The sequence below is a fragment of the Lontra canadensis genome, unplaced genomic scaffold, assembly GCF_010015895.1.
Source record: "Lontra canadensis isolate GAN:19392208 unplaced genomic scaffold, GSC_riverotter_1.0 scaffold1, whole genome shotgun sequence".
In the NCBI taxonomy this organism is placed as follows: Eukaryota; Metazoa; Chordata; class Mammalia; order Carnivora; family Mustelidae; genus Lontra; species Lontra canadensis.
The window spans coordinates 12,230,671-12,302,759 of NW_022630995.1; the positions used below are offsets into that span (position 1 = coordinate 12,230,671).

General features: G+C 36.3%; 1 protein-coding gene across 3 annotated transcripts; it reads right to left on the reverse strand.

The window, feature by feature from the left end:
• Window positions 1-1,012: 1,012 nt before the first annotated feature.
• YTHDC1 (YTH domain containing 1) lies at window positions 1,013-36,837 on the reverse strand. 3 transcript variants are annotated; one of them, XM_032847176.1, is made up of 17 exons: window positions 36,441-36,837; window positions 26,705-26,806; window positions 26,021-26,349; window positions 25,469-25,901; window positions 20,722-20,811; window positions 20,196-20,249; window positions 19,546-19,640; window positions 17,753-17,861; window positions 17,552-17,669; window positions 11,318-11,402; window positions 10,121-10,287; window positions 7,553-7,635; window positions 6,249-6,285; window positions 6,113-6,152; window positions 5,944-6,006; window positions 4,089-4,223; window positions 1,013-2,030 (listed from the first exon to the last, which is right to left on the reverse strand). In XM_032847176.1, exons 1-17 carry the CDS (start codon window positions 36,466-36,468, stop codon window positions 1,806-1,808), a joined length of 2,193 nt encoding a protein of 730 aa, XP_032703067.1. In that variant the 5' UTR covers window positions 36,469-36,837; the 3' UTR covers window positions 1,013-1,805. The 3 variants fall into 3 exon arrangements, with proteins under 3 accessions (XP_032703067.1, XP_032702986.1, XP_032703149.1); XM_032847095.1 differs by having other exon boundaries at window positions 6,113-6,176; XM_032847258.1 differs by lacking the exon at window positions 20,196-20,249.
• Window positions 36,838-72,089: the final 35,252 nt, after the last annotated feature.

Consider the following 72,089-nt stretch of genomic DNA (forward strand, 5'->3'; position numbering starts at 1 on the left):
CTCTGTATCTTAGAAGCTTTCAGTTTAAAAGGCAAGAAAAAAAAAAAACCTTAGCTATTATATTAACTGTAACTTACTGATAAATACAAGTGTCACTTAAGGGACTTCCCCTAAATCGCCAACTGTTTTCAGTCTAACTGAAGGCAATGACGCAACTAGAACCCAGGTTTCGTAACAGCCAGCTAAAGGTTCTCGCTTCTCTACCATACTGCACACATAAAATGTATCCTCAGGCTTAATTTTTGCAATAGGTAAATAAAACTATTAATTATGAATGCACAGAAAAAACATTCTAAATGCCAGGTAGGATATAAAAGCAGTCAACGGATAGTTTTAAGTGTCTTTCAGGAGGGAAGTTCATGCATTCCTCTTTTCAGACCAACAGAGATTAAATATAAAATTGCAATCGTGATTTGGTACAGACTCCAAGGGGGTCATATATTTAACTATCCCAAATGTTTAAATATTCAACTTATTCAAAGCCAAAATTTCAGGTATAACTCGAGAAACTAAAATGCAAGAAAGTCTTCTGTAAACTATATTCATAAACTATATTCTTGTGTGGCCATTTATTTTATATAGCTTGTTACCACTGCGAAGGGTTGATGGTTAACTTAAACGATGTTATCTGTAAGAGGTTAATTCAGAAGTAGATTTTAAAAGTAAGGTAGAAAAACACCTTTAAAGTCATTCACTTATCAAAGATGAAAACAACAGAAAGCCTGAAATAAGGAAATAATCCTGTCACCAGAGTAGATCCAAGAATGTTATCAGAAGAATAAATATTTAAACAAATATCAAAATAATCACAGCAAGTACCATTAGTTCTTACATTAGAAACAGAACTAAGCTTTTAACATAACTGGCCTGGGTCAATCACTTCTGCTAAAATATGCAAAAAAAGGTGAAGGGCAACCAGGGTTCCTACAGTTCCTAAAACAAAGCGTTATTTTATGTCCACGAATGTGTAAGAAAACAAACTTGCATCCAAACAAGAAAGAAGTACAACAGGTTAAGTGTCAATCTTTACCAATTTATTTTATACAAAACAGTAGCAATGTAGAATATGGGAATTATCTTCCGCTGCCACACACGCAAGTTGTGAACATTCCAAGCCAATGTATACAGTTTGGAGGGGAAGGCTAAACGACAGCATCAACCATGCTACTGAACATAGGAATTTTTTATTTAAAAAGATTAAAAATTAGATAGCAATGTCTTCTTAATATTGCTCTCATCATTGAAGACTGAAGAAAAATAAAAAGTGACTTTTTAAGATTAAAAAAAAGAGGGAAAGGGAGAAACAAAGAGGCTGCTACAACACTGCCATACTGTCAAACCATCATACTTCAATATTTGCATACTTGATAGCAGCATTTTTACTGAACCGTGTGCAACTACATTTAGAAACACATCAAAGCAAAATATCATGGCAGTCATCAATCAAGATCCGAAAAAAAGAAAACAAATAAACAAAAAATAACTCTAGGATGAACACACTATAAGCAGATGAACATTTACGGAGAATGAATCAATATCTACATTCTTGGACTGTTCCATTCTGCTCCAATAAAAGTGTCAACTCAAACTGTCAACTGTGCATTTTTGGAGGATTTGAGTTTTTCCAGTTCTTATTATACTGCATGCTTGGAACAAAGAGGGATATAATAATCCCTTCTACACAATGAACTTTAAGTAGACCGCTGAAAATAAATTTACTACTTGTAAACACACACAAAATTAAAAAAAAAAAAAAATACAAGATTTTTTTTTATCTTTAAACAATCAGTGCTTCCAAAAGCGCATTATCTTCTATATCGACCTCTCTCCCCTCGGTCTCTGTCCCGGTCACATAATCGCTCTCTTTCTCTTTCTCTATCACGTCCTCTATCTCGTTCTCTGTCTCTTCTATTATCTCTAGGGCGGTCTCGCTCTCGCTCCCGATCTCTTTCACGGGGTCTACTTCTCCGACCACTGACAACCGCTTGTGTGCGACGAAGGAAATCATCCACCCTCATGTCATAATCATGCTAGAAAAGGTTAAAAAGTTGGTTAGGTATGTTTAAAAAAAAAAAAAAAAAGGCACTTATGAGTCCCTATACTGTAATTACTGTAGAGAAAATATCTAGAAAAATGCACCAATGCCTTAATTCACAAAATGCAATTTTGACACTGCTTAGAAAAAGGATTTTGATGTCTTCCTAGACACCTACAACAGAAATGATTCAAATCTATTGGAACTCAATTCGTGCAGTCGGCTACAGAACTTCAATGGCTTTTCCATCCAATCTTTTTAATAAGATTTAGGCCGAAGTAAACACTAGCGATGACTATCAGCCAACATGGATACAAGCCTGAAGCCAACCGTGCTGCTTATCATCAATGTTTTTCTGCAACAGGTGAACCCTACTTTGATTCTTTGATTCTACAAATTAACCTGAACCAACTCTGCCCTCTTATGGTAAAATCAGGAATTCTTATATTCCGGATATTCTTTCAAACTGAAGCAATGCTAATGACAACTTTTGAAATAGGACGTAATTTTAAGAAAATAAGTACTTTAGTAACACTGCGAAGACTACTCCACACAGATCTAATGATACATAAAAGGCTGAGGAGGACAAGAGAGGGTAAGATGAGCAACTGTCTAAGTGAGGTCCAAGTTGTCACTATGGCTACTTGTAAGCTTGATCCCTGCTCTGGCTTTCTACTCTTATTCTCAACTCACTTTTACTTACTAAACTCGGTCTTTTTTCAAGTCATCTCAAATATTCAGAATATAAGGTTCAAAAACACAATTCCACCTTATCTCTTACAATGAATACATGAATATTAGCATAAAATATATATACTAACCAAAAAATTACATAAAAAGGGCAAGTATCCTTTCACAAAAGAATCTTAGGAAAAATTCCTATTTTGAAAATTATGTAATCATTTATAAAAGGCATTTTTAAAAATACCACAACCCATCTAGACAACTAAGATTAATTTATCATAGACTGTGTATCTCTTCCTGTGTGACTGAAAAAAAAAAAATCCTGTTAGTCAATCAGGATTCTCAAATTGTTTCACTGAATATTAAAGATCATAATGATTTAATTTTGAAGAATTAGTATCTTTATGAGAATAAAAAAAGTATCTCAAAGATAGGCTGGGCTACTCTGGCCTACTCTCAAATATGCATGCTCTTCAACAAAGTGGGAAGATAAAGAATATTTATTTGGCCCTGCCAAAAAATTCGTGTCACGTATGGTGGTGGCGGGGAGGAGGTCGGGAATTTCCAGACTGTACATCCTACTTTAATGACCAAACTACCTTTCTAAGACTACCAAATTTATACACAAAGGAACTGCAATAAAAAGTACAAGGAGATAATTTCAGTTTTAAAAGACACAAGTACTATTAGGGGATAAAAAATGAGTATCAATCACTTAATAAACAATCTCTATCTAACTAGTCTAATGAAAACCCAGACATCTCTAACTAGAGATTGCCTTTAATTCACCCTGTTTTGATCAAAAAAGCTTTCCAATCAACCATACTAAATTATTAGAACCAATAATTACTAAAGGACAATTACTCATCTGTCTCTCTTAACATCTGTCATTTGTTAGCATTGTCTTAAGAATCAGACGAGGTGAACCAACAAAATTTGGCAGAGAAACAACTAACTAACTGACCTAGAGATAACCTGTTAACTAACTTAATATACGAACATCTATCCTGTGAAAATGGAGTCCAAATATACAGAAAGCTTAGAAATACTTATTTGCAATAATAATTAGTTATAATTGAAGACTCCTGTACGAAAGAAAATATCCTACTATATGATATCTGATATTAACCAAGAGTTACAAAGAGAAGTTGCCACAACTTGAGCAGTCTCCTTAATCAGTAAAAAGAAATAGTCTATTTAAATAATCCAAAGGGATTACCCATTTTTAATTAAAAGTTGTGAATTACTTCAAAACAGCAGTCAGTAAGAATATGAAACAGTCTACCACTCAACATAATCTAGCAACCATTTAAATTATCAGCAGAATTCAAAGTAGTTCCCTCACACTAGAGCCTTCTCGTGCACTTACTACTCGCTTATCTCTGTATCTTGCTTCATGTGGTACTGGGTGATGTCCTGAGTAAGGGGGATGAGCTTGAGGAGGTGGAGCATGGTGCTGATAGTAAGGATGATGTGGAGGTTGTTCCATTCCAGGATAAGGAGCCTAAAAAAAGAAAACCACTTCCATAAACATCTACCAAATATCCTTGCAAATAAACCATTCTTAGAATTTCCCTATACAAACTACCAATCCCAAACAATTTAATAATCTGTATGATCCATTTACTTTGACATTAAGGTTCTTCAAAAGACCCTCTTTATGTGCTTGCTGAAAACATGTAACAAACTAATTATACATCTATTAAGATTTAACATGCTTACACTTTCATACCATATCATTTAAATACCAACAGAACAAAACAAATCAGTATATAGTGCTTACACCAAGCTAGGCACTGTCCTAAGCACTTTAAACATCTTATTTAATTCTCGCATCAACCCAATGAGATAGGTATTGGTTATTCTAGTTTACAAAAAAGGAAACTAAGCCACCAACTGGTTAAGTAACTTGCTTAAAATCACTGCTAGTAAAAAGGTGGATGTTGGGACATCTGGCATCCAGCTCTAGAATCAATCATCTTAACCACTACACAAACATCTACCCTTAAAAAAAAATCTTCAGGACCTACTAAATTTTTAAATGCCATTATAAAATGAGTTAAGGGCAAATCAAAGATTACTTTCCTAGTTAGCACCAAGATAATATTCTTTTTAAAAATTTCCCAGAATCTAAAGGAAAGCAATTCATCTATCTGCATACAATACCTTAAGTGAAGTAAGTCAGATGAAGAGGCCACATTACAGGCAGCATTTAAAGAAAAAAAAAAAAAAAGAAAGAAAGAAAGAAAAAAAAAAAACCATAAACAATAAGAACTACTTACATTCCCCAATTTTTTATTTCTCAGGAATTAATGTTTCAGCTATCCTCAATACCTTCAAAGATATTAAGAAGATCCAGTTTTCTTACAGAAAGAAGAAAAACTAAAAATTGTGCACAGGAAAAAAAATTATGCACAGGATTTAATTAACCTTATTTTTTTTTTTTAAGATTTATTTATTTTAGAAACAGAGAGCAAAAGCAGGAGGGGCAGAGGGAGAGAGAATCCCAAGCAGACTCCATGCTGAGCATGGAGCCTGACATGGGGCTAGATCCATGACCTAGATAGAGACCACTACCTGAGCAGAAGCCAACATATCAGACGCCTAATCGACTGTGCCACCCAGGGGTATGAAAGTGTAAAGACCTCAGGGGCTCTTTCTTATTTTATAGAAAGAATTTACTGAGTATTGGGATCAAGCACTATGCTACACTTAACATGTATTTTGTAAATTATCTTCTCTACACTCCCATGAGGTCAACACTTATATTCATTAAATTTCAAACCATACAAAGACAGACACAATATCCGTTTCATTCACCAACCCAGCCTAAAGCAGAGTGCCTTGCACAGAATGGACACTAAATATTATTCGATGAGCCAAAGAATGAACAAATGCCCACTGAGTTTTACAGATAAGAAAAACTAAGAAACATATTATGAAACTTGTCCAAGGTCACTGAGTTGAGAAGGGAAAACATTTGAACCCAGGCAGTTTGCAATACTAACCACTACAATAAAAAACCCTAACACTTAATAAACTTGAAACAACACAAATCATTCATTAATCTTTAGTTTTAAAAATAGTCCCCCAACTATTTATCACTAAAGACATATATTTTAAGTCTCTTAATGGGTAACTGTAACAACCACATTTCAAATAAGCGTTCAAAATATATGGAACTGTGAATGAAATTAAATAATTTGCAGAAAAAGAATACAAACCATTCCTTGCCAAGGTGGTGGTGGTCCCATGTTATGAAATTCCCTCACATAATCATTGTAGGACTAAAATGAAAAATATTAATGTCAATAATAAAAATTAAATCCAGAACTAAAAAGTAAATCAGATCCTGGTTTTATAAACATTAAATACATAAAATAAAATACTTACTCCATTTAAAAACACATCTCGGCGAACTCCTGAAAATCGTCTGTTGGGAATAAGATTTGTGAAACTAAATTCAGGTAATTCATAAACTAGTTCCAAGAATGTAATTTAGAACTAAGCAAGAGTGAACCCAACTTACCTGTCTACTTCCTGGTATCGTGGATCCTTTAAATACCCTGTTCAAACATCAAGCATTTTAGTAAATCAAATTTATATTTTTTATTATGGCATTATAATTAAACCTTCCTTACCACTCATTTCAATTCTTCCCATGAAATACAGTGATGCTATTAAGTGATGCTATTATTGTATTATTCCATTTTCAGATTTTCTTCTCAGATTACATGATAATCTCGGAAGTAACTAAATAACTTACTGATATCACAGAATTATAAACTGCTAGAGAGGTTTTCATATGAATCTTCTAAATCCACACCCCAATTCTCGCTAGATAGAAAATTTCTTCATTCTGCACCATAAGGAAAGTAAGGGCAGAGGAATTATCTTTGAGGACACTGTAAGAGGACTTCCTTAAAACAAATGTTTACCTTCCATCTTAGGTATACACAAGTTTTGCTAAGTCAACCAGATAGTTTAAAAAAATGCAAACTTAAGGGGGAGAAAAAACAGAACTGCAAAAGTCACAAAAATGAAGATTATACATTTTAAGTGAAGAATCTGAGTGAAAAAAGAAATCTCCTTTCTCCCCTTCTTTAATAAAGACTCAGCAAATTAAAATGTGAAAACATTTGCGTGGCCATGTTACTGTGGAAAAACTAATTTCACTCTCCAGAATACTCCATTTTGGATAAGAATGAGGTTTATCAAGCCACTGGTTATGTAAAAATGCTATAATGCTCACTAACACCGATTTTCAAATTGCCTAATTTTTATGTGTATTACTGTTATTAAATAAGTATCTTCTCTTAAATACGGTTCACCTTTTTTAATTCTGGTAAGGGAATGACTAGCTGAAAAGCTGCTGTGTAGATTACAAAACAAGTATTTCTCATTCCTCTCTAAAAACATGATATCAAAGATATTTATTTAGAAAAATATAGTATAACTTCAGTGTCTAATTAAAGCTATTTACCACATAAGATAACAGGAAATAAAAAGAATAAAGTGTAAAATCACTGCTTTCCCTAACCACTTTTAATGTTAAAACATTTGTGCAGTTTCCACTCGTGAAATAATTATAAATTAGCAACACTGGGTAATTAACAGATTATGATAATGAGTCACACTAAAATAGATTAGGTAGCCTTCACAAAGTAGAATTTAAGTGACAACTATTGATAATCTCCTACGGCTTAAGTAGTCATGTCCTAAAGTTTTCTCACTTTTAGAACTACAGGATTACAATAAATGTTTTGTTGTTGTTGTTGTTGTTGTTGTTTCATAATTTTAAGTCAAATATCTGCAGGATTATAAAATATTAACCTGGTCTCTGGTGAAACTCAGGGGCATAGTCAATCCTTGGTTTCTTTCTGCTGTTATGAATATCATAATCTTCTGGTCGACGCCTACACAAATTAGACACATTAGAAATTAAACCAAAAACTGCTGGGACAACAAACAGCAATGCAAGAGTTTCTGATAGAAGTACAAAGAATAGCCCATTATTTCCTTTTAAATAACATCCTAATTTCTAGTGAACAAATTTTTAAAATTTCTAAATTTTAATTCCTCTAATTATTATAAATCAATTCTCGAATGTATTGCTGGAAACAAATATTCTCTATAATCCTCCTACTACGATGAAAAACTTGGAAATAGTCTGTTCAAAACATGTAAATCAAATTTTAGTATTCTAAACAAAAGTAAATGAGCGGCCCTCAAACTAATGTAAATATCCAGTTTAACAAAATACTTTCCCAAATAAAGTCTCCATTCAGGTGAAAAAGCAAGGAAATTAAAAAAAACTATCATCATTACAAACAACAGGTAACTCTAAAATCTATATATTCAAAATTATTAGTATCATTTTAGAAGTCTAAACAAAATAAAGAATTCTTATTTCTTTTTGCTTTGCACAAAATTATGCTTTTCACATGATCATACAGAAAATCTGATACTTATAGTGACTTTACAGGAAAGTTTTGAAAATCTTAATACTTTGAAAAACTAATTTCTAGTTAATAACATTTAGAATTAAGGGAATTTTTTCTAGAGACAATGCCTTAAAATAAAACTGGAAGGTAATGGGGCAGTTTTAACAGAGTTCATAAAACAATTTCAAAATATATTCTTTAGAAAGTGAAATTTTACTGTCTACAGAGGGCTGCTCTTTACGGTCTCCCATAAATCTCAATGGTTAATGTAATACATCATAAATACACTTCATTTTATTTAGCATTTGATAAAGAACTACACAAAATAAAAACAAAAATTCCAAGTTTTTTGGTAATAAACATTTTACCCTTAATGCCAAATAAAAATTCTATAATAACCTGGCATCACTACTTTTCCAGCTACTTCTTTATCAACTGCTTTCATTAACTTTTCCAACACAAGTTCACTCAAACTGCAAAGTGCAGTTACCCCAAACCCCCCAACAAAATAAAAACAGTTGCATCTACAATAAATAATACTAAGAAAATTAAAAGCTGGTTTAAAAAATAAACATACCGCTTTCCTGTAGTTTGGGGAGTGCATTTACGACCGGTATAAAACATGATAGTAACAGTTCATACAGTAGTCCAACTACTGACTTTAAGCTGTAAGCCACATACATATATGGAGGCCCTGGCAGGCTTGAGAGAAGGTGTAGTGGTGTAATAAGTATAGTTTGCAGTCCATTGCAAAACTGAGGTAAAAACTTCACTTGTATATATTGTATTGCACTGGAAACCTCTTAGCTTAAAACTTCAAAAGACATCTTGGTGTTCAGTCCTTTAAGGCCAAAAATAAGGGGGCTCTGCCAGGTTTCCTCCTACCTACTCGACAGTGTCCTTTTTAAGCTCAAAGAAATGGGGACTCTTGTTGGATTATCTGTACCTACCACAGGATGTTTCCACCAAAAGGAAACTTAACCAAACGTTTCATCCCATCAACCATACATCCAACAGTCTTTAGCAGAATATTTTACGTTTAGCTGTATGCAAATCTACACAGGGAAAGGTGCTGGGTGGAAGGGCTTAAACCAGTCCTTTGCAAAGACTTCTCCAATTCTGTAACAAGTTAAACCCCCTTTTCCTGGAAAATGCTGCTTAGTTCATAAAGTAGTGATCAATAACCATGGCGATCCTCTAAAAAACACTTTAAGTCCACAGGTACTGCCAGCATCTGGAAAGTTGTAAACAGACACAGCAACAGCCCTTCTTTTCGGTTTGTTGCCGGGTCTCCCAGGGCCACTTGATCCCCTTTGGAAAGAACCTATTGTTTTCAGAAGCTCAGCAAGATGTGTGAATTCACTGGGTACATGTTAGAGAATATTTGGCAATGGGGTTAACACATCACGATGGTAAAATTTGAAACAGTCCCAATAATGCTCCTCTTGAATATCAAAATAACTTAAAACATTTTATCCTCTAAATGAGGCGTCATCTTCTGAAAAAACATTAGTGATCCTTTATAAAAGTCCCATATCTGATAAGGCTTATCCAGAGACACACCTGAAAGAAAAGGCTTTTTACAAAATATTAACAATTTTTGCAAATAAAGACTTCCTCCTCTTCCTCCTTTCTAGCCTGTTCTGAGCAACAAAGGCCTACCTCATTTCAATTGTATACATTGTATAATCAGAATATATCTAATTTAAACTGGTTATCACTCTTTAGCAAATAATTTTTTCTGCATAAGGAAAGATCCCCATTTTCCTCTTGAAAAATGACTGAGACCAAGGTGACCATGTGAAATCCTCAATGAAGCCACAAACTAGTCCATGCAGCTTGATTTGAGGATTTTCTCTTTCTTCTTTACCGCAGGACAAACTTTTGACGAATCACATTCCTCCATCATGTTATTCTGATACATGTGCCTATTATCAGTCCAAAGAACGTTTCTAACCTTCCCACATCCCGGACTGGTTCTCGACGGGATGGACGTCCTCTTGATCGGGGCTGAGAATGCATTCTTCTCTTGTGACGCATTTTATGAATGACCTGATACAAGTCAATACTTTCATCGGGGGGAAATAGAAGACAAAGCTGGGTTCCACATTCAAGTTCAATTTCCTAGAATAGGAAAGTAGTAATTTACAAGAAGAAAACAGGAGAAACTTTCAACAGACTTGTGTTTTCCTGAAGGACAAGAACAAAAACAGATTGACTTGGAGACTTCCTTCTCAAGGCTGATGACCATACAGGATTCCAAAAACTTCCTTGAAAGGTTTTGGGGGGCGGGGGGAACCACCTTTCTCAAGTATTCCATGTACTTATATAAGGGTAAAAACTAAAACTATAGAATCTCCAAAGTTTAATATACTTATGCAGTTGCTTAAAACTCCGTGACAATTGTCCTCTACAAACAAAGGAATATCTCTTTGTGCAAAATACAAAAATATCAGGACAGGATTATCTACCTTAACACAGTGGAGGAAAAACATGTTAGTGTGTGCCAACAACTTTGATAATTAAGAACTGCTTCATACACTAAAATATATTAGATTAACTACAAAGAGATACTAATGTATGGACTTTTTAAAATGAGTTTTTATTTTCAACTACCAACAGTTCATTTATGAGCAATGAAAGCACACTACTTCTTGTCAGAGTTACGTGTAGAAACTATGAAGAGAAACATATTCTACTATGAGTAGAATCTATGAGTCAAAGATTTTGGTTTATTTTAAACCACCACACTTTTAATTTCATTTGTAGACTTGAAAACCTAGGTACACATACTTTTCATACAGCTTCCTTCTAGTCAGAAAACTTCAATGAAGATGTTCTAATGGCATTTCAAAAATTATACAAAATATAGTAATAATATAATGAAAAACAATTAAAAGTCAGGACCAGAATTGCTCTTCAAAAAGGGTTTCAACTGGTATTTAATGAAAATAACCATATAAAGATGCCTGTCTTTCAACATTCATGGAGGTCTTACTAAACAGTCAAAATTACAGTAATCATGAATTCCAAATATTCTCCCTTAATCTATCCCATGAATTCTTTCAAAAATGGCTTAGAAATGTCCTTCAATAAAAATATCTAAAAGGACTGATTAAGTGTGTGTTTTAAATAATCAATTAAAACAACAAACCTGTCCATCACGTCCAATCTTTACTGGTTTATGTTCATTCCAAGGATTGGTGAGATGAGCTGACTTAGTGAAGGGTAATTCACGCCTAAATACAAAGTAATGTCAATTATATTCTTTTGCAGAAACTTTTAGGGACCATATACTATACTTCAGCAATTAATCTTGATTTAAATGTGACTGAAATTTAAAGAATCACTTAGACTAGTAGCACTTATTCTCCAGAGTGCCTCTTTAGAGATGTGTTCTTTCCACATTCCAGTGTCCTCAAAAAAAAGTAAATACTGTATTTAAAAACATGAGTTCAGAAACTAAGACAGTTTAGGTTTAAATCCCAGCTCTCCCTTAACTTCTCTCTGAGCCCGAGTTTCCTCAGCTTATAAACAAGAGTATCACTACCTACATTTCATATATATTGCAAAGCAATATATAAAATGTTTAGTTATCTCTAGCTTCTGAGTACTCAAAAAAAATTTTTATTATCTAATCAACAAAGAGCTGAACTTAATCAGACAGTTAATACCAAATTAAAAATAGTATCCTCCATCCTTGGTTCAGTGCTGCTCTCCCAGATTCAAATGTCACCCCCCTTTTTTAAAATATATCTTTTATTTATTTGAGAGAGAGAGTTCGACCATGACCGGGGATTGGGGGGGTGGGGATGGAGGAGAAACAGAGGGAGAAGCAGACACACTGCTGAGAAGGAAGCCTGATTCACGCTGGATCCTAGGACCCAGAGATTGTGACCTGAGCCAAAGGCAGATGACTTAACTGACTGAAATACCCAGGTACCCCATTTCTCCCCCTTTCAGTAAGGCCATATTCCCTACCACCCACGGAATGGCTCTTGACAATATGAGTATTTACTTACGAATTCATCTATCTGCACACATTAATTATGCCCTTCACTTATATTATGATACAGTACCTATTTAATTTAAACCCTGGCTCTAAACTCTATGCCACAGGGCAAAATGGTCTCACCAACATAAAAAAGATATCCTGTATTTTTATATTCTTTATCAACCCAGCACAATGCTGAATGCAAACACTATATATAATAAATACCTGTTAACTGTCAAGGAATAATCAAATTAACAGCATCTGATAAGGTTTTATTTATATGTGCATGAAGTGAGTAATGCCAAATTAAATAAATACTTTAAAGAACTATTTACTGTATCTACAATACACCTGAAACTGCTCAGCCCAAAGACAAACGAAGATAAGCAAAATAAAGAGCTGCTTGAAGGGTCCCTGGGTGGTTAGCTCACTCAGTTAAGGAGCCAACTCAAGCTCAGGTCTTGAGATCTCAGGGTTGTGAGCTCAAGTCCGACACTGGGGTCCACACTGGGCATGGAGCCTATTTAAAAAAAAAAAAAAAGAGCTACTTGCATTTCTAAATTTTCTTCCAGAATTTTCAAAAAAGAATGAGCACACAAAATTATTTTAGAAAAAGAATGGGTAACACAAAAAGAATAGAGAAGTTTTGTTGTTTTTAATATGGATGGCCATATCTATTTTAGAGAAAGAAAATTAAAAAAAAAAAAAAAAAAAAAAAAAAGCTTCCCAGAAGAAAAGTGACCCAAGAAAGCCAAATGTTAGGAGCTAAGGAAGAGTTCCAGTTGAAGCAATGAGAGTTTGTGCAAAGGTATAATAGATTAGAAAAAACACAAGTAACCTGATTCAGCGGATAAGCTACATAACAATTTATTCTAATCTTACACAAATCTTCTTAAAGATGAATATAGAATGCTCAAATTTTGTAACGTGGGGAAAAAAAGAAATGTTTATCTAAAGTCAAAGTAACAAGGTGGCATGCTCTGTGGCGATGGTGATGTGAACATACAGAAGTGGCCTATGAGTAGTGGAAATGCTCATAAAAAGCTTGAATTCTTAGTGTGATATTCATTTTACTTCACAAATCAAGAGTGGTCCAAGAATGTATACATACACATATACAAAATATATACATACATGTTTTTTTTTCTTTTACCTTTTCAGGCTATCAGAAGTTAAAAAGAAAAAAAGACTATCACTAACAAGTCTATACCAAAGTCTAGAGTATCCAGAGGAAAATCTTTAGTTAACAATTCTTTGAACTTTAATACTTTCTTAGATTTTCCCTCTAAACTGCCAGTTGAAAAATCAGTTATAGGAAAGGAATAAATAACCTACAAGCCACCAAAATATAGGAAAATTACAAACTACTACTGCACAAAGTTATCGCTGTTATTTAAATATTAGCAATGGAATACTGAAGGTCCAAAATAAAACCATTATGTCTGAGCTGGTTAGCCATTTGGGGTTAATCTTTGGTCACTGGTTCTAACTAGCCAGGTTCTAGAGATACTTTTCTGTGTTGACAAATTAATCTCTACCATGATATCAGCCAAGAACTTTGAGGCCCTAGGCAAAACAAGACTCAGAATACATTAAGAGAAACTGCAGGACCATGGTCATCACAACTATAGAATAAGCATCCTAAGCTTTACTGTGAGTACTCCCGCAAACATGGAAGTAACTCACCAATTTAAGGGGCTTGGTTAAGTGGAAGCAAATTTAACAAAAGACCATACAACTGTACAAAGATTCTTATATACTGGATAGTGTTAGATTATTAAAAGAAGTAATGGAAAAATTCTAAAAGAGAAAACGGGTTATCTGGAATGGACATTAAAGGAGTGACCATAAAATATCATCAGGAGACTTAATTCTGGATGAATGACATTTCATAGAGTATAGCCTTATTTTAAACTAACTCCCATTAACAACTTAAATTAGTCATTTTTTTGTGGTTCCTCTCCTAATGGCTAACATGCACCATCTGGTCGTGAACTCCAGTGTGTCTACAAAATACCTAAGCCATAAGAAATTCAGGGGCACCTGGGTGGCTCAGTGGGTTAAGCCTCTGCTTTGGCTCAGGTCATGATCTCAGGGTCCTGGGATCAAGCCCCTCATTGGGCTCTCTGCTCAGCGGGGAGCCTGTTTCCCTTCTCTCTTTGCCTACTTGTAATCTCTCTGTCAAAGAAATAAATAAAATCTTTAAAAACAAAAAAAAAGAAATTCATCAGTTTGGGTTGTCTCAAGATTCGGCATTTTAACCACCAGATACTACTGATTCAAGTAATCTTGGGGCCACACACAAAGAAACTTATCTCTAATTATTATTAAATCCAAAGGGTACTTAAATAAGTCTAACATAACTATTCTATCTCAAAAGAAAAATACTGATAGCAGTTACTGTTACTGACAGCAAAGCCTTAACATTTGATGTTTTAACAGAGTCAAATGTAATTCTCATTTTATAATGAAAACTTAAAGAGTACAAAAGACTTACCCCAAGGAAATACCAATGTAATAAATATTTTAAGCCCCTCAGAACTCTTTATTATAAAACTAGCTTTGAACATAAGTGCTGAGTATTCTCAAAATTAAAGTTATATATAGAGAAAATTAAAGTAAATAACTTTACTTAAGAATATTTTTTCAGAAGGCGCCTTAGTGGCACAGTCATCTGACTTTGGCTCAGGGTCCTAGGAGCGAGTCTGGCATTGGGCTCCCTGCTCAGCAAGGAGTCTGCTTCTCCCTCTCCCGCTGCCCCTCCCCGTTTATGTGTGCATGCTCCCTCTTTCAAATTAATAATCTTAAAAAAATAATAATAAAAGAATATTTGTTCAGAGCATGGGATGGCACAGTTAAGCACCTACTCCTGGTTTCAGCTCAGGACATGACCTCAGAGTAGTGAGATCAAGCCCCCTGTAGGCCTCTGGGCTCAGGGCAGAGTCTACTTGAGATTCTCTCTTCCCCTCTCTCCCTGCCCCTCCCACTCATACTCTCTCTAATAATAATAAAAAAAAAAAAAAGAAAAAGAAAGAAAGCAAGAAAGAAAGAAAGAAAGAGAGAGAGAGAGAAAGAAAGAAAGAAAGAAAGAGAGGGAAAAGAATATTCTTTCCAGGTAAACCTAAAACTTAAATATAATAAGGAATCTTTACTATCCAAAATTTTGTACAAAACATTAGTAGGATCCACTTTTGGGTATGTACCTCTTCTGTTGGTGTACACATTTCAAACAAGTTAGTAAAATAGCCAATAAGTCAATGAAGAAGAACAGGAAGACAATAATATATGAACAAATTAAGCTCATCTTCTGAAATAAACAAATTTCCTTATTAAGATTTTGAAGGTTAACAGAACAAGTAACGGTCAAAACAAAATATGCTGCAACAAGTTTAAAACTAAGTAATTATTTTGTCTCCTAATACTAGGACATCATCACTTCCAAATATTTTCCAGTAACACCAACGTTTCTAATCATAAAACCATAAACTAACAAACTTCTTGGGCCTTTACAGTTCTAGTCATCCAAATAAATATGTCAGTCAGTCTATCTGCTAAGAAATAGTAAGCGCCTGTTTTCTCTATGAAGTGCTTCCAGATTTTTAAATATTATAATTTTAATTTGATTATAATTTAAGTATAACTTAATTACAACTTTAATTTCTAAACAAGCATAAATTTATATTTAAAAACCCTGGATGCAATGGGAGTAAGGGAGTATCACCTACAGTCTCACTACCCTAACACTGCCTTCCAACATAATACACACTTTGTTATGTTTTTCCATGTTGTTACATAGATAATTACTTCTGCATACTACATTTAAGTGACAAACCATAATTTACTTAATGATTTTCTATATGGAAGAATTTAGATTGCTTCTAATTTTTCCCTATAGAAATTACTGATGGAATGAGGAATAAGGATATATTTTCACGCAGACAGCTTTTTGCTACAGCACCGACAATCAACCTAATGCACTAATTTTAACTATACTGTTGCCCATGTAACTTCAGAGTCCTTCACTGTCCCATAAATAAAAAGTCTAACTGCTTAGGCTGGCCAATATTACTGTTCATTTTTGTCTTTTGTTCTCTTTATTATCCGCTTCACAAAAAAAGGTAGGTCCCTCTCCCCCACTCACATAGCCCCAACCCTCCCACCTCCTCAGCCTGTTTGTGTTTCCATGCTCTTCCTTCTGCTAGTTTGCCTTCCAGAACATGAACGGTACTTTTCATTCTTATTACTCTTATTCAATTCCTCCGTTTCTATCAAAATCTAACACCTAAGTTCACTTTAACTTAAAAAAAAAAATACATACGGTCTGTTTTGGGTAAATTTTTTTTAACTGAAATTAATTTTATAGGCAATAGATGTGTGCATGTCATATAAAACTCACTCAAATAATTACCTTTTTATGTTAAAATAACTTTCCAGGATGTAACTGTTTGTGCCCAAGGTGCCATGTTAGCAAGGTGAAGCTTAGATTTAACTTCTGTATCCAAGTGCTCGGTTTGACCACAAATGCAGTATATCCAGTCTGCCAATCCCCAAACACCAAGCCACCTCAATTCGGGCTTTCTCATCCCAAACAAGGTTGACAACATAGCCCTATCCAACCATTTTCTATGTGGCTCTTTCTTGTTCTTTATTCTTTATCCTATAAAAGCTTCCTGCCTTCTGCCCCATTCTGTAGTTCTCCACAGGACACTGACCATTTCATGAAGTGTTAAATAAAGTTTTTATCATCTAAATTTACTTCTTTAATCATTTTTTAACAACGCACAATCATTAAGAACATAAAAATAGTGATAATAACCCAGTGCTCAAAACGAGTCTATTTTTCTAATAAACATCCTTAATCTTAATTATATCAACTTCAAAACTTAATACCAACTAAACATGACTTGCTAACTTCCTTAAGAAACACTTGTTCACAACTTAATTAGTCACCTCCAAAATGTTAGCCAAGTTAAAGAGTGACTACTAATTTCCTATTCCAGCTACTAAATGACATATTAAGTCACTAAAATCATATAAACCCAGGTAACATTTCAAGCAATTGTCTAATTCATGACAAACTAATTATTTACTGTATTACTAATATAGAGAACAAGCGAAATACATAAAGCTCTTAACTAAACAAACCTTTGCCCTTTACATCCTGTATTTATGAAGACAGTGAATAAGACAAGCAAAACATATTGATGTATTTTCACTTTAACACTGCTAAAGTTTTTTGCATCCAAATCAGCTGACAAACGAAGCCAAAAAAAGAATAATAATCACAAAGAACAGATTAAGACTAAACAACTGTGGAGTTTTAACATTACTCCCAACTACTACCCCATTTAAAACAAGGGCAAATTTTATTATCTCCATTAACGTGTAATTCACCTGCAAATCCAGTCGATTTTAAAAACTCCTCCCAACATTTTGGCATTCATTCCTGCTGGCAGCACCCAATGTATAGGAGATCCTCCATGATGCGATTCTGAAGAAAGTCTTGCAAATCCTAAGGGAATAAAATCACAACATTAAAATATAGATGCTAATTTAAATGTTATTTTTATATATCCAAATTATTTTTATTCTTACCTTGAAATTTTCCACTCTCTCTGACAGAAAATATTAATATAACACTCCTTGCAGATCTGAATGCAGCATTTAATTTCTTCTCATTTACAGGCAGCGTGGACCAAACACCCTACACAAATGACACAGAGATCAGACAGAAATTAATGCAAATCTTTCATCTTTGCAATTATATTTGCAAAAGACCAAGGCTACTGATAACCGTTACACTTTAAATTCAAGTAAGCTATAATGAACAAAGGTCTTATTCAACAACTGTCAAAATAATGTACCAATTTACTGAAAACTCAGGAAAAATATGGAGAAAATCCCAACCTTAACAAAATCATTAAAGCAACTAGTAACACCATGGGGTGGGGGAGGATATCAAATCTTATGGGCCAGAATTCTACATAATAGAAACAATCACCTACAATTATTGTAATATCACAACTATTTACTGTGGTAAATACATGTTGTTTAAAGGTAAATTATAATATGTACAGTTTTCTCCTTAAAAACCTGCTTAACCAAAATAATTAAAATACTGTATTATTAAATCCATCAGTGAAGAATCTTGTCCAGTTCCTAGCAATTTTTTTCTATTTAAGTTCAAATTTTTATGCATTAATAGTTTGACTAAAGAGAAATGTGTTGTATATAGAGGCAGAACAAAGTTATTAATCTGTAAAGCATTTTAATCTATTACCTGTTTGTGAAAAGATTAGAAGAAACAGCATGGTAAAGTAAGGCAGAAGCTCTAATTCAGTTCAATCTCATACAAATGATCTCACTCATACTAAGTGCTTAATTACTTCTGCCTAAACTCACTCTAGCAGAGGAACAAAATAAACTTCCACTACATAGCTACTTGGCATATAGCTTCCATTTATAAAGTGTGATGGGTAATCATTAATGTGAGAAATATTAAGATACAAACATTGACAAAAAATATGGTTAGAAAAATTGACTTTCTAAAGATCAATAGAAGCTATAATGACTCATCTTAAACCAAGAAAAGAAAAAAATTTTAAATGGTGTAACAGATGTATTTTTGTAGCAAAACAAACAGAAAATTAGTATCTTACAAGATCCTACAGCAACGGGACATATCATTTTTGTAAATCCTTGGGTGGGCCTTTAAGCTAACTCTTTTTCTTCTAAATTCAAGTGATGTTACTGCTAAAAATAAAAGAAACTCTCCGTAAAAGAATGATTTCTTCTCAAGATCTCAAGGTGTAAAACCAGCATCAATATAAAACAAAAAATGGTTAATTACAGAGACATTTAAAGAAGTGTTAGTACAGTAAGTTAGCAACTGAATACAGAAACATAAAAATCAAAAGAAACACTCTTTCGGGGCGCCTGGGTGGCTCAGTGGGTTAAGCCTCTGCCTTCGGCTCAGGTCATGATCCCAGAGTCCTGGGATCGAGCCCCGCATCGGGCTCCCTGCTCAGCGGGGAGCCTGCTTCCTCCTCTCTCTCTCTGCCTGCCTCTCTGCCTACTGTGATCTCTCTCTGTCAAATAAATAAATAAAATCTTAAAAAAAAAAAACAAAAACACTCTTTCACAGTACAAAGTATAAAAAAACATATTCTTCAGTATCACATATTTTGACTTCTAAAATCATTTTTAAAACACTCAAATTACTATTAGGTTGCCTAACCAGCCACAAAGCAGACCCTAAATGGCGACTGGACTATGGATCTTTAAAGCTTTAATGAAAATCCGAGTACACTACTCAAGATAATCAAAGTCCACCTTCCCATTTAAAATTTTCAAGATTGGGATAGTTTCAACAGAACTGATGCTAATACCTTAGCTTTGGCAAGAGACACATTCTCATGGTTGTTACTCTTTATGAGAAAAAATCTTGCATCCTGTAGGACATATTTGAGTTTACTGGTTTGATCTGGAAAAAAAAAATAAAATAAAATCCAAACTGATTAACTGGAGGCCATTATTACAGAGGTGTAAGCTGTACTGAAATTAGCCCTCCACAACCCAGCTAAACTTTTAGAATTCATCATCACCCATTCGACCTGGAAAGCTAAGCCACAACACATAATAGAGCAAAGCTAAGAAAAGACACCAGCACTCTGCAAGAAGTTAAACCTAGTGATGTTCCGATATATCAGATTCATATTTAAGTATGAAAACAGCTACAAATTTTATAGATACCTTTTACCAGATTACTCATTTTAACAGACCATTATGCTATTAAATATATATATACCATCCACCGCGTCCAAAATCATAAAATACCCTGAAATGTTTGCTATTGTTCTAAAAGATATGGAATTAAGAAGTAAATATGGAGCTGTCTCTTTGTAGACCTTATTATTTTCTTCAATGTAATATATCAGAACATTACTACATTAAAACCAACCATTAATGGAGAACTAATAAGGCAAAATAATGACTTTATGCAGCATGCAATGAAAACAATTTCAAATTTAAATGATACCTTTTCGGACAGCACGAACGGAAGATGATAATTTCTCATGCTTCTTTTCTGAACCTGTATTTAGCCAAAGTACATTTGTTCAGATTGAGCTTTAATAGAGATAAGACAAAATTTCTACAGTCTTGTCACATAAAGTTCTCATTCAAGACAAATTATTCTTCCTGGCGCACCCACACACACAAAAAAAAATACTTCTCAATGTGTACGAGTGTTTCATTTTGGGGTTGTTTGGATTTTTTAAAAATACGTATATTTGAACAGTTTCCCACTCAGAAAACTAGTCACTGAATCATCATCTTCCAAGAAAAAAAAAAAAAAGTGAAATTCCACTTAAGCAGTAACAGAACAGGATTAAAATAATAAGAAAAAGCTTAGTTTCCTCTAGAATTATTACACTGAACATGCCAAAAATCAATACTAATGAACATCAACAAGTTCACACTAGACTACAGCCTCCACACTTTCTATAGCAAGTTACATTAGAATCAGTCAGGTATGATCACAAATAAAAGTAAAATGAGGATACCTGCATATGACTCTGATGCAGAGCTTCCACTTCTATCAAAAACAATCGGAGAGATGCCTCTAGCTCTCTTCCTTTCCTTCTTTTTCTCATCTAAAAGGAATTCAAACAAGATTTTTTAAAACATTACAATATAGGTACAGGTACTCGAATAAAACTACATCATGTGCCTGGGTTTTGCACAATCACTAAGTACTAGTCATTGCTAATCTCTCTCCTGACCCCTCAGTTTCCTCAGAAGGTGTTCCATTTTAAAGACACTGTTCAAAAAACAGAAACATGTTTCTTCTCCCACCAACTTCAATCAAATTAAAAACACATGGCCATAACTGAGAACTACTTATCCTATACATAAAGGTAGTGTTAAATAAAGTTTTCCAAGGGGAAAAAATCTGCAAAGTAAACACAACTTTTATCTCAGTCAAATATACTATGTCTCTTTCTATGTACCAGGTACCACTGTTCTAAGTCCTCCCTCTAAAAAGTATACTATCATTCTTCATTACTATAATTCTTCAATATAATTCCAACTCTGATTCTTAGATGTCTGACAAACCCCAGAACCCAAAGCTTTTCAACTGTAAAAAAAAAAAAAAAAAAAAATTAGTGATTCCTTTTCTGGTTGCCACTGCTTGCTTCTGTGTCTTCAATTCCATTCTTCATGATCATTTCCCTCTTGGATTCCTGTTGTTCTCTGCAAATTGAATTTAAAATTTTTTCCTAAAATGTTACTGATAGCCTACGTATTTATAGCCTATGTATTTCAACTAAGAAGCTGAGAATCTTTAGTAGACAGAAGAGGTTTGCATTACCTGTTTATTTAAGAACAATTTCAAGCTTAATTTGGAAGTTTATAAGCATATAAACAAACACCTAAAATGGAATCAGGCTCTCCTGTCTCTATTTATTGGCATTTTAATCATACCACTGTAAGTTCTTTTACTTTTCAGCTACAAGAAGAAATAAATATGGAAACAAAATGCACACATTTTTATAAAAATGGCAGAAAGCTGAAAAAAAGATCCTGCATACAATTTTCTATTATGACTATAAACAGTTACCTATTTAAAAAGATTTAGCTAAATTATCTCCCTAATCCTCCTAACAAGCTCATGAAATACTTAGAGCCATTATTCTCATTTACAGAAAAGAGGAGTGGTTAGGCAACTTGGCCAGGGTCCCACATTTCCTGGATGGCAGAACCTAGTTTCAAATGCAAGTCCTCTAAGCTTGAAAGTATAAGCCCTGAGTTCTTTTCTTACTGAGCAAATAGAAAAGGCATTTTCCTACTATTCCTGAAGGGGGATTCCAGGTCTAACTAGTTTGAAGATGGAAAATTCCAAGGACATTCTTAAGTTCCTTTTCTTTTACTTTTCCCTTTTTTTTTTTTTTTTTTTTAACATCTTCCCCTTTATTATGTACTGCTGTTTCTCCAAAAAGACCTAAGCAGCTTCTAAGTGACGCCGGTTTTCCTAACACAGGACTGAAAGAGAAGAGCAGGGAAGCACATACTGGCACAATTACAAAGCCAAGCCCATTTAAAGCTAGCAGTCATGAGGACATCATGGTATCTCAAATAACCAAGTATAACTTATTTCCAGAAAAGCATTTATTTCCAGGCTCACTTGCTTTGACTGATACTTGAACTTTCAAAAGCTTTTTTTTTTTTTGGTTTAAGATTTTGTTTATTTATTTCAGAGAGCAAGAGAGATCACTGAGGGAGAAGAAGCAGACTCCCTGCCGAACAGGGAGCTGGACACAGGGCTCAACCCCAGGACCCCGAGATCATGACCTGAGCTGAAAGCAGACACTTAACCGACTGAGCCACCCAGGCACCCCTGAATTTTGAAAAGTTTCAAGAATTCTCTCCCTCAGGGTCAACTATAAGACTTCAGATAAGAAACAGGTTTTGTCAAATCCTGTATCTCTTTCTCATACTTGTATTTTGTTCACTGACTACATGTTCATATATAGTGCCTAGCACTCCACAGAAATACAGTCCAGTGAACCAATGAGTATGACATTCACCAAGATTAAAAATACAACCTTGTTAAATTCTTTATTTAAAAATTTTAGCCATGTCTATCATTTTTTCTCTTGGAACATGTAGGAGTCTAAGCAATATGAGCTGATCACTAATAATATACCTTCTGCTGATAATTACAAATATTTTATAAAGTACTAAAGATCTCTCACTAACATGAGAGGAAAAAAAAAAAAGAAGCAAAGATCCTGTCCAACTGTTGTTGTTTTTTTTAAGAGAAAACTTCCTCAACTTTTAAAATAAATACCATTAGAAATCTCCAAGGATTTTTTCATGTTTTAATAAGTAACTCTTACTGACCTTAAGTTTATGATCTCCTCTCCTAACTACGATTCTTAGCTCAAAAGAACAATGAAAGTCATCTAACATAAACTTTTAATGACCACCAAAGTGTGGCACTTTTATAAATAAGTTACTGAAAATTCTGAAGATAATAAGAGAGGTAAAATAAACTAGAAACTAGAAAATTCATTAACACAGAAAGTAAACTGTGATCCCTTCTGTTTAAAAACAGACATCTCCTGGGGTTACTAAATGGGTGGCTCAGTTAAGCATTCAGCTCTTGATTTCAGCTCAGGTCATGATCTCAGGGTCATGAGATCTAGCCCTGAACTGTGCTCTACACCCAGCAGAGGGTCTGCTAGAGACTCTCCCTCTACCCCTTACCTACCTTCATACGCTCGTGCTCTCTCTCAGACAAATCTTTAAAAAAAAAAAAAACAAAACAGATATCTCCTAATTAAGGAGTAGTTCCAAATCCACCCCCATTTTTCTTTCACACATTTTTATGAAAAACTACTCGATGATTAAAAATAGTAACTTCCTGAACAATAAACATGTTCCACATAAGGGATCTTCCAAGGATAATCCAGTTTCCTTTAATAAGCAAAGTAAGAGTTCCAGATATCTCTTTGAAATAATAAATTCTCCAATAAACAGTTTTGATGTATAGGTTCATGAAACTATTGGCTACCATTTAATCTGAAATGTCTTCTCCATAAAAATAGGAAGTATTATCAAGTACCTTGCTACAGTATCAGCACCACCTAAAAGCTTGTTAAAAATGTAGATTTTAAGTCCTATCCATTTAAATAAAACTCTCTTGACTTAAATAAGACAAGTAAGAAATATTGTTCCTAACACAGATACCAAAAAGAAGATTCCTAAAATAGAATTTCCCGTTCCCCATGGATATTTAACACATTCATCACAGTAAGTAAACATTCATTCATATTGTAAATGCACTTTTTGTTCTCTATCCATTACTATAATTATAAAAGATATACAATCCCATCAGTTTACAAAAAGTATGATGGGAAAGTACACTTAAAGATTCCACAAAGTTTGGGGTGCCTGGATAGCTCAGTCGATTAAGCCTCTGCTTTAGGACTGGGTCATGATCCCAGGGTCCTGGGACTGAGCCTCCCCATCAGGCTCTCTGCTCAAGGGGAGGTCTGCTTCTCTTTCACCCTCTCCCTCTGCTCCCACCCCGTTTGTGCTCTCTCTTAATTTCTAATAAATAAAATCTAAAAAAAAAAAAAAAAAAAAATTCCACAAATTTTTTTTTTTATCAAACTCAACTACTCATTTTAGCTCTTTAACCCCTTTTAAAATCCTCTCTGAACGCTCAAACTAGAACTGCAGTGAGCAAAAGGTTGAAAGCACTTTAGTTACCAATCTCTAAAAACAGAAAATAGCTGGCCATTTGTTCTATCACCTATACAATTTTAAGAATATGACTTACTAACAATGTACCAAAAAATGATAAAATTTTGTAATAATGAAGTTATAATGATCCTATATAACAGAACATTATTTATCTTACTATTCCAACATTTAGTTCATTTAGAATACACAGAAGATCTGGCTACATCCAGACAGAAGACAGCCATGACAGCATGCATAAGAATCATAAAATGGCAAGGGATCTTTTAAGTACCCTGACCTCTCCTTGTCGTACACTATCAAATTCCCTTCAAAAGAGGGTCTCTACCTTTAGCCTAATGACTGCAACTACCTAGCATTCCTCTATTTACATCTCGTAGATCAGATAGGGATAAAATGGTAGGACATGTAGTACTGAAGGAATGACAACCCAAGAGAGCCCTTAACCAATCACCCCACAAGAATCTTAAACTCCTATTTTCTACCTCTTGTACTTTTATACCCGGCCTTTGGGAGATCCTGCCCAAGTCAGTCAACCCACAAGTACAGAATTGGAAAAACAGTGTATACTCCCAAAAAGAAAAAGTTGTTAAGATTTCTATTACCATATGTGATAGAAATCTATAGTCATTTATTTAACATGGCAAAACTATAGTACCTAGTAGACAGGTTCCATATCAATATACTTTAAGTACACCAGACATTAGTGTTTAAATAAGATGTTGGCTAGTATGGAAATCTAAGAATTTATAACATTAAAATCTGAAATACATTTCCACACAGAGATAATCAGATTTGTATTCATTTAGAATACAATCAATTCGAAGCTGGGAAACACATTTACTAAGACATATAAATCTCAAATGTATTTATATTACTCAAAAGTACAAAACACAAGACAATCTTATTAACACCCCACATCTCAAAATATTTTATAATTCAATTTAAACATGTTCAGAAATAAATCTGTCTTTAAAAAAAAAAAAAGTTTTGTCTTTTTTTTAATTTAAAAGACAAACTGATAAATACAAAAAGTAGTACCTGATCCATCTGTGCCTGAACCAGATCTCACAGATCCATCTGTGAAAGAAACGGATTCAGAATCAGAGTCGCTAGCTTCACTTCGAGTATCGTAATCATTCCCCTCTTCCTTCTGGTCTCTCTCATCCTGTTCATATTCTTCTTCTTCCTCTTCTTCTTCTTCCTCCTCCTCCTCCTCCTCCTCCTCTTCCTCCTCCTCCTCCTCTTCTCCATCTTCATCCACTTCTTCATCTTCCTCTGCATCTTCTTCTACCTCTTCATCTTCCTCCACATCTTCCACCCCCTCCTCCTCATTCTCGGTGTTGTTGCCTTGCTCATCAGAAGAACCACTGCTGCCAGTCTCATGGTCAGAGCCATACTCTTCAGAGTTCACTTCTTCCTTAGAAGATTGGCTGGATCTGCTTGCACGTCTATCCACTTCAAGCCCAATTCTCTGATGTTTAAAGAAAAAGGGAATCAGCAGTCATATAACAGAAAAGGTCAGAGTGAATAAACAGTTCTAAAGCCTCAAAAAGAACTGCTTTGTTTTACATCTGCAGTAACATTTACTACCTCAGAATCATCTGGCGTAGGGGATTTGGTCCTCCTTTCAGGATCTCTTTTCCGGAGACAAGTTTTTTCAGGTTGACTCTTATAAGGTTCTCTAGAAGCACTGCTTGATAAACGAATCTTTCGATCAGCTTCTAGACGCTTGCTTCTTTCAGATCTTTGATATTCCTCATTTTTATACTCTGCAACTGACTTTCCTTTAGTACTAACTATTCTTTTGTTATTGCTTGCCGATGAGCTCAGAGGCTTAGAAATCAACTGCCTTGAATGAACAGAAGGCTTTTGTCGCTTGAGGTCAGTAGATTCCATTCGGTCACTTTTTCTTTTTGACCCTTAAAAATACAATTTAAAGAAAGCATATAAATGTATTCTAGGCATTCTATCTGTTTCACCCAAGATTAACAGATAATACATATCAAAGGCTCATTTCTTTAAAATGTCTTCTGAAATGTTAATCATGAAAAAAAAGCTTGCAAATATTGGTATAAATTCAGGTATGAGATATTTCAGGCATTGGAAAAAAACAGAGCACTTTTATTCATGAAGAACTGGGTACCACGGTTTGTTATGACTGTACTTCTGGTGTTAACAGACTCAACGAATAAGAACAAATACAAAGTCACTTTCTTAATAAATTAAATCTCTACTGAAACTTATTTTAACAAACATTTTTTAAAAATTACATACCCTTTTTCTCGTTTTTATCTTGTTCACTCTCTGGATTATATAGTTCATCATCCTGTTCCGGTACTTCGGTCAAAATATCATCCAGAACATTAAGTTCTCCGTCTGGGGAAAGCAAGAAAATTAAAAATAGGGAAAAATCGTTACCATTAAGCATTTGTATTTTTGACTACTACACTGGGTCCACATACATGATAACAAAACCCTCAAAGACATTTTATTTCAGGATCAAGACTCAAGACTAATTCTGTAAAACCATACAAAGTAAAGGACATGATACAGACCCCTCGTCTACAAGGCCAGGAGTAGTATATACCCGCCCCACAGGGTATAAAAGCATATACTCGAGTACAAAAAGAAAATGTTAAGAATTTCTTTAACTGTATCTCGTTTTCTAATATCTAATTTTTCTGCTTGCTTTAAAATGTGCACAAAACATTAGGAAATACAAGTGTGTAACATCAACACACACTTACCAAGGACTGTGTACACCTCAAGATACTTAGTATCAAGAAAAAAAAAATATTTTACAGTGGAGAAACATGACAGATTCCAACATAACCACAGCCAAATCAGTATCAAAGACCACCTGGCATGATGCACAACAATTCTGAGATATTCGGATGCAAAAATGCAAACTCTGAACCTTAATGTGAGAAACATCAAATAAACCAAAATGAAGAGTCATGAAATACAAACACTAAGAAATTACTCCAGATTGAAAGAGAATAAAAAGACATGGTAACTGAATAAGGCACATTAACTGGGAAGCTAGTAGTAAGGTCTGTAGATTACAGTAAATGTCACTGTTAATTTCCTGAATTTTGATAGTGCCATCAGTAAGTAAAAGTCCTAATTCTTAAAGAAATACATAGTTAAGTATTTAGGGACAAAGAAGTATGTCTGCAACTGACAAATGGTTCAGGGAAAAAAGTGTGCCTGCATAGGCATATGTCCACAGAGAAAATTAGGGAAGACTGAATCCAAGAAAAACAATGTGGTGAAAAGTTAACATTTGTGGAATATGGTTGAAAGGTAAAAAAAACCTTTTGTACTACTCTTTCAGCTATTCTGTCCAAAAACATCAAAATAACATTAAAAGTAAAAAAAAGTACATCTGTCCTACACAGAAATCATTTCAGGATGCTGGTATAAACTACGAAACATGTTAACTTGTTCAGACAAGAGAACTGCTGACTATAATCGACATACTGAATGATGGTAAAAACCTGCAACTCCGTTTTCTCACTGTATCCTTACTCCCACCATATCCAACAGGACAAAATAAATCCTAGAAATACATGTCTATTTACTACTTTAAATTGATTTTTATTATATGGGTGCCTGGGTGGCTCAGTCAATTAAATGTCTGCCTGTGGCTCAGGTCATGATCCCAGGGTGCTGGGATAGAGCCCCACGTCGGGCTCCCTGCTCAGCAGGGAGTCTGCTCCTTCCTTCTCCCTCTCCCTCTGCCCCTGTTCATGCTCATGCTCTCCTGCTCACTCCCTCTCAAATAAATAAAACCTTTTTAAAAAATTAAATATTTTTTAAAATGTACATTAAAGCTAATGATAAATGCTTTGAACATTATTAAGTATTCTGGTGTCAAAAATATCTTTCCAAATTTAAAGTATGGTGAAGGAAAATGTAAAGTCATGAACAATGATGAGATAGGATAATTTTATTTATGGCTCCAGCCAAAAAGCAAAGCCCATTCAAAATTATAACAAGGGCAATTAACTGTCATGACCTGAGGTCTATAAACAGGATAAATGAGACTAAAATATCTTCAAAGGTGGACAGAAATCAGTGACTGAAGAGAATTAAAATACTTATTGTAGGTATAAGAAAGATTACATGGGATATGGAAAAAGTAACATCTCAGTATTTGGAATCAGACACAACTGCTATTTAAGGACACATCTTCTTCAGTGTTTGGAATTAAAGACCGTTGCTGCTTAAGAACTTCCATGGGCACCCAGGTGGCTCAGTTCTCTGAGAGCTGGTTTCAGCTCAGGTCATGACCTCATAGGTCATGGGATTGAGCCCTGTGCTGGACTCCAAGCTAAGCGTGTGTTCTTTAGAGATTCTCTCCCTCTGCTCCTCCCCAACAATGCATGCATGCTATCTGTCTCAAATAAATAAATAAATCTTAAAAGAAAAAAAAAAAAAAAAAAAAAAAAGAACATTCCATATGCTGGAATGGCATATCAATTGATTTCTTTGGGTAGTTAAGAGTATACTTTACTGGTTTTCTAAAATGAATATATACACTATATGGATTGTTTTTATTTTTACTAATAGTTCTCTAGTCAGTAAAAAAGTAGATCCAACAGATCTTCACAGAATCCTACATATCTGAGCCAAAAAAAAACAAACAAAAAAAAGCAAAAAACCCTATCACAATGAAATAGACAATTAAGTAAACACAGTGCTACACAAATCTTTTCATAAAATCACTAGCTCTATATTAGAAAGATCAACCCAAAAGCCTAAACATTTACATAAAATTATACACTTTATATGTGCTAAATCTAACACAGAATGAAACATTTGTGCAGGTTGATTTAAATCAATTTAAATTTCAGGCATGTTTAAATTATGGTTTCCCTAGTTTTAAAAAAGGGTATTGTTTAAAAGAGCCTTAACAAATAATTGATTAGGCAAATGTAGAGACTGGTTGCGGTTTTTTAAAAGCAGCTATAAAGTTTTAAGACAATAAATATTAACCAATGCTTTTTTTTTTTTTTTAACATTTTACCACTTTCACCTATATCATTTATATACCTACATGGAACAACTAAAGAATGTTTTATCATCCATTACTTCACAGACTTAAAAAAAAAAAAAAAAAAAAAAAGGAGCTCAGAAGTACAAGCTGACCAAATTCATGTGTCTAGAAACAGATGGGTATACAAGCCTACAAGTCCAGGTTTTCTAAATCTAGAACTAAATTAGATGGGGAACATTTGAAAAACCTTTAAACAAAGTGTAAGAGAAACAACAAAAACAGAAATTATAAAAAAGTCACAGGCACTAAATTTCAAATTAATGCACCAGAAAGCTCTGTATGACTGACATTATAGCATCTTGAAATTTACTTTAAGAATACTACATCCTCACTTGATGTTTTACACATTTTTATCCATATATTTCATTAGACCGATAACCTACCTGTTTTTATCACAGTACTGGCAAACAAAAACCTGCAGAACAAATTCAGCCTATGACTTAATTTGACCAGCAAGGTAAGAATGGCTTCTGTATCTTAAAGATTGCGTTCAAAGCAGGGGGTGTGGAGGTGGAGAGGGGGGCACAGTGTAAAGAACATGTGACAAACCCTTATGTGGTCCATAAAGCCTAAAATATTATTTACTATCTGACCCTTTACAAAGTTTGCCAACCCCTAATATATAGGACATTTTAAATTACTTTTCTCCATTACTGAAACCTCTCCTATCCTTACTGTAATATAATATACAGAAGATCTGGATTTGGAAGAAAATCCAGGTCTTCATTTAAGACCTAAGTTATCTTCAGGAAGGTCCCAGTCTGAGCTCCAGTTTCTTCACTTCTGAGGCATTTAGAATAAAAGTATCAGTGTTCAGGGAAAGGAACAGGAGCACAGTTATTTGAATCTCCTGATGAGTTTTTAACCTATAAGCTTTTCCCTATCACTATCAAATTCTAGTAAATCCTGCCTGCCATGAACTTTGTGTTAATGACTAGGGTAGATGATACATAAAATCTGGTGAACACAAAAATCTGTTTTAAAAAAATAAATAAATAAACAAATATATACATGTTCTAATATCTACTGCTATATAATATGCCATCCCAAAACACAGTGGCTAAAACAATACAACAATTTATTATTATTGCTTAGTTCTGGTGCTCAGCGAAGCTCTCGTGTGGCTGCAGTCAGATGACAGGCAGGGATAGAATCACCTGAAAGCTTGTTCATTCACCCGTCTGGCTGGCACCTACACGGGGAAGACTCAATACAGCTGAGGCTTCTAGAGCATTTCTTTTTGTGGTCACTCTCTCATGGCAGCTTCAGGGGAGGCAGACTTTTTACATGGTGGCTTAGGGCACTAAATAAGTACACCCCGAAAGAGAAAATGCCAAGCAAAAGCTCAGTTCAGTATTTTATTCAGAGGCAATCACAAAAGTCTACTCAGGTTCCAACAGAGGAGACAAAAACTCTACCTAAAGATGGAGAAGTGTCAAATACTTAGTAGGTGTTTTCAAAGCTATCACCATCTACTTAGCTCTGTTTAAACTTAAGGATTTTAATTACAAATGTTAAGGTGTATTTTTAAAAACCGAAATACAGTTTTAAAATGTGAGAGTTTACAGTAATGGGTTATAAAGCTAACTTAAGCTGCTTTCTCTGACCAATTCTTTGATTGGCTAGAAAAAGTACACTTTATACATATTTCAATTCATTTTTTCAACCCAGAATGAATTATGAAGAAAGCAAATATTATTTTAATATTCTGAGAAGCTACTGCTGCTGAAAACTAATCATCACTGGCATATTCCTTTTGGAAAAAAGTAATTTAAGTAAAATAAAAGTAATTTAAAATAATACCCACTAGTTCTCTAGTGTGGCCTTCTTTAATGTACCTTAATAAATTTAATTTTTATTTTTTCAAATAAACTTTATTTTTAATAAAGAAATTTAAATCACTCTTCATCCTAAAAATACACACCGTATATTCTATTATTATTATATTTTAGATATTCGATTCCTTCATAGTAGCTAGACAGCAGCACCCCAACTTAAGAATATTAACGATAAAAAACAAAGGTTAGCAAATGCCAGATTAAAAACAATTCTATGAACATAAAATTCACGTACTACAAATATAACTCTGCTGTAATATTTCTATGAGATAAAGCACTTCACGTAGTTTTTGGATTAAGTCTATATAAAGAATACAATATTATGGCTCCTGGGTGGCTCAGTTGGTCGCTTAAATGTCTGCCTTCGGCTCAGGTCATGATTCAGGGGTCTGCCTTCGGCTCAGGTCATGATTCAGGGGTCCTACATCAGGCTCCCCACTCAGCAGGGAGTCGGCTTCTCCCTCTCCCTCCAGCTCATGCTCTTAACTAAATAAAATCCTCTTAAAAAATACAGTTTTTGGAAATTATTTTAAAAAATTAAAAAACTAAGAATGCCACACCAAAATGAATTTTGTCACAATGAATTAGCTCAAATGAAACACAAAATTATTCACTAAACAGTATTTCTTCTTATAGCTAAAATAAAAATTCATCCAAAAGTTATACCCTAACAATCTAGATGGTGGGAATCTAGCTCTTGGACACAGTTGTGGAAACTCCAAGGATCCAATACAAAAATGCACACCTTGCATTTTTTTAAAAGGACTATTTGGTCATTAAGGAACCAGATTCTCATCTGAAAGCAACCAGCAGGAGCAGTCCTAATACAGAGAAGGTAATATATGCCATGGTTTTGCAAGAGACAATCTGGGTTTATGCCTGGTAAACGTGTATTTACAAATACTGCCTACACACAGACCATTCCATCTCTTATACTACTTTTTTTAATATAATACCTACCATTAACTATTGAACAAGGATTTTAATCTGCCTGACCCTAGTATGCATGTAAGCCTTTAATTCCTGAAAAACAATGTTAAATAACTGCAAAGAAGTTTAGTATACATGATACTTTGTGAAAGAGTAAAAATGGTAAGGAGGACAATCCTACACAACTCTTATGGTTTAACTAACTACCTTAACAAAATCCAAGTACTATATTGTCCCATTGTCCAAGTTTCAAAAGGATTCCCAAATTCAGATTTTTATTTGGAATTGACTGATTTATTAAACATTGCCTCAAAAACAAAACAAAAATGCAGGTTGTTGCTACAGCTTGAGTCTTCTGTGTAAGTGCAATCTGTGAATGTTTTGTGCTCACAATACTGATATAAAAAGACCTTCACTATCATCACTAATGTAAGCTAGCACAATCTTATTTGTCATCTCAAATTAATAGCAAACTGAGTTTTGAAACAAAGGTAAAGATCCAGGGGTACAGGAGGCAAAACAAGAAAATAAAAAGAATCACTGTCTTCAGAGCTTATTCAAAACCTGTCAAGATGTTAGGAATAACAAGGCTTTTTTTTTTTTTTAATTGTTCTATTGGGGGATTTTTTTTGTTTTAGATAATCTTAGGAAACTGGAAATCCAACTAGCTTTCAAAGTACCTGAACCATCAGGTTAAGTATATAACAAGAATGCCAGAATGAAGCCCACAGAATTGAAGTGACTTCACTAAAATCTTACAACTATGAATCTAAATTTAATGCTCTTTGCACTATACCAGAATTACTCTTTAATCTTCAAATTCCTGGCCCACGGAGGCCACAAATCTTAACTTCCAGGATAGCAGTGTAGAAAATTAACCTTTATCTGAGACACAGTTCATTGTTTAGAACCTGAAAGCTTCTGGGTCAGGACACAGAAAGTATTATTTATTTGAGGGTCCAGCTTAACAAAGTGAGACCTAGAATAGCCAAACAAAGAAAACCTGGCAGTTAAATATACTACCATTCTGTTTTACAGAACACCAAAGTACGTTGTATCTTTTATTTTAATTCATTTAATGTAGTTTTAATGGACTTTGACAAGAAGCAAGAATTCCTGGAACCTCCTCTTCTGTTATATTTTAGGTTAGATCAATCTCAGCTACTGTTTTGTCATTCCTAACTGCCATCCCTCTAAATTGAAGTGTAGAGACTTGCATTTCCCATCCCACACAATTTGCTGTTCTCCAATAAGCATACAATTTGAAGTCTAAGAGCAGCATTTTAAATTTCTGATCCTATTTCTATTATGGGTGAAACAAATATAATGGAATATCAAATATATATTCTATGCTTTCTAAAGCCCTAATTAAAGTGGACCTAGGAAGTCAACTTTTTCTAAGGCCCTACTACAGTGAGGGCTATACTATGTACTTGCCTATACGACTGTGTGTGTACATATACAATTTAAACTGAGAAAACTCTTAGCTTTGGATAGCAACAGCAAATGCCAGTTAGTTACCAATGAAGTCCAACCTTGAAGTCCTTTTTTCAAGGCACTGAGTCATGATTAACTGTCACAAAGAACCTGGTGAACAAGAGAGACACACACTCCTGGCCCTGATGGAGCCTTCAGTCCGATAATGCAGAAAACATATTACTTATGAAAGTGGTAACTCATTACCCTCATTTTGGATATATTAAATTTTCACACTCTTGCAGAAAGAACTTCATAAGTGCATAAGAAATAAAATGAATACAAGGCATTTAAAGTAGAAAAGATATGTATACCTCATATAGAAAAACTAACAGTTAACACCACCAACATTGCAGTCTCTTTTAAATTCACTTTTTGGACATATAATCACCACTAGAATCAGAGAGAGCTGGCAATTTACATAGGCTTCAGCGTCTACATAGGCTTCAGTATGGGTATTACAGATGCATTATAGAAGTTAATGTTTATTATACAATTAATGTGCAAAGCCCAATAATCCAAGGACTCTATTACCTAGTCTTTTAACTGTTCTGTGACCAACAGCAGATTTCTGCAATTTAAATTCATTTCTTAACAAGATTCTACATCATTCATGAAATCATTTAAGGCCTGTGACAAGTCTAATATTGTTACAGGGCTTAACTTTATAATTTCATAATGTTTCGTATAAGATAACTAATAAGTACTTCACTTCCCACTTTTCCTTGTTGAAATAGGAGAAGGAAGAGGGAATGAGGTATTCTAATCCTGGTTATTATTCTATGTGACCATGATCAACAAAGTGAGACACCCTGGACCTCAGTTTCCTTATTTACAAAATGAATTATTCTAGCAATCTTCTCATTACGCCATCAGCAATTCCAGTAGGTTTCTATTTGCTAGCCTTCCCAGTAAACCAGAGACAATCTTTGATCTAAACTATAAAAATAAGCACTTATATCAGAGGTTTTAAAATAGATATAAGTTAAACTACAGAAATGAAATTAATTTTTTAAAACTACACAAATGTGAGATATTTCAGAAGCTGACGACTTATCTTAAGTATTAATAATAGGTGGCATTGTAAGCCCCTAAGAATAGTTACAGAGTTTATGTATTTGGACTGCATTTTCATCACTACTTCCATTTCTAAAACAATTTTTAAAACATAACCTATTTTTCTTCCACAATGTATGTGCCTACTACTGACTTAACAACTATGTTCATTTTAACAATGAACTCCTGGGAAGTACTTAACTTTTACTCATTTTGTATTTGGTTTACCTCATCCACCACAACCACCACCCATACACAGAGCTCATACAGTACACTCTGATACAATTAAGTGTTGACAGAATTAATTTTTATTGATTAAAATCATCTATTTTAATAACTGACTTTACTACTAATTAAAAAGTTTATTTTTGTCACTAACATCATGCAACCTGAAGATTACAACCCTTTTGTGCTTCTCAAAATTTGGGGGGGGGTGGTTAAGATTTAAGGAAGGTAAATTAAGTACTACAATCTAATCATTGAATTAATTGCTTAAACATATTCCCATACACACCACTTTCCAAGCTTGTCCCTATCCTAAAGCATGAAAACGCTTCTTTCTCTTAAAGGGAAAAAGAGATACAGGCCTAATGCAACTTGACCCTAGAATCCATTTAACAAATCCCCCCACCCGCAAGTTAATTAACCACACAGGAGGCTTCTGAGATACAGGGCAGCAGCTGTGCCATATTTTTATCAACTATAACCTTTCCAAAACTATCAGGGAAATCCTTAAAGTCAGAAAAGACCCTAAGGCAACATGAAATCTAGCCTGCTCTCCAGACCGATAATGATCCAGGATATTCATTAATATCTGTAGGGCCTGGGAGGTCGGTATTTCAAAAGACAGGACATTCCATCCCGCGAACATCAGTTCTTCCAGTATTTCACTTTAATGTTATTCCTCCAGCTCTCTATAAATTACACCCGTTGGTTCCCGGTTGTACCCTCTGGGTGCTAGCACAATGTGTTTCTATCACAACTGTGGCCAGGATTATTTGTGCCAACCCTAAAACACCTAAGTATCTTTTCAAACATCATGTTTTCCAAAGTAAGTATTCGAGGAACTAAATGGGCAATTCTTGCCATTTTGCCTATTTAACAGGAAGAGCCATAAATTACTTGTAGCTATTTCTCGAGATTACTAATCCACTTGTACAACTTCTTAAATACGGTCACTTACTAGACTGCCATCGTTTTGATCGCGGCTTTAAGGGTTTTCGAAATTTTAAGAGTCGTTCTGAAAATACGCATTACATCTGCATAATCCTACCAGGAAATGAACCTAAGGGTCTGCCACTCAGAGCAGGCCCTCTCAGCCGCGCCCAGGACTGCTAAACGTAAAGTGAAGAGGGGAATAGGATTTAAAAAAAAAAAAAAACAAAACAAAAAAAAAACAAAAAAAAAAAACAAACCAGTAACACACACACGGAAACCAACCCTAGGCGAAATGAAGAGCGAGGTCAAATGGAGATCGAGGACGCAAGACAGGCCCGGTTTCTTCCAGTGAGTCCAAGTCTCGGGTGGGAAGGATCGGCTCCGCGCGGGACAAGCTAACCTCCCCAACCCCCACCCCGCAACAACGACTACGGCTCCATCGACCCACTCCGGAGCGTCGCCTCCACCCGTCACCTTTCTCCGCACTAACCTTTCTCCTCCCGGCTGTCGGCCGCCATTGCTCCCCTCCTGTTTCCGCTGCTGCTGCTGCTGCTGCTGCCGCCGCCGCCGCCGCCGCCGCCGCCGCTTCGAAGCGACTCGCGCGGGCGCCGCAGCCGCGGCAGCCGTAGCACCGGCACGTCCGTCAGTCCGGCCGCTGGGCTGCGCGCTTCACACCTTGGCCTCTATCGCTCACCCTTCTCGACTCACCCTTTTTCCTCCCGCTTCTTCCCTTTTCTCCTTTCCTCCTTACACTGCAACCTTTCTGGTGCCCTAGGCCCAGCCTTCTCGTTGGGCTTTGGGGACAGGAGGGGGTAAGGGGGAGGGAAGGGAAACAGATGGCGACGGCGGGCGGCGCTAAAATGGAGCCTGCTTCCTGCGCGAAACAATCCCGCTCCCGAAATGCCCTGCGCTGTTTACGCTTCGTTCCTCCGTGGGAGCGTCACAGTGCGGAGAGGGGCGGGGAAGCGGGCGGGGGAAGCAGGGCGGTCAAGGGAAACGTGATAACGTCAGCACGTCGCTCTGTCTCCCACAGCCCGGATGTCCCCGGGTTTGAGTCTTATTTTCAGTGATTGGGCGGACGGAGTTGTAACTTGTTGGGCTGCCGGCCGAGGCGCGTACACTCGGGTTGCTCCGTTTTCTCACCTGAAAAGCCTAGTGACGGACCTTAGCGCAAAAATGCTTCCGATTGCTCCGCGGAGCTCTTAATCCGATTTTGCAAACCGGAGATTTAGCCTGGGCCCGTCCCTTTGCAGCCGCCGCTTTGTACTCGGGTCGCCAGACAACACTTTCTTAATTCTGCCCTAGGCTTAGCCAAAGGCAGCGCGGGAAGCAACCCGCCCTCCTACTAGTTTTGTTAACTGGGGGAATTAGTTATGTTGAATTGTAGTATAGCTTTGTAATTAATATAATGGCAAATTTGATTTAAAAATTCATCGAGGGGCTGGGGTACACAGTTGATTTAAACAGACTATTGAGAAATTGAAACTACAGAAATGACCAAAAATTACTTAACTACATAATATGGTAAAATCTGCAAGGAAACTTTCAGGAAGTTCATTATCCAAGGGACTGAAAAGGTCATTTTGCTTCACTGTTCCAAAACTGAGTTTAATATTTTTTTTTTAAGATTTTATTTATTTGAGAGAGAGAGAATGAGACAGATCACAGAGGGAAAAAGAGAAGCATTGCGAGGCCTGATGCGAAGCTCCATCCCAGGAGCTGAGGGCAGATTTAACCAACCGAGCCACCCAGGTACCCCTCCTAACTGCGTTTAAAAGGGAAGGAGATTTTGAAGGGGAGAAAAGTAGCACTGTTATAAAAGGAAGACAGTCTAGAGTGTGCTGGCCATTGTATCAAGTTGAGACCAAGCTGAAATCAGTGGAAGGAGTTTAAGGAGGGCCTGCAGGAAAAAGGGGAAAGAAAAACAGGTAATATAAAACTCTGCAATGTATCAGATGCTTTAGAATGAAGAGTTAACAAAACAGTATTTCTTCCTTTAAGGACTTTTCCAGTATAATATATGAAACAAGTTGGGGCGCCTGGGGGGCTCAGTGGGTTGAAGCCTCTTCCTTCGGCTCAGGTCATGAACCCAGGGTCCTGGGATACAGCCCTGCATAGGGCTCTCTGCTCAGTGGAGAGACTGCTTCCCTTCCTCTCTCTCTGCCTGCCTCTTTGCCACCTTGTGATCTCTGTCAAATAAATAACTAAAATCTACTATATATACATATATATATATATATACATATATATATATATAAAACAAGTTAACAGAAAATTTGTGTGTAATAGTAATAGCTGAAAATTGTGTGTTTTTACTGTGTGCCAGGTGCTGTTCTGAGTATTTGAGCTATACAGTCTGATTTCATCTTCCAAAAACCCAATTAGATTTTATTACTAGCTTTATTTTACATAAAGGGAAAGCGAAGTAATATGAAATTAAAGTGCCCAAGGTCAGGAGTACTAGTAACATGGCTCAACAACAGGCAGTTTACCTCCAGCCCCCACCCAACCGATACCAGTGCCTCCAGTAAACTTAGAATGTAATTGGAACTTTCAGGGGCACATCACTCAGACATGGGGTGGGGAGTTCAGAATAGAGTCAAGAAAAGCTTTCTGGAGAAGGGAAAATTAAGTCTACTTGAGAACTAAAAGACTATTATCAGTCTAGGTGAAAGGAAGAAAGGGCAAAGATGGTGGGTAGAAGGACTTTTTCAAGAAAAAATAAAAGGTCCTAGGTGGCAAAGCTGCTCATGGTTCAATTCAGGTTGATAGTAAATGGTTAGGTAAGAAAAGATTGAATTGAGAAAAGCATTATATAATGTTCTACTCATTAATTCAGTCAGCTAGTATTTATTAAATTCCTATTCAGTCCAAATATTATTACAGGCTCTGGGGTTAAAAAATTCATTTAGTATAGGATCTAGTTTCTACATTAAGTTGGGGAAATAAGGCATAAGTAAAGAAATTAAAGATCATGATGAATTCTATGAAAGAAGCAAGTAAGAGGTTATTATGGTGAGGCAGGGTTGGGGAGGGGAGATTTTAAATGCAAAAATGAGTAAAGGCCTTGTTGAGGAGGTGAAGTTGAGACAATACCTAATAAAAGGTGGAGGTAAGAGTCTTCCAGAGAATAGCACAGACCAGGCTCTGAGGGAGAAAGAGGCCATGGTATGGTCAAGAATGTAAGGGGCAGCTGGGTGGCTCAGTGGGTTAAGCGGCTGCCTTTGGCTCAAGTCATGATCCCAGGGTCCTGGGATTGAGCCCCACATCGGGCTCCCTGCTCAGCAGGGAGCCTGCTTCTCCCTCTTCCTCTGCCTGCTTCTCTGCCTACTTGTGGTCTCTCTCTATCTCTCTAATAACTAAATAAAATCTTTAGAAAAAAAAATGTCAAAATATTAACAACAAAAAAAAAGAACGTAAGGTGAATGCCAGTGAGCTGGAGCCCAGATAACAACAAGGCAAATGACTGAGGTAGTATTTGACGGACAGGCCCTATCTTAGGAGTAAGGGCCTAAACAGGACCTAGCCTAAAACAAAAGCAGTATGAGATTTTAAAAGAGGCAGAATTGTGAGGTTGAACCCACTAGAGGACAGGAATGGAGGGCCCCCTAAAGATTCATGCCTGTAAAATTTAAAACCAAGCATACACAAATTCAAAGTGATCAGCACTCCTCAGAGGAAGACAATAAAATCTGGAGTCTCTGAAACATATTTTTCACACTATTCAACATTAAATCAGGTCAGGACTAGGTTATATAACACAGGTTGCAAATTGGTGCCTACTGATCTTGAACCAACACAGGGTCTGTGTGCTTTTGTTGAACTGTAATGCTTTTAACCAAACATTTTTCGATGAGACATGGCCTCCATCACCCCTCTCAGTTGCCTTAACCTTGGCCAATATTACTGATTGAAGTGTCTATGTATCAAGTGCGTGGATTCTGGAGGGTGTCGGGGGGAAGGTAGTTGGAATCTTTTTCCCTGGAAGGGTTATATAGAGTGAGGAGTAAAGAAGACTCTGCCCCAAATCTTAAAGAATATTTATACAGGGAAAGCAAAGATACAATATAAACCTAGGACATCTTGTCATACCAGAAAGCAGTGATGAAAGAATGCTAGGATCCTGTCAAAATGACTCAGAAGAGTTGCTAACTAAAGTGGCTCCCACTAGCCAAATATGAGACATTCTGAGCATCTGTAAAGATAAATCTGCATTGGATTATGTTTCAATCCATAAATTCCATAATAGTTAAAAAAAAAATCAGTCTTCTTTGGATGATGCTAAGGAAGAAGTTATTTTGAAAACTGGTAAACAAAAATCATCATAGATCTTGGGTTTCCAGTTAGAACTGTATCTCAGGGTTACCAAGCAAATAGTCAATGAAGGAAAGTTTCTTTATGGAAGTATTTCAGCTAATACATGGCCAGGGTGGAGCGTGATAAAACTAGGACATTGCCATTTTACAGCTATTAATGAAGTACAGATCAAGGCAATGATTATTAAAGGTTGCTAATTTATGTATCAGAAAGACAATCAGATTTTATGTGCATCTTAATGGAAATACATGACATTATCTGTGAAATAATCTTGCCAAAACACTAAACCCAGGAAAACATTTGTCAGTGGTTTTCAACAAGGGATAATTCTGCCCCCTGGGGACATCAGGCAATTTTTGGACAAATTTATAGTTGGCCCAACAGAGGAAGTACTAGTAGCTCATAGTAGGTAGAGGCCAGGGATGCTGTGATATAGCCAAGGAACTCCAAGGATAACAGGCAAAAGCCAGAAGCTAAGAGAGCCAAAGAAAGATTCTCCGCTATAGGTTTCAGAAGAAGCATGACCCTGTCCACTCCTTGATTTCAGACTTCTAGCCTCCAGAACTATGAGAATAAATTTCTATTGCTTTAAGTCAACTGCAGTACTTTGTTATAGCAGCTCTACAAAACTAGTACCTTGGACCTTATTTAGATACTGATTTGAATACATGAGCACAGACACAAACACATACTCATTCTCACATATACCTATCAACAGACTTCAAAAACTGAATATCTGATGATTTTTAAAACTTGCTATTGATTATTTTTAGTTGTAAGTTATATTTAAAAATAATTCTTATAGTTTCATGACACATACTAAAATATTTGCAGATGAAATGAAACAGCCTATAGGATTTTCTTCAAAATAAAATAGGTAAGGCAGGAGTTATAGGTGAGGGTTAGCTATGAAACACACCTGCTTATAAGTTGAAAATGGGTGATGACTATATGGACAGACGTACTCTCCTCTCTACTTTCTTAAATATATTTGAGATTTTCTTTAATAATTTTAAAGAAAAAGCAAGAGAAACAGCCAAAAAAAAAAAAAAAAAATGAGGTGATCTCAAAATGCTGTTTTCCCCAACCCATGATTGTCCTATCAGAGTAAGCAGTAACTGAATGAGGCACTCATGCCTCCTAAGGATGAGATCTTTTTAACCCTGGGATCGAGCCCCGCATCGCATGGGGCTCTCTGCTCAGCAGGGAGCCTGCTTCCTCCTCTCTCTGCCTGCTTCTCTGCCTACTTGTGATCTCTGTCTGTCAAATTAATAAATCAAATCTTAAAATAAAATAACACAAGAGGTTAGAGAGGGAATGTCCTCAACCCATCAGAAGTAGTTTTATAAGGATTACTTGATGGTAATCATTAAACATATTTAAATATGTATTCTGCACCGCCTTCTGGAATCAGACTGAATTCATGTCTGGTTCCTAGGAAGACTAGGTCCTTTCTGGTAACAAATTGCTTGAAACTTTTCCAGAACTGCCAAAGAATGAGGAAGGAGCACATTAACTATACTGCAGCAAATATTGCTGAACTTTTGAGTGTAATGTAGCAGAGTACTTGGTGTTAAACAGAGTTCCTGCTCGCACAATTTAGCATATTATGTAGTCTTAACAATAATCATTTGTCACATTTACTTAGAACTTCTCTTTCACATATATTATCTCACTTAAACTGCACTCCCAGCTTGTGAGTTAAATATTTAATATAACAACAAGTAACTTTTTTAAATTGAAAAAAGTCAATAAAAGTGTGAATTCTGTTTAAATATTACCAAGTATTCTTACATTTGGAAATGTATTAATCTTCTGATTTGAAACCAGGTAATTAACCTTTTCTTCTGCATCAAGATATCAAGTTTCCTTTAGTTTTTTTGTGTACCACAGAAGGCAGCCTTGCCTCTTTTAACAAAATTATATTAGTTTAATTCTCAAAGTAGGAAACAGATTTTCAAAATATAAGTATCTAAAAAAAAAAAACAGAGTTTTGCACGGCTTTTAAGAAATAATTATTTACTCCCAGGATATTAAAGAATTCTGGCTTACTTCTCAATAATATCAGTAACTGCCATTTACTGAGTACTGATTCTGTGTAAGTACTCTGAATGCCAGCTACCTTTTAACTCACGTAGTCAATCTGAATGTTTTAAATGCTGGCTATATTTTATCTAATTTAATCCATCTAACAATCCCTGAATGCTGGCTATATTTTACCTGACTTAATCCATCTAACAACCCCATGAGAAATTACTGTTATCTTTATTTTACTGAGTAGGTCAGTTTCTTTTAAGTAAATGCTCAGTCTTTTAGGGTTTTTTGCTTTCTTCCCCTCTGTTCCGTCTCTGGATAGCATCTTGGTATACAAATGTGCTGAAAATGCCAGGTTGCCTTGACCCATTCACTTTTCACACACTTCACCCTGCTCTGAACCTTAGAAAGCTGATGCATATACACTACCCAGTTGGTTCCCTTCCATGGCTTTGGTTGAGGTCAAACAATGGGAAGCACAAGCAGATCTGAAAGTAGAAGGAAAGTGAGGGTTAACTGTTGATTTTCACAATTCCCTCCCTGTAGTGTTACCAGAGGTTGGCTGTCTCTCTATCCCAGTTCCTAGCAGTCAACACTATACAGCTATCCTATCTGGATTCTGGTAATCCCACCCTTAATTTGCTCATTCTAGCCTAGTGTAGTGCTATGGATAGAACTGTGTTCCCCCAAATTCCTATGTTGAAGCCCAAACGCTCCAATGAGTGTGTTTGGAGATGCGTGTAGAAACCAAGGACAGCCCCAGAATACCAGTGTCCTTACTCCAGTGTCCTTCTCAGTCTCCTGCTTCTTTGTTGGGGCTCTAATGGGAATCCAGGCTGGCAGAGCTGGAGGACGCTGGGGAGCAGGATTCAGGGAGCTCTACAAAACCAGCAGCAAGTGCTACGAAAGGCACAAGCCTCAAAGTAAAAGGGAATTGAGGTACTAAGAGCCTCTCATGGCCTGCTTGGGCTAGCCCAGCAAAGAAGAAAAACTTTGAAACAGAATTAATTCTGTGAGGCAGTAAAGACCCAGGGTTTGCTCCCAGCTCAGTCCTCTGGCTCTGAGGTTGCCCAGGTCTGGGAAAGCTAAGGAATGTGCCTGATGGTACTCTATTTTTTTTTTAAAAGCTCCTTTCAGGGTCACCTGGGTGGCTTAGTGGGTTAAGCCTTCGGCTCAGGTCATTATGGGTCCTGGGATCAAGCCCTGCATCAGGCTCTCTGCTCAGCAGGGAACCCACTTCCCTCTTTCTCTGCCTGCCTCTCTGCCTTCTTGTGATCTCTCTCCCTCTGTCAAATAAATAAAAATCTTAAAATAAATAAATAAATAAATAAATAAATAAAAAGCTCCTTTCGTTCCCTTCTTCCCGCTTTAAAATAGGTACAAATTTCGTTCTCTTTAACAGCTGGAAGACATTCTTCCGACCCTTTCCACGTCTTGGCCAAAGAGAGCACACACAAAACAGTCAGACCTGGTCTCTCAGGTATCGGGGCTATTGGAACACTGCTTGGATTCTGTTTCACGGAGGGACAGTGAATACATTTCCTGCATGGTTTGCTTCCCTCCCCATCCTATCCCCATGCCAGGCTGCTCTGGTTATTACAGTTTCATTGATCCCAGCTGCAGCTGCCTGGCCATCTGGACATTGTCCTCGGGATAGCCATATGATACATTGTGGGCTGAAGCCTGTTTTTCTCCTCTGCTCAACAAGATGTCATCATGGGAAATGGAGAAGAGAATATAGTCACTCTTGTGTCCCTCTCTACCTCTCACTCTCCTACATTCCCTACATGTCTCTTTTTTTCAAAAGGAGAGGAAGAGGCAATAAGGAAGGAGACTTTTTATTACTTATCCATTTCTGTATAAATATTTGTTACCTTTAAAGAAGAAACAAAAATAAAACAAAACAACAACAAAAAACCAGAGAAATGATACTGTCTTTAATAAACGGTGCTAGGAAAACTGGGTATCCACATGCCAAAGAATGAAACTGGGCACCTATCTTACATCATACACAAAAAAAATCAACTCAAAATGGATTAAAGAGGCAAAAAACTCCTAGAAGAAAACATAGGAGTAAGCTCCTTGACATTCGTCTTGGCAATGACTTTTTGGATTTGGCAACAACAAAAACAAGTGGAACTACATCAAACTAAAAACCTGTACAGTAAAGAAAACTTTCAATGAAATGAAAAGGTAACCTATGGAATGGAGAAACCATATATCTGATAAGGAGTTAACATTCAAAATATATTTTTTAAAAAACCCATTCAACTCAAGAGCAGAAAAAGAAAGAAAGAAAGAAAGAAAGAAAGAAAGAAAGAAAGAAAGAAAGAAAGAAAGAAAGAAATGAAAAGAAGAAGAGAAGGAGGGAGGGAGGGAGGGAAAGAAGGGAAGAAAACCCAACCCTTGGGAGCCTGGGTGGCTCAATTGGTTAAGCTCAGGTCATGATCTCAGGATCCTGGAATTGAGTCCCACATCTGGCTTCTTGCTTAGCAGGGAGACTGCTTCTCCCTCTGCCTGATGTTCTCCCTGCTTTTGCTCTCACTCTGTCTCCCTCTCCCTCTCTGACAAATAAAGAAAATCTTTAAAAAAATTAAAATAAAAATAAAGAAAGCTCAATCCAATTAAAAATAGGCAGAGGAGCTGAACAGACATTTTTCCAAAAGAAGATGTACAAATAGCCAATAGGTACATGACAATGTGTCAAAAAGAAAGAAATAAGTGTTGGATAGATGTGGAGAAAAGGGAACCCCTGTGCACTGTGGTGGGAATGCAAACTGGTGCAGCCACCATGGAAAACAGTATGAAAAATAAAAATTAAATTAATATTACCATATGATCCAGCAATTCCACTTCTAGGTAGTTATCGTAAGAAAATAGAAACATTATTTTGAAAAAATACCTGCACTGCCATGTTCATTGCATCATTATTTATAATAGCCAAGGTGGAAAAACAACAAAAGTGTCCATGGATTAATGAATGAATAAAAAAATGATGTGTGTATGTGTGTGCGTGTGCATGTGTACAGAGTGGACTATTATTCAGCTTAAAGAAGAAAATCCTGCTGTTTACAACATAGTGGACCTTTGGGATATTATGCTAATTAAAATAAAATAAGTCAGACAGAGAAAGACAAATACATTATGATAACATTTATATGTTGAATCTAAAAAAAAAGTGGAACTAAAGGCACCTGGGTGTCTCAGTCAGTTAAGTGTCTGTCTGACTCTTGATCTCAGTTCACATCTTGATCTCTGGGTCATGAGTTCAAGCCCTGCGAAGAGTGAGAAGGTGTGCAAAATAAGGATAAGTGATTAAAAGGTACAAACTTCCAGTAAGAAGATAAGTCCTGGGGATGTAATATACATCATGGTGACTATATTTAATAATATTGTATTGAATTTTAAAAAATTGCTGAGAGAGTAAAGCTTAAAAGCTCTCATCACTAGGACAAAATTTGTAACTATGTGTGGTAATGGATGTTAACTAAATTTATTATGGTAATCATTTCACAATATATACATATATCAAATCATCATGTTGTATACCTACAACTAATATAATGTTATATGTCAGTTATATCTCAATTAAAAGAAAACAGTAAAGTAGGCAGAAACAGAGAGAAACAGATAAGTCAGAGGCCATGAATAAAAAAAAATTACCCACAGGGTCAAGACAGATGACCAAAATGCTGCTTGCGGCATAAAAAGTAGTCAAAGTAAAAAAACAAATCAACCCTAACTCCCCATAATGATGGGCCGGTTCTAGGAGAAGGAAAAAAGTAATTCCCACTTCTGAGAGGTATATATTAGGGATGTGTTTAAGTGGATAAAACCTGTGAAACAATCAGAGCTATTTTTTGTATCCTATATTAAGTTCCAGTTGTTGATTTTTATTTATTTATTTTGCGTGTGTGACACACACACAAAAAAAACTCTGTGTGTATTGGGTATCTCTGTGCTTTGTATAAGGAATCCAGCATGATTCCTAACTGTGACATGTTCTTTCTACTTTTCTCTTATTAAATATTAATCAATGTTCTTTAAGTATTATATCTTATATAAAAGCAAACAACTTAGTATTACTTTTTTTTTTGAGATATCACCCAGTGTGCCTCAAGTGACCGCAGCCTGCTCTGTGGTCCAGTGAAGCTTGCTCCTCTCCTGTGGCTACTTGTATATGTGGCTATCCAAACGCATAATCACTTTTCGGTCAACAGTAATTTAGCCTTAAAACCACCACCTTACTTTTTGAATCAAAATTGGGATGCATGTAATTTGAGTGCCAAAATGGTATAGTTCTCTATAAAGTGTTCATGAAAATAAATGGTAAACAATTTTTAAAATTTTTTGGAAAATTAGAAATGTATGATCCTTATGCTATCTACAGCTTTATCCTCCCATAATACCAAACCGGGAGCTGTTCAACTATTATTTGTTGAATGAAAACATGAAAACAAAATAAAAAATGCTTTCTTTTTTCAGTAAATGAGATTCTAACTTGAAAATCTAAATTGAGTACAGGCCCATCATACCAAAGCTATGGGTAATACCAGGTAAGTTTTACACATATACATGTGTGTTGGGAGAGTTAGGGAAACTAGAGATGAAGGCAACTGATACATGAACAATAATGTCCTAAGATGACAATTCAAAAATCTACTGAGTAATGATTAGGGGCCAAGCACCATAAAAAGTGTTTTATGTACACTCTTATTTAACCTTTATTTTACTGATTGCTAGATAGAAGCTCATGGGTAGCATATTACAGAACTAGAGTCTGAATCTGCCTTTTCTGATTCTAGGATCTGTGCTCTTAACCTCTATCCTTTACTGCCACTGATGATAAGATTAGAAAAATGTTGTAAGTCAGTCATTTGGAGAATGAATTCTACCATAAAGAATACGTTTGGATGTAGGTGTCTTTGAAGATTCATAAACAATTAAATTCAAATCATGCTAACCAGGGTCCATACTCAGATTTTTTTAAAACCTGATTAGAAGATCAAAAATCATAGAAGAAACCATTGTATTAGAATCAATGGTGTTATAGCCAGTTCGGAGGAAATTTATCTTCTAGGACAGTAGAAGACATAAATAGTAAAGGATATTTTGACTCCTTTAACCAGTGGTGAGCTGGTATATATTTAACAAACAACCCTCCCGAAACTTCTTTGTAGTGTTTGCCAATTTTTCTGATGTAAATATTCACACCATGACTTATTTCAAGCTACAAATGTGACATCACATTACTGAATACAGAGTTGAGAAGTGTGCAGTAACATATATTATTTCCACTCTTCAGATGTAATAGATAAAAATGTAGATAAACGCAAGAACATAGATATTAAATTTTAGTTGAAAAAATTAGGAATTGATCAGTTTTGAAATTTATTACGTTTGTTTTTAATATACTTAACTATCACTTTATATAAATCTAATTTTTAATAACCCCTGTGTTTAACAACCAGCTTCCAGAATTTCTGAAAATTGAATAATTGGCTCTTGTAGGTCATTTTGACTGCTCCAACATTCTACTGCCCTTAACTGCCCTTCAGATACACAGCTATTGTGGGTCATTTTTGTATAATGTTATAGTTATCCTCTGGCCACAGCTAAGGAGAATGAAGTAGGAATAAGAATAAGTTCCAAGTCACTTCCGCCAGAAGTTGAAATTCAGGAATCAGACTGGGAATTATTTTTTCTGTGTGGCTGAAGCTATAAGTAACACATGAATATTTAAAGCTGATAATTATTTTTATCATAATGTAGACTGAGCAGCAGATCAGATTAAAACATGATGGTCCAAAACTTTTGGGATGGAGCAAAAGGAGTCAGAACAGGGAAGTATATGGTAATACAGGCCTACCACAAGAAGCAAGAAAAATCTCAATATGCAACCTAACCCTACACCTAAAGGAGCTTAAAAAAAAAACAAAAACAAAAAAAAAAACAAAACAAAAAAACAGTAAGTGAGGCCTAAAGCCAGCAGAATATAGGAAATAATAGAGATTAGAATAGAAATAAATGATATAGAAACAACAACAACCAAAGAAAACCCAGTAGAACAGATCAATGAAACCAGGAGCTGATTCTTTGAAGAAATTAATAAAATTGGTAAGCCCCTAGCTAGACTTACCCAGAAGAAAAGAGAATGGATCCAAATAAATAAAATCATGAATGAAAGGAGAGATCACAACCAACATCACAGAAATACAAACAATTATAAGAGAATATTATGAAAAATTATATACCAACAAATTGGACAATCTGGAAGAAATGGATAAATTCCTAGAAACATATAAACTACCAAAATTGAAACAGGAAGAAATAGAAAACTTGAACAGACCAAATACCTACAAAGAAATTTATTCAGTAATAAAAGGTCCCTCAATAAATAAAAGTCCAGAGCTAGATGGCTTCACAGGGGAAATCTACCAAGCATTTAAAAAGAGTTAATACTGGGGTGTCTGGGTGGCTCAGTCAATTTAGCCTCTGACTCTTGATTTTGGTTCAGGTCATGATCTCAGGGTTGTGAGATCGATCCTCTCGTTGGGCTCCATGCTCAGTGGGGAGTCTACCTGAGATTCTCTCCTCCTCCCCTCTTCTCCTACCCCTGCTCACAAGTGCTCACTCTCTCACTCTCAAATAAATAAATAAATAAAGTCTTAAAAAAATTAAAAAGTTAATACTCATTCTTCTCAAACTGTTCCCAAAAATAGAAATGGAAGGAAAACTTCCAAACTTCTAGCATTGCCTTGATTCCAAAACCAAAGAAACTTACTAAAAAAGAGGATCACAGGCCAATATCCCTGGTGAACATGGATGCAAATGTTTTCAACAAGATACCAGCAAATCAAACCCAAGAGTATACTAAAAGAATTATTCACCACGATCAAGTGGGATTTATTCCTGGGCTTCACAGGTGCTTCAGTATTTGCAAGTCAATCAGGGTGATACATCAAACTAACAAAAGAAAGGGTAAGAACCATATGATCCTCTCAATAGATGCAGAAATAGCATTTGACAAAATACAGCATCCGTCCTTGATAAAAATCCTCAACAAAGTTGGGATAGAGGCAAAATACCTCAACATCATAAAGTCCATATACAAAAGACATAGCTAACATCATCCTCAGTGAGGAAAAAAACTGAGAACTTTTCCCCTATGGTCAGGAACATGACAGCTGTGTCCACTCTCACCACTGTTATTTAACATAGCACATCCTTGCCTTAGCAACCAGACAACAAAATGACCAAATTGGCAAAAAAGGAGTCAAACTTCCACTTTTTGAGGCAACTTGATACTCTACGTAGAAAACCCAAAGGACTCCACCAAAAAATTTCTAGAACTGATACATGAATTCAACAGTCACAGGATAAAAAATCAATGTACAGAAATCTGTTGCTTTTTTTTTAAGATTTTATTTTTATTTATTTGCGTGAAAGTGAGAGAGATCATGAAGGGAGAGGGAGAGTCAGACCCTCTGCTGAGCAAGGGGCCCGATGTGGGGCTCAGTCCCAGGACCCCGAGATTATGACTTGAGCCAAAGACAGATGCTTAACCAACTGAGCCACCCAGGTACCCTGTTGCATTTCTCTAATGAAGCAGCAGAAAGAGAAATCAAGGAACGGATCCTGTTTCCAATTGCATGAAAAATAGTAAGATTCCTAGGAATAAACCTAAAAAAGAGGTAAAAATCTGTACTTTGAAAACTATAGAACACGGATGAAAGAAGATTAAGAAGACACAAAGAAATGGCAAAACATTCCATGCTCATGGATTGGAAGAATAAATATTGTTAAAATATCCATACTACTCAATGCAATGTACATATTTAATGAAATCCCTATAAAAATACCACCAGCATTTTTCACAGAGCTAGAACAAACAATCCTAAAATTTGTATGGAAACACAAAAGACTCTGAATAGCCAAAGCAATCTTGAAAAGCAAAGCTGGGACGTCATGATTCTGGACTTCACATTACAATACAAAGCTGTGGTCATCAAGACAGTGTGGTACTGGCACAAAAACAGACACATTGATCAGTGGAACAGAATTGAAAACCCAGAAATGGACCCACTACAATATGGTCAACTAATCTTCAACAAAAGAGGAAAGAATATCCAACAGGAAAAAGACAGTCTCTTCAACAAATGGTGTCGGGAAAACTGGACAGCCACTTGCAGAAGAGTGAAACTGGACCACTTTCTTACACCATATACAAAAATAAATTCAAAATGGATGAAAGACCTAAATGTGAGAAAAGAAACCATCAAAATCCTGGAGGAGAACTTAGGCAGTAACCTCTTTGACATCAGCCATAGCAACTTCTCCCTAGATATGTCTCGTGAAACAAGGGAAACAAAAGCAAAAGTGAACTATTGGGATATCATCAAGATAAAAATCTTCTACACCATGAAGGAAACAATCAAAAAAACTAAAAGGCAACTTTTGGAATGGGAGAAGATATTTGCAAATGACATATCTGAGAAAGAGTTGGTATCCAAAATCTACAAAGAACTTCTAGAGTTTAACACTCAAAAAAACAAGTAATTTAGGTAAAAAGAATGGGCAGACGACATGAAGATATTTTCCAAAGAAGATATCTGGAAAAGGCAAAACTATGACGACAGTAAAAAGATCCATGGTTGCCAGGGGTTAGAGGTGGGAGAAGAATGAATAGATGAAACACATCATTGCAAATGGCAAGATTTCATTCTTTTTTATGGCTGAATAATATTCCATAATATATGCATATACAACCTCTTCTTTATTCATTCATTGACCAATGGACATTTGGGTACTTTACATAATTTAGCTATTGTTGATAATGCTGCTATAAACATTGGGGTGCATGAATCCCTTTGAACCAGTATTTTTGTGTCCTTTGGGTAAATACCTAGTAGTATAATTGCTGGATCATAGGGTAGTTGTATTTTTAACTTTTTGATGAACTGCCATACCTTCTTTCAGTGTGGTTGCCCAAGTTTGTATGGCCACCAACAGTGTAAGAGGGTTCCCCTTTCTCCATATCCTTGCCAACATCTTTTGTTTCCTGTGTTGATTTTAGGCATTCTGACAGGAATAAGGTGTTAGCTCACTGTAGTTCTGATTTACCTTTCCCTGATGATCAGTGATATTGAGCATCTTTTTGTGGGTCTGGCAGCCATCTGGATGTCCATGACTGCCAAGGGTTAGAGGTGGGAGAAGGGTAAATAGGTCAAGCACAGGATTTGTAAGGCAGTGAAACTACTACATACGATACTATAATGATAAATACATTTGTCCAATCCCATAGAACGTACAATACCAAAAATGAACCCTAATCTAAACCATGGACTCTGTGTGATAATGTCAACATAGGTTCATCAGCTGTAACAAATGTACCACTCTGGTGGGGGATGTTAATGAGGAAGGTTCTGCATGTGTGGGGAGAGGGGTTTCATGGGAAATCTCCGTAACTTTTTATCAATTCTACGGTGAGTCTAAAACTGCTCTTCAAAAACCATCATTAGGAGACTTTTTACTTGGGTAAGTTTGGATTTAAATTGTACCAGTCTTTCTGAAGCAACGTTCAGGCCAAATTTCCAGGAACGTCTAAAAAAATGCTGTGGGCTAACCGGAATACAGATGTGCAGCCACTACTTCTGTTCATGTGTGGCTGTGCATGGATATGAAGGACCTCAATGCAAGCTGTGCTCCTATAAATTAATGCTTCCATCCAGACTGATTTGACCAGTAAAACCAGTTCACATGCCAGTGTAAGCAGAGAACACTGTAATAAAAAGAGGGAAAGAATGAAAGGCATTAAAAAGTGAAGTAGTTAACAGGCGCCTGGGTGGCTCAGTTGGTTAAGTATCTGCCTTTGGTTCAGGTCATGATCCCAGGGTCCTGGGATCCAGTTGGCATCAGGCTCCCTGCTCCGTGGAAATCTACTTCTCCCTCTCTTTGCCCCCACCACCCATTTGTGCTCTCTCTCTCTCTCACTCTCTCTGTCTCTTTCTCTCAAATAAATAAATAAAATCTTTTAAAAAGTTAAAAGTAAAATAGTTAATTTGACCGTTAATCATTTCATTTGTTTTTCAAGGGCTACACAACCTTTTGGAGAAAGAATAACAAAGCAGAAAGTAGACTGGAATTAATATGTGCAGAATTTCTGTAGGGTAACTAGTCTATTTTCCTTCTCTGTCTTAAGCCTTAATGTTATCTAATATTTAAGGAGCTAGACCTACCTAACCCTTCTCCTCCTCCTCCTGACTCCTTGTTTTTTTTTTCCCCCACCACAAGTATTTATTGAACATCTATTTTGTGGTAGGCACTGCTCAAGAGACTGGTTTTTGTGACAAAATAAAAAGTTTGAACTTCATCCTCAAGATACTGTTTTTTGTGCCAAAATAAAAAGTTTGAACTTCATCCTCTTGATCTGATCTTGATTTCTAAAGTCGAGTCTTATATTGTGCATAAACTCTAAAGAAAAATTTATTGAAAATTCAGATTCCTAGTCTTAATCCTAGAGATCAGATTCAGGGGCTTGATATAGGCCTGGTAATTTGCCCTTTTAACTGGCATCTCAAATGATTCAAAAGAATAGCATGACTGGATTTACATTTTAAACTAAGTCTGTCACTTTCTATGCATCTAGTGATTTGGTTTGTGGGCAGCCCAACCCTGCAAATCTTTATTTCTCTTTAGGAGAAATCAGCCTGGAATCACACCTTCTCTTCTAATCTAGACTCTGCCATTTAGGAGCTATTGGCCAAATTAACCTCTTCTTACTGGGTGTCTTAATGTCTGAGGGTATTCCTAGCTCAGTAACTGGGCAAGTTTAGCAATTAAAAGCACATGTAGTATCTGCCATACTGCAGTAAGTGCTCAAAAGAAGGATGTTATTATTGGTATTATTGGTGGTGGTGGGTTTTTTAAATTTGTTTTTTAATATTTTATTTATGTGACACAGAGAGAGAGAGAGTGCCCACAAGCAGGGGGAGCAGCAGAGGGAGACAGAGAAACCGGCTCTCCGCTGAGCAGGAAGCTCGATGCCGATGCCAGGCTCAACCCCAGGACCCTGGGATCATAACCTGGGCTGAATGCACCACTGGGAGTATTGTTCTTGCACTTATTACTGGTGGCAGTTTTGCTGTGCCTTGTTTTTTGTTTGTTTGTTTTGTTTTGTTTTTGAGGGAAGAGGAGTAGGACATGAAGGTGTCCCCACAATTTGCAGGTCAAGCTTTTGCGGCATGACTAGATACTTAACTAGTTCAAAAGAGAGAAAAGTTCTGACTGCTTCTATTACCTAGAAATAGGCAAAGATTTGTTTTGTTACTATTAGTTTATTTTACACTTTCCGTGCATTTACTTATTTAATCCCTATGTAACATATTCTACCATTATGGCTGCTCTGAAATTTTCTTCTCATTGCTTGTTTTAAAAGAATCAAAATTATACTTAACTCAGAGAAGGAAATAATATCTGTTCTTGACAAACATCCAAAAGATGAATTAGCAGAGATAAGGATTAGAAAAGAAGAATCAGGATTGTAAGGACTGTAAGTCCAGTTCGGGTCAATTTCTTCACCACTTACACAACTCCAGGACCTTACACTCTTAAATGCTAAAATTTAATTGCATGCATTTTCTCATGGAATCTGCATAATAACCTTATGAGGAAGGCATTCTCATAATCCCCACTTTTAAGGATGAAAACACTGAAATATCAGGTTAACTTATTTCGCCAAACAAAAGTATGTAGGAGAACTCAAACTTGAACCCAGAACTACCCAGTCTTGAATCCCACAGGAGACTGTGTGCCAAACTGCCTCCTAGTCATGGCAGCCTGGGAAGACCAGGTGGGGTAACAGGGGGACTCATACGACAGCTCTTAACTCCAGTCAGTTCTAGAGGTTGAAGAAAAAAATTAAAAGTGGCATTTTTTAGAAACTCTCTTATAGTCCTTTCTCTGAATGATTGACTTTAGCTTTGATCTACATTCTATAGTCTTTAAACCAAATATGTCTACAAACATATGCAGAACATACTGGTGCGGTCTTAAGTTATAAGTTTTTCAAACGAAACTATGATGACAGAGTCATCTTGTAGAAAGGAGGTAGAAAACATATTTAAAACTAAAATGCTTCTTCCATCTGTTATTAAAAAGATAAATTGAGGCATATTAAAAATTCTGATGCAAATTGGGTAGTGCCAAACCAGAAGTAGTTAGGAGCTGGAGAGAGACGTTTAATAGAGAAAAAACGGAAGCAAGTAAGGAAATTATTGATTGGCTATAGTTTAAAGTCTAGTTAGCTGTTTGTGGTTGGTTGCATTTAGCTTTTGATGTAATAACATTGTGGCATTTACAAGCTTAAGGTTTGGTTTGCTTACGTGGCCCAAAAGGGCATTTAGAGCCCCCTCAGTCTAATGGCCTCTTTAATTAATTTGACACAGGTAAGGGAAGTAATGTAATTCATATCAGAGGGAGAGATATTTCTGTACTATTCCCTTGCCCTCTCATAAAGAATGGGGACAACAAGCAGAAGACCACTAGATAAACCATCCAGAAATCAAAACAAAATAAAACAAAATGAAGCCACCCTCCCACCTTCCATCTCTTCTCAAGAATTAGCTGAAAAATTAGAAACAGGAGATATGCAAGACTTACACCATTTATGTGAGTTTGAGCCAAATTTGTTTGAATATTGAAGGACAGGCTAAATGATTAACTGCATTACTCTTAAAAACAAATGCTTTTGAAGGAAACTGGGTAGAACAACAATTGTGGCTTAAGGTGAACAGCAGAAAAGAAATTTTTTAGTGCTCTGAGTTAAAAAATCATTTGTAATTTCCCCTACAACCAGATTAAACATATTACATGTATTTAAGTGTTTGCTCTTAAAGACATAGAGGCCCTTTAAGAAAATAGTTTTTGGCATAAGTAATGATGCATACATTATAAATCAGTGGAAAATAAATTGACCCAATTAAAAAAAAGTTAGAAATTTACTTTGTATATCATCAAGTCTTAATTTTGACAATGTTGGTGGAGGACAGAAGTAGAAAAATGTTCACCTTTAGCCCAGAAGGCTAACAGATAGCCTGCATAATTCTGATAAGGATCAAATACGTGCTGGTTGCTACATTCTTAAAGGGTCACATGACTGTCTGTACATCTCACTGATAGCTAATATGCAGATGAATGACAAACACCAGAAAAATCTTGTGAGAGTTTTACAAGTAGAAATTTGAAGCAGACACTTATGACCTAATATTCCCTGCATGTCCCCTCCCCGTTGAACACTAAGTATATAAATACCAGCTTCATACAGCAAAAATGCAGCCCTTTGTACCCATGGATCTGGTCTGCGGTCCCAGTTTTACTTAAATATACTAAATTGCAGTCTAAAATGTCTCAAGAGTTCTTTCTTGACCACCGTGAGTTCAATGATCCTGCAACAATGTGATTTTTGAATTGATGTGTCATATTATGAAATGAGTTATTAGCTATGGGTTGCACTTGAAGACTGTCCTACCTAGTTTAAGCACAAATTTATTACTGAGTATTCAATGGCTTAAATTCTTTGGAATAGCCGGAACTAAGTGAACTTCTGATAACTTCCACTCGCCTGCTAATTCCGCATTCTGGAGGCAGGCACTGCCCCTACGATGTCATCAAACCACACGGTGGTGACCAAACAGGACAATGCAGGCACCACTGGGTTTGCGGCACCAAAACCAGCCACTGCTGTGAGTTGTCCCTCCATGGACCCCATGTCGCTAAATGGTGGTGGGGGTGGGGGGGTGACACAAACCCATCTACCACCCTAACAGCGAAGGCATCTGGTAAATGTAGTTTCTACCTTCCAACCTCAAAGGCACAGAAAGGTTATTAGAAGTAGGTTGAGATGGAAGTAGAGCATTGAATCATAACTTATTTAACCATTCTTTGAATTTTGATATTAGATTGATACATATTTTCCCTATGATAAATAATTAAATTCCTATAAGTGAAATCCTATATTCCTATAAGTACAATTCCTATAAATTGAATTCCTATAATTCCTATAAGTGAAATCTCTGAGTCAAACAATATGAATTCTGTTCAAGTTTTTTATAATTATTGCAAAATCGCCCTCTTGGAAACTTATAAGAGTTTATGTTCTTTACAGCCATCTTTGTTCTATATTGTCAATCATGATTAATGCATTTGTACTTTTCTTTTTTAAAAGATTTATTTATTTATTTGAGAGAGAGAAAGAGAGAGCATGCACAGGCACCCAGTATGGCATGCACAGTGTGGCGGGGGGTGGGGTGGGGGTGGTGCAGGTGCTGAGCAGGGAGCCTGAGGGCTTAACTAACTAAACCAAGCAGGTACCCCCACATTTGTACTTTTAAAAAGGAAAATGACACAGGGTGCTGTGGCTCAGTTGGTTCAGTGTCTGACTCTTGATTTCAGCGCAGGTCATCATCTCAGGGTCCTAGGATCAAACCCCATGTTGGGCTCCCTGCTCAGCGGGTAGTCTGCTTCTCCTTCTGCGGGCCACTTCCCTCTACTTGTGCACACTCTCTTCCTCTCTCTTTGGCAAATAAATAAACAAAATATTTTATATGAGAAAAGAAACTAAGAATTTTAAGGGCATCTGCTTGGCTCAGTAGATGGAGCATGTGGCTCTTGATCTTGAGGTCATGAATTGGAGCCCCATGTTGGGAGTAGAGTTTACTTAAAACACACACACACACACACACACACGCACACACATGCACACACATACAAACAACAAGAAAAACCCTAAGAATTTTATTTGCTAGTGAGTTTGAACATTTTAATTCTTACCATAGGTGAATTACAGTCAAGTCTCTACCTAGTCCCCCAGTAGTTTTCACAATGCATTCATTCTTTATCCCAAATGATGAGAAATATAACATTTGTTTTGTTTATCTGCACATATTTATTGCTAGTTAAGTACGTAACGTTAAGATCTAGTGGCCTCTTACTATAGCCCTGTATTGGTAGATAGATAGTATGTCTTTCAAATAAGCATTAAGGAAACTTTCTTCTTTTACTGTCTCTAAAATTAAACTTAACCAAGCCTGTAGACTTTAACTTCAAAGTAAGATTCTGTAACATGATTAGGAGGCAGTTACTTCAATTTTGGTGCAAATGCTAGATGTGAATTGTAAGTGTCTAAATATCTATCAGTATATTTTTATGAGGTCTGTGGGTTACTCATGCCTGGATCCAGCTCTGAATGTCTTGCCACTCACGGTAAGAGCCCTGGAAGGAGAGAAGCTCTGTTAGAAAGAGCTCTTTGGTTGAAGGAAGTTTGAAAGGTTGAAACAGACAGCTGTCATTTCATCTGCTGGAACCTGCTGATGGAATCTCTATCCTTTCCTGATTAATGTGGCTCAATGAATTCTGGGGAACACTCAGCCTGTCGGCACTACAGCTCCCGCAACTTTTTCTTCAAGCAGGCAGCGTGTTCAGCATCTAGACTGAAATGTTCAGGGATTAAAGGATGCATGGGCTGATTAATGGATTATTTACTATTCCTGCAGCTAACAATTCTCCCCTTTTTCCCCCAAATAAATATAGGGAGATTTGAGGAGTTAAAAAGAAGTCTTGTTTTATTCGTATTTAGTGATTTAGAGGGGAAAAAACTTTTCTAAATTCACCTTTGAAACTAGAATATAAATCATTTGCTAGATGAACGCAAGGCCCCAAATATATGCATTACCCTTAAACAGCTACCTTAAAGGCTGACAAGACCCTACACGGTCATCACTCTCCATCTAGTGGCAAGATAGGCTAATTGAAAGCAAGTTCCTAGGAAGAGATATTCTGACACTTGAATGTCAGAGCCAAATATTTTAAAAGAGAACCGTGAGTACTGTGGTATCAAATAAAGCTCATCACTGTTTTGATACATTTTGATTTAGAAACTCTATGTAAAATAATCCATGGTTATAATTTGATATTGTGTCAGGTCATCTAATTTGGAAATAAAAAGAATACCCCTGGAAGAGAAACAGAATATTTGTAACTGCAGGTTTTTCTTGAATGTGTCTTATTTTAACTTTTAACATCTTAAACATTTTATAATCTTAAAAATCATATTGTTCATAATAAAATGTGAATTCTATTTCAATTGTTGCAGGGAGAAGATTTCAAAAAATGTTTGCCAACCAGGTTATAACAGCTCAACATCAGAATTGGGTTACTGGGCAGAGATTTTTGCTATAAGAAACTTTGCATTCTGGAGATATTATTCAGGATATGCTGGTATGTATAAGCAGCAAAGATCGCTGATAGTCCCAGATTGGGCTGTCATTCAGCAAAGTGCCTGTATCAGGTAGTTACATGGGCATCAATCTATTCCAGTGTGTTCAGCATTCTATTAGGATTAGTTAGTGTCCATGCTATCTGGTTTTAAATCATTTACATAGTACTCCAGATCCTAAGAGACATGGGAAAAAAATAATAAAGGAGGTATAAAAATACTATGAAAAGAAAGTAAGCAAACTGAAAAATCTTTAAAAGAGGAAACCAAATGAATGGACCAGAACCAAAAGGATTTTTAAAAAGAATAAAAAATAATATTAGAGAACTAAAGGGGAAAAAATTGGAAACATGAATCAGGAAAGTCAGTTATGAAGCACCAGTTGGAGATACTGAATATGAAAAATCTACTAGATGAAATAACACAGTAAGTACAATATCAGCTATACTTTCTTGCTGTTTTGTGGATATTGTTTATCAGATCAAATACACTTGAAAGACAAATTTGTAAGCTGTAACACCAGGTCAATGATCATTGCCAGAAGGAATTTGGAACAAAGTTACAAAGTTGTACTAAAAACCAGAGAAAGGTTAAGACATAGTGACTTATGAATTTTGAAAGATTAAAGAATAATATTAGGATCCAGATGGGAAGAGCACAGAGAAAGTGTTAAAATAAAAGAAGCTAGAAGCTAGAATTTGTTTTCTAATTAATTACATATAAGGCTGAATAAGTTATTGTAAGGTATACAAGGCCTCAGAAGGCTGACACACAAAGATATTTGAAAACACTGTGGGAGGAAGTGTTTGATCAAGAAAAGGAATGAATTCAGAAGGTAACTGGGAGTGGAGACTATGGAAGAAGCAAAGCTTTGCCTTGTGTTTGGAACAGAAACTGCTGGAGGCATCTTTAATACAAATAGCTTTAGGGAAAAACAAGACTGCACTGCTTTCTTTCCCCCAGAGATTTCAAAGAGTAAGCATGTGTGTCACATGTGTCATATGTATATGTGTGTACTTACTCGAGGAATATATAGCATGGCATGGGGCACTGACCAATCAGAGCAGACGCCAGCTAAAGTGCCAGGGGAAGTTTTGGGAGGCTCTGGCTGTGTTTTCCCCATGGGGATTATGAATATACCTGGGCCAGGCTGGGCCAGTGGAGAGGCAGTGGGGAGGGGCTCAGGGTAGAGTTGATCTACCACTGGATACGGACTTGCATCAGAATGTTAACAACTGGTATGGTCATGTATGCTGGCAGAGTGGCAATATGCCTTTATATCTGATGACTTTCACACAAATTTCTGAAACATGCTTTGCTTGTTTCCTTTTTTTATGACCCACCTTGGGTAGCTGTTTTATTCCAAAGGGATTAAGATGGTCTGTAGTAAAACAATTTGGCATATTGGAGAGTCTTCTTTCTATTGGAAGTCAGACTCTCTAAGTAGGGGATATTAAGTTATAATAAAGAAGAGAAAATAATCAAATGTGATCTTATTCAAGATATTTTCCTGGCAAGTCAGCTTGCAAGGTGTTTTGTTAGGCTTCCTGGGTTGTAAATATTCTGTACCATGTTTTCTCCTTCATTTTTTAAAGTAAGGCAATTTAAAATATGGAACCTTTTGAGCAAAAAGTATTTTTAAAATCCAAAGGATAGTTTCCCCTCTTCACAGACCTCAACCGAACTGCAGGCTGGAGCCGAGCCTCGTAGATCTCAGCGGAGCCACAGCTTCCAGCAGACCAGTCTACACACGGTGTTGTGTCACTGAGCCGGGCTGGTGGTTACTATCCAGCAAAATACATGCATTTCTCTTGTATTCCTTTATTCATCATTCATTTGATATATATTGAGCATCTATGTGCCAGCATTGCTATAAAAATCCAGAGCTGGTTTTTCTTTTAAAGGTCAATTTAAAAAGTTTCTGATCAAACTAATCAGGAAAGGAAGGAAGATTCAAATCAATAGCAGCTCCCATAAAGTTTGCCTTTTACTGTTCAAACAGAAGATACAAAATAAACGGGAAAACCTAAATGGCTAATAAGCAACTGAAGAGTTATTTGCACTTACTACTGATTACAAAGAATGCAAATTGGAATGCTAATTAGAAAGTCTGATAAGGGGTACCTCGGTGGTTTGTTGTTAAGCATCTGCCTTCAGCTCAGGTCATGATCCCAGGGTCCTGAATTGAGCCCCACATTGGTCTCCCCACTTGGTGGGAAGACTGCTTCTCCCTCTCCGACTCCCCCTGCTTGTGTTCCCTCTCTCTCTGTCTCTCTCTCTCTCTGTGTCAAATTAATTAATTAATTAAATATTTTTTTTTAAAGGAAAGTCTGATGATATTAACTTGTGTTGAGGATGTTGGGAAATAAGAAACCGCCCGTACAGCTTTAGGGAGAGTAAACTAGTACAATTATTCCAGAGCGCAACCTGGCAGTACATGGTAAATTAACCATACTTATACACTCTACATGAGGTAGCAGTTATATCCCAGGTCTCTTGTACCTGTCACTACGAAGACTGTTTATAGCACTGTTTGTGGTAATAAGAATGGAGGAAGCCTAGATGTCTATCAGGGAAGGAATGGGAAGTGAAATGAGAGATAGACATATAATTAAGTTATATGCAGCACTCAGAATTAATGTTCCATATTAAAATATAGCTAGGTGAATCTTCAAATATCATAGTGAGTGAGGAAAAATAAAGTACCAATATGAGATTTATAAGGGAATATCTTTTAAAGAGATCAAATGCGCACATCCAGAAAACAACACTATGTTTATTTTTAAGGATATGCATGAGTCTAAACAAACAGAAATGACTGACTGAAAAGGCAAATATTAAACACAAAGGGGTGGCAGAGAGATGAAGGTGGTAGATGAATGGAAAAAAGGTGAAAGTTGGAAAGTAAAAAAAAAAAAAAGGCATTGCATAGATGCTGATAATGTGCAATGAAATGGAGAGTGATTAATTCTCCATTAATGGAGAATTGAGTAATTTTAGAGAGAGTGAGAATGGAGAAATGGAGTGCAAGAATGGAGAAATGGAAAGTGAGTAATTTTAGACTATCAGGTTAGACTGGTAGTCTAAAAATAATACAACAGTAGAACCTGGGGTGTGAGGACTAGGCTATTTTGAGAGAGAATATGAAAATTATATTGAAATCCATAATGAGGATGAGCACATTTAATTCTTAGGCCTCTGACGATCCCCTGCTCTTAAATCATTTCTAGGGTTAGAGGAAGATAGTATGCATCACAGGAGTTATATTTTAATTCTGGTTTTAGTTTGCCAAGTGATAAAGGATAAGCTACAAAATCAATGCTAATCGATGCTCCTATTTATATTAGTAAACATAAGTGTAGAAAAAAGGAAACAGGGGCACCATGGTGGCTCAGTCAAATAAGTCTGCCTTCAGCTCAGGTCATGATCCCAGAGTCCTGGGATTGAGCCCCAGCTCCTTTTGGGCCCCCTGCCCAGCGGGGAGTCTGCTTCTCCTTCTCTCTCTGCAACTCCCCCTGTTCATGTTCTCCCTCTCTCTTTCTCAAATAAATAAATAAAATCTTTTTTTAAAAAAAGGAAATGATGTACCATATTCATCATAATCCTCATTTTTTACCATGACACATATGGTGATATTTTTTCAAGTGGAATTTCCTTTGCAGTTATCTTGTTAACTGGTATAAGTGAGTCTTAATACAGCATGAATAGGTTTAAATGTGTTGTCATTAGGAATTATTTCGGTTGAAAATATCATTTTACCTTTATTTAATCATCATTAATAACCTTGGAAGAGGACTATCTTTGGAGCTCTGTGCCTCTCCAAATTATTTGTCTTGAGCTTACCCTGTGCTCTGTATCCTTATTGTCTTGTTTCCTTTGAACAAACACAAAAGAAACAGAAGGCAGGTGAACAAAAGGCACAGTCTCTTAGAGGAAATGGGTGAAATAATATTTTTTAACTGTTGAATGTAAAGATTAAGAGGAGATTATGCTTCCATGTAGAATATTAAACTATATTTAGTATGTTTAAATATCAATTGCTCCTTAATTGATGGTGGAGTGAATGTTGGTCATGGGGGAAAAATGAGAAACTTGCACCTAAGGGAATCTAAAGAATGCCTTTGGCTGCTGATTAAAGTGCTTCAAAAAGTTTAAAAAGAAAAAAGGATGTGCTTGTTTGGGGGATGAGGAAATACAGACATTACTATTTGAGAAAGAAAAAACTTGTATCACTCAGTGATGATTACAATTCAGGTGTCATCTATTTCTTTCATCTTCTAACTAGTGAACAAGGATAGGTTAGTTATTTCCTTGACTAGGTGGGTTGAGAAGGAATAGATTCAGAAACATTACTTAACAAAACTGATTATGATTATAAATTGGTTTGTAGTCACTCTGTAAAGGGGGATGCTGCTGCTGTTTCCTTTCTATTTTCATCCTAATTGTGTTTTTTTTTTTTCTGGTTATTTCATGGGAGCTTTTATACATATTGTATTGTGAAATGATTTTACACTTCCAAAAATGATTATTTTGAAATCCAAAGACAGATGAACAAGCTAACCCTTTCAAACCGGATCATGTTGGACCTATAAGCTCCTGTTTATTTTGCTTAGAGCTGCCTGCTGGTTGCTGATTATTGTTACCTTCTCCTTATGATTTGTTTCCCAAAGAAGTAGAATTTTTGAGACTTGCTTCACCCCCCCCCCCCATTTTGATCCATCCCTCTGGGTCAGGCTAAGTCACAAACTGCCTCGTTCATTGCTACAGTAAGTGAGGTAACTAAGAATGACTGGCAGTACTTTCTTTCAGAAGTTCATTCAACTCACTGAATGTTGATTACTAATTTAGCTCTGGGAGAAGGACGTTTCCTTTTTTCTCCTTTTGGAGAAATACTCTTCAGAGACTCATAGTTCTTTTATATCATAATGTAGAAAAAGTAAAATGTTCTTCAATGAAACATCTGAAATTCCAAATTCTCTATTTAAAACAGAAGATAAGCAACATTAGTTTTTATTTTGTTTGCCTTTTTCCCCCTAAGGTGTTTGACATGACTCCATATAAATAAAGGCAATTCTTCTGCTAGATCAGGAGCTACTGCTTCACTGGTTAAAGAGAAATCATAGAACTCATTCACATAGACTGTATTTTTTAACTTTGGAGTTGCTTTCAGCTAATCTTCATCAAAAGTTATTAGTTAAAAATAGTATTGTACATATGAAGTCAGATTTTGAGGCTCTTATATCTTTGCATACATTAAGGTAATGTTGAAATTAGATGGACGCTTCAACATAAGTCTATAAAAATATCTCCAGAATCTATTAGTATAATCTGACATTAAAATTATTATAATAACATCAAGATATTCAATTTCTGAGAGCTTTCCAATTCATAAAATACTTTCATATACAGCTTTTTAGAGGCAGGAACTATTACATTGACTTTTGTCCCTTGAACCCAGAAATTGCCAGATATAACTCACTAATTGAAGTAAATATTTGCCTTTTGTTGTTCTCTTTGCGCCAAGTGCAAATTCCCTTTTTATACTTATGGAATTCTTCACCATGTGCCCCTTTGACAGAAGCCCTAAAGCCCATGTACTCTATATCCCATCTTCCTTTCAGCAAGGGCACAGGAACATGATCTGGGCTCAACTGATTAGCTGCACCCACGTGACTTTGCCCTGAGGCTAGTGATACAAAAGAGCAGGAGTGTTGAAGAACTGACTGTGATCGTGGCAGCAGCACATGAGCAACCACCTGTTCCGTGGTACTGGTGGAAATAGAACTAGTGTGGCCAATGGAGTCCAGTGCCGGAGGTGGGTTGTTGTACAAGTGGTGGCATCCAACATTCACCAGCGATGGGAACAGTACTCTCATGGCCCAAGGTCCATGGTCTCAGTTGTGGTCTGTTGCCTAGTATTCTTTGTACTTTCCACATATCAGAATGTGGTTCTCTAGCTTTCCTGGCAGTTCTCTTAGTTACATAAAATCTTTTCAATAAATTCCTTTTTTGCCTAAATTAGAGATGGCTTCTGTCTCTTGTATTGATAACCCTGACCAACAGCATATAGAATTGAATTATGCATCTCTATAACCTTAGAAAGATAGCTTTTATGAATAGTGTTTACATATTAGAAAACAAAGATTGGAGACAATAATTAACTTGGTTGAGACCAAATATTTAGTAAGAACTAAGAGTTGGTATCAACTATAACTGCTCTAAGCATGGGCTTTTTCTCCCTATCATAGTGTGGCAAAGATCCATTAGCTACATGCTGAACAATACTTTTTCATTTTACTAAGCACAGAGGAAGCTTACATTTCCCAGCCCCTCTTGTCATCATCAGTCTGGGGTCAAGTGACAAGTTTATGGACAATGAGTGAACGTGGTTTGCGGCTTCCAGTGCTAGCCACTAAATATCTCCTAAGTCTTGTACATACTCTCTAGAGGGAAAACCTCAGGGATTCCGCCCCCCCGATATGTAAGGAAAAATCCATTTCTTCCCTATTGTGTGTTTCTTTTGTATGAGTCTCCTTTATTATTCACATAGAACAATTCACTTCTGACACTCCTGATAACCAAATGTGTGGAGTTCCCACTACCAGCTAAGTGTCTTACAATTTAACTCAATTTTGACACTATCTATGTGGAGACAACATTAGATCCCACAGGCTAAGGGCTCAGTCCCATAAGATTGCACCCCCCAAACTACCCACCCTTTCAGATACTGGTTGCAAGCCCAGGTTATTATTTGTGTTTCTAACCGACCCACTATGGATCAGAGGTCCCAACACCCAACTCCTTGGGTTTGATTAATTTACTAGCACGGTTCACAGAACTCAGAGAAAAACTTCCTTATGTTTATCAGTTTATTAAAGGATATGATAAAGGGTATAAACAGGTGAGGAGATATGTAGGATGAGGTGTGAGAATATCTGAGCACAGGAGCTTCTTATCCCCATGGAGTTGTGCTTTATCACTCCCCCATGTGGTTTTTGCTGGCCTGGAAGCTTTCTGAACACCACACTATTAGGATTTTATGGAGGCTCCTCACATAGGCATGACCAATTATTAACTCCACTTCCAGCCCCTCTTCCTTCTCTAAAGATGGCAAGAGGGTACGAGAGGGGATGGAACTGAAAATTCTAAGCTTCTAACCATGCCTTGGTTTTTCCCATGATCACCCACCATCCGGAAGCCATCCAGGAGTCCACCCAGAGTTGCCTCATTAGAACAGAAAATACTCCTAGTGTTCTTATTGCTTAGGAATTTATGAGGGTTTTAGGAGTCTTGTGTTAGGGAAGGAGTCAAAGACAAATATTAGAATAAGAGTAGCTCCTAGTATTCATATCACTTAGGAAATTACAAGGGTGTTTGGAGCTCTTTGCCAGGAACTGAGGGCAGAGTCCAATACATGTATTTTCTATTATCTCAAATTCTCTTTCTGTTCAGGTGGTTAAAAGTGAGGTGGAAGAGTCTCACCAAGGAAGGAATCCAAAACTGAGTCATCACTTGGAGTAGAGTCACCTGAAAGGGCTACCTGTGTCACATTAGGAACTGGAGACAAAGTTTTGTTGTATTATGCTTCTCTGATTTGAGATTTATTACTAAAGCTGTTAGTGATCTTTACTCCTTTTAACCCAGTAACTGGTAACAGAAGTGAGGTACTGCCATAACAAAAACCTAAAAAATATGTGGCATTAACTCAGCTAGTGGCTCTGGAGAGTGAAGAAATACTGGACAGCTATCTTATGTGGTAGCAACACTTTCAGTAAATTTGTTACCTGCTTTTCTTATAATGCAGACCATGTGTCAATTGGGCTTGTAAACTTTATAGGAAGAGCTTGGAAAACCAAATGTTAGCAGTGTTTTTTAGGAACATTTGCTCATTTGGCAAAATATAGTTAAAAAAGAGATGATTCCAGGAGAAAATTGGTCAACTGAAAAGTAGAAATGCTAAGAAAGACAAAGAAAGACAAAGAGAGAACGAACAGAAATGAAGGACCTTGCAAGCTTTAAAGTCCTAAAGTTTAAAACTTAAATAATCAGAGATAGACTTACTAAAAGCAGTGAATGAAGAAAGTTAAGTAAACTTGATGGTTGGATAAAGGGACTCATGGAAAGGATCAGATTATGAGTATGTCTTTAATTTGCTCAAGATAGATTCAAGGTAGGTGCCATTAAGTAAAAAGAAAATCACAGGGTGAAGCCACAACACAAATCAGACTGCAGAATCATGTCCAGAAAGACCATTGGTGTGGCTACTGGCATATGGGATTGATTGGACACAGATCGAAAACTATTAAATGTTTGAAGAAATGTTTTTGCAGTGAAACTAAGAAAGTACAATAAAAAAAAAAAAACATTTGTGATGTTAGGATTTAAAATAACTTGCAGATCCTCAACCTTGCAGCGGTAGACAGGCTGTTTAATCTATACATCCCCTAAAAAGGGCTTACTGCCCAATACCCATGCCAGATGTAATCAAGGAAAATAATGGACAAGGAAGAGCCTTCCAGAGGTTGATAACATTGAATAATGGAGTTCTCCCCAGAAAACATAATTGAGCCTAATCAAGATTTTCCCCTGCCCCAGGGCAGTGTCTGGCCAGTGGGATTTCAAAATTGGTTCAAACCAATTTGACTGCTGTGTTTCTTATTCTCCTGAATGGAAGTGTAGATTGTGGTTATCTTGTCCCCACTCCACCATTGTAATTAGATATGTGTTTGGGGCGACTTCTTATTTTCTTAGTTCATAGGTCTCCAGAGCCTGGGGCATCACATCTTGATCAGATGGGAAGGACTGCATGGTAACTGGAGAGCCTGGATTTTGAGTTTATGCAGTTAGTGATGAAAGGTTCGAGTTAGTGATGGAAGTGACTGTGTTGTGTGTGGGAGGATGAATAAAGGGATAATAAGTGGCCAGAAAGGAGGACTGGCTAGATGCTCATTAATCTTATTTTCTTCTTTTGGTCATATGAGAAGGCTACAGTTCAGAGTGTCTCTTGAAATTAGACTACAGCCATATGAAATGGTAGATGGAACATGGACAGAAGCCATTTGTGTCACTTCCCAGATGTGGCTTCTTAAAGGTCCTTCACTATCTTTCATGTACTCCTCATTGTCCCAAGGCTGTAAGCAAAGAATCCGAGAGTGGAACTTCCCTGAGTCCACACACCATCAAGCAGTTCTCTGACACCAGCTGGGTATCCTGCAATTCAACTTAGTTCTGACACTATCTACTCAGAGATAGGATCAGATTCCACAGGTTAAGGGCTCAGTCCCACAAGACTACCTTTCACTTCAGATGCCAGTCCAAGTCCACATTGTTACCTGTGCTTTTGGCCAACTGGCTGCAAATCAGGGATTCCCATGATCCTCTCCTCGGGTTTGATTAACTTACCAGAGCTGCTCACAGAACTCAGAAAACCAATTTAGTCACTAAATTAGTGGTTTATTACAAAGGATACTAGCTAGAAGAAGAAATGCATAGGGCAAGGTCCTGAACAAAATAGCTTCTGTCCCTGGGGAGTTTGGAGCCAGGAATAGTCGACATGGCAGCATACCGCCCCAGCAGCTTGGAAGCTCTCTGAACTCTGTCCTTTTGGGTTTTAATAAAGGTTTCATTACTTAGCATGACTGATTAAATCCCTAACCATTGGTGTTTGGACTCAATTTTCAGCTCCTCTACCCTCCATGAAGAGGGACAGAAGGGTCCAAACCACTAATCACAGGGTTGGTTCCCCGACAACCAGCCCTACCTTTAGGTGACCTAAGGGCTTTCCAAAAGTCACTTCATTAACATAATAAAAGACACCTTTATGGTTCTCATCACTTAGGAAATTCCACGAATTTTAGGAGGTCTGCGCCCAGAACAGGAAGAAGACCAAATCCATACTTCTTATTGTAAATCACATCACAATGATGTAAGCATGTAAAAACACTATGATAATCCAGTGATGGTTAAGAGCTTGGATTTTTAAGCCAGATTGCCTGGGTTTAAAACCAGATATTTAATTTACTGGGTGAATGACATTTGAAGTAACACAAATGTTACTTAACATTTGTGGGCTCAACGGGGATAATATTAGAACCTTCCTCATAAAGTTACTTTGAAGTTTAAATGAATTAATATATCTAGAGAACCTAGAATAAAGCTTAGCACATAGTAAGCACTGTATGTATTAACTATGATTACCACAGAAGAACCTCTGATGTACCCTGGGAGCAAGGAGAAGGAAAAGTCTAATTTAGTCTGCAGGGTGGAGAAGAACCTCCAAAGAGCTGGGCTCTGCAGACCCAGCAGAGACTGGTATTAAACCACATTCGAGGAACTTTCCAGCCTGTATCAGTTTTTAAAGGGTGAAGTCTGGATAAATCCTGATCTAGCTGAATCCCTTAGCGTGAACTCATCATTCAAAGGATGACTCCATTCCAAATACTTTTTCTGTCTCTTAGGGTCTTACACAGTTACATCGGACTAGAAAAAGCTCTATTCTTTCCTGTTTAATGCATACTACTTGGTCTATAAAACCAGTTTTTTCTACTCTGTCTTGTGTTAGACTGTATTTATAGTAGTTACACAGTTTAAATCCCACTCAGAGCAAAAAAGATGGACTCACACTTTAGAAATTTTCTCTCCATGTTATTGATGTGGGAAACAAAGGCAGAAGGAAATGTAGATAAAATTAAATTTCCTTATAACCTGCAACCCAAAGACAGATACTTGAGGCAGGCAAAGTATAATATTTCTCCAGGAAACTTCCAATTGTCTTCAGTGTAATACTTCGCTAGGGGGAAAAATAATCTTAGCTTGATAATAGTTAGGCCTCCATGATCCTTGATCCATGACATCCAGGGATCCATGGATCCAAAGGATCCATGATCTTTTACCATATGAAAGTCCTTTTGGAAACTTCCCTTGGCTTTACTTCCCCCAACTCTGAGAGATATAATCAGTCATCCCTCGCACTTATAATGCAGCTCTTTCTGTCCATGGGTCCTGTCCCTGTGATTTAATAAAACCACCTTTTTGCAATGAAGATATCTCAATAATTCTTTCTTGGCCATTGGCTCCGAACCTTACCACTTCAAACCACATCATTATTAGTTCTAAAACTTGCTCAACTTAATAATAACTAGTGACTTCTCACCTGCGGGTTTCACGGTGTTTTCTTAAAAATGAGTCAATGACATTAGCTCCAATGGCAAGGGAAAAGATGTCTAAATCAGAACAAACTCTCAATAGACTATTTTACACAAACGAAGAGAAAAGACAAAACAATGTTTCAGAAGTCTTTTCCAAGTAAGAATAAAAGCTTTTGCCAATTACTGAAAGATGACTGCCTCTTCTCCACATAAATAGATGTTTTGCTTTCTGAAAATAAAGAACTATTAATTTTTCTTTTTTTTTTTTTTAAGATTTTTTATTTATTTGAGAGAGAGAATGTGAGTGTGGGGGCTGGAGAGCAGAAGGAGAGGGACAAGCAAACTCTGCCAAGCAGGACACAGGGCTCCACATGGAGCTCTATCCCACCACCCTGAGATCATGACCTAAGTGAAATCAAGAGTCAGACACTTAACCAACTGAGCCATCGAGGCACCCAAATAAACTATTAATTTTTCAATTTCATTCCCAGGGACTTTCAAATTGTCAGGCTTTACTACGAATGAGTCTGTATAGCATTTAGAAGGCTAAAAACAAAAGGAAGAAAGCCAAAGAGGAATACCAGTTTTCGCCATCTGCCCCACGGCTTTGCAACCTAAGCACCACCCTGCTTGTTTTTGAGGTGACTACACCCTCTTTTCTCTAGGCATTAGAATCTCTCCTGTATATGTACAAACATTTGTCTCTGACAAAGTTTCATCATCAGGGAATTTCTAGATAGAGATCTCTGAGTTAAAATTCCAAAGTATATGCATCCACCCATCCTTATAATTACTCTCTTGTGGCTTTTAAAAAATAACTAGACACATCAACGGTTTCACAACCGCTTCAGAGTGGTAAGATTAGAATGCAAACTCCTAGAGAAATTATGCAGGTGACCACAGTTATTAGTGTGCACATTGTTAAAATGTTTGAATGCTGTCATGCTAGGACCAAAAGATCAAATTTGAAGATTTTTCAACATAAGGCTGTTGACTCAGCACTTGAGAACTAGGATTTGAGAATGTTGTTGCCTGAGCTGCATGCTGCCTGCTTTGGGGTTTTCTCTCATAAAGAACATCATGCAGTATTTTGGGGTAACAATAGGAAATTTTTTTCTGTAAAAACCACAGCTAAAATTACAATCTGGTAGCTGTTTTGCTATGTCTTTGTATGATAACTAGTCATCAACTATTTTTTTCTCTATTAATTTCACTTCGGTCAAATATTTTTCAGAATGAAATGAGAAGACCGGAATTTCCTACATATATGCAAATTCATTTGTTATAAAACAACATATAACATCATAGACTATTAGAATTGAGAAAAAAACATGGATATATTGGCTTTACTAGTGATTTCACTATTTGGTCCAGGAGGAGAAATGCTTGTGTATCCTGGTTGTGTGGGGCCTGCACATTTCCTTAAGTTATTCCTAGGCCCTATACCTCAATTTCTAACTCAAATTAGCATTCTTTAAACAATCAGATGGCTCACTGAACAGTACTTAATGCTGTGAATAAATTGGGCTTGCTCTTTCCATTCTAAACCCTTTTTAAAGATTCTTTTTTTTTTAATTTATTTATTTGACAGAGAGAGAGATCACAAAGAGGCAGAGAGGCAGGCACAGAGAGAGGGAAAGCAGGCTCCCTGCTGAGCAGAGAGCCCAACGTGGGACTCTATCCCAGGACTCTGAGATCATGACCTGAGCCAAAGGCACAGGCTTAACCCACTGAGCCACCCAGGAATCCCTAAGCCCTTTTTAATCTGTGTGTTTTTCTGGACAGGTGGGGGACAGGACTTGGTACATCAACTTACTTTAGTAAGAATGGTGAATTTGCCTGAGCCCGAGTCTAAACAAAATCTTAGCCAGCAGGAACCAGATCATCCATCTATATTGCTGATAAAATATTTTTGCATTTGTTGATTCGTTATTAAGTCCTTTTATGGTGTTTGTGTCCTAAATTCCATCTTTATATCACTGCAGCACTCAAGCTATAAAAATGGACTGTTTAATCACCAATGTCTTTTCAGAAATAAATTAATTATTACTTATTTATCTATTGATTGATTGTAAACATGTGGAAAAAATAATTAAAATGAATTAAAGTAGAAAGAAGAAAAAATAACTTGAATGAAATAACCATTTTTTGAAAGAAAAAGAAGCTGTGTTTCTTCTTAACCTTTAAATTGTAAATAACTTCTCACTGCAGAAAATTTAGACAATACTGATAATCAAAAAGAAGTGAAAAAAATCCAAACTTCATGTACATTACTTAATTGTGTTTGTTTTTTGTTTTCTGTGTGTGTTTGTGTGTGTTGTCAAGTGGTTCAATTTTCAGGATTGGAATAGTGTAAGAAATATAGTTT

Excerpts from the sequence above, each read along its gene's own strand:
- YTHDC1 (XM_032847095.1), bottom strand. The coding sequence starts at position 36,468 with ATGGCGGCCGACAGCCGGGAGGAGAAAG. Across the intron at positions 20,812-25,468 it reads TTCAGGCACAGATGGATCAG|ATGAGAAAAAGAAGGAAAGG; the intron begins GTACTACTTTTT and ends AATTCCTTTTAG. Across the intron at positions 10,288-11,317 it reads AGATTGGACGTGATGGACAG|GAAATTGAACTTGAATGTGG; the intron begins GTTTGTTGTTTT and ends TTCCTATTCTAG.